Genomic DNA, 72089 nt, shown 5'->3' with positions numbered 1-72089 from the left:
TCCTCTGTTCTAAGGAATAAACCATGTTATCTACAGCACACTTGCACGTTGTGAACAGCACACGCTTACAGCAGAAAGACGACGTACAGAATGGCGCACCCACAGACTGCGTTGTCTTCTATATGTTTCACATCACTTGCAGCGCCATGTGTTGTTGAAAATTGTAACTACTGTAATTTCGAAAGTTTGTCCGCCTGAAAATGTACTGTTGTCCCAAGCATATTGCAACAAACGGTGTATTTCTGTCGCTGCTCGTTTAGTTTTTATTGCCGTTTCAAATATACCGGTCATTTTTGAAACACCCTGTACTTGGAACACATACAACAAACTATAAACATTTGTCACTTTTTTCTTTTTCCTTTTTAGAGTTTTTACTCTTTAAACAGATGTGACTTCTTCCTCTTGAATAAAATTCAACAGATTGAACAGTTGCAATAATGCTGGGCATCGATTTTCCTAGAACACTTTCCATTGCAGAGATCATGGGATTTTTTAAACCCACGATATTCTTTGTGCCCCCTTCCACAGGTGACCTAAGGAGCTGTCGGCCTAATTCTAGCAGATACAGCCTTCTTACATTATGTTTCTTCTTATTCCAGTTTGGGTTGTTTATCATGAAAATTGTTCCATCACTGAGACAGGCAATATCAATCAAGGTGAAAAAGAGAGATAATGGCCACCTTCTCATCCCTCCTTTTACTGAAAGATGTCGCGTCATTTGATCGATGCTGTCTATGCCCCTTTGGTTTCATTGTAGTAGAGATTGATGTTTGTCTTTTTTTTCTCTGTCGACTCATCCACCTTGTTATCACTGTGTTGTGTGGAAAGAAGTAGGAGATTCTTAGTAGGCTTCAGTTTGGAGATGTATGAAACCAAGGTAACTGGTGTGTTACCTGTTTTCGGATAAGAATAAGAGAGCATTGTAGCTCTCGACCCTGCGTCTTCCTTAGCTGTTCTGGTATGTGTCTTCTGTTACTCTTCAATGTTCCCACCAAAGTTAACTTGTCAGCATTGTAAAGCTCCATGAACTTGACTCATTTTCAATTTCTGTGTCACTATCATATGTCACAATTATATCATCATCTTCTGGACCACTTTCATCACCTCCACTTGCTTCATTTATTATAGCTGACACCTCTTCATCTGTGAGAAACCTCTGATACTGACGAGACATTTTATTAGAACTACTAGTAATGTAGAACTGCTCGAACAACAACGGAGATTTATATTAAAACAACAATGGCAACACAATACAGTGGTACCAACAATCAGAAACTGCATTTCTTTCTGCCATATTGAGAAATATTTTAATGAGGAAAGTTGTCTCACCGATGTCTAAGAGAGGGGGGGGGGGGGGGGGGCAAAAACTGCCTGCACTTAAATTAAATAATATAATAGGCAGATTTAAATAATTCACAAAAATTATAAAACCAGGACAGCACATACTCTAAATATTTTTCTACAAGTACCTAAATTCTTACTTCTTCAAATTATTACACAAATAAAACAAATACTACGGGCAATTTTTGCCCCCACTTAGTGGTGCTAGGATTAATTTATCAGCGATATTGACTTTGACGAATAGTTGGCAAGCATCTCTGCCACTGCGGCGCTCTGCGTGAGGATGAACGGGTTATTAATTAGCCGTGAAATGAAATTACGTAATCAAATGATTTGCTCAAAAGGGAAAGGCCATGATGCAGGCTCTATTTAACCAATCACCCTTGACACATACCCACAACTTGTGCAGACATAGATCTTTAAACATGGAAATTGAGGTTCAGGAAAAACGCTAGACACGTACCTAAAACTAATACCATATATTCTTAAAATCAGTCGTAACAATCTCTAACATTTTTAGTCACAGTATCAGTTCAAAACTCGTCACAATCGGACGTAATTCTGTCCATTACAAGTTATCAAGATGCCTGTCAAACTATAATATATTCTGGTAATTGCATTCAGTATTTCCACAAAATCTCAGAGAGTTTTAGTTCCAACTCATTCAAGTTATATCCCTCTTAATATGAAAAAAAAAACAAGGAGTAAGTCTTATCCGATTTCCAGAGAGCGCAACGCTCTGTTACTGTAATGTGTGGAATGTTATCGCGGGTTGCGCGCGCTATCATATTTTCAATTGAATTCATGGTTTCTTTAAACACAGAATAAAACATGAAACTTAATGTATTGGTAAAACGGGTCACAGACAAAGGGATAGCATAGAACTGTATCAAACTGGGGACCTAGAAACGACGGACAGGCTTCGTCCTGCCGTAGCCCTCAGTGGTTCACAACCCCACAACAGGCCACAGCAGTCCACCCACTTCACCGCCGCCCCACACAGAACCCAGGATTACTGCGCGGTTCGGTCCCCATTGGACCCCCCCCCCCCCCCCCAAATCAGAAATGTCTCATATCAGACGAGTGTAACTTCAAACGTTAGCGTGGTAGAGTAATTATGGGGTATGCATACGTGGAGAAAGTGTTTGCGCAGCAATTGCCGTCATAGTGTAACCGAAGCGGTAAGGGCAACCAGCCCGCATTTGCCGAGGCAGATGGAAAACCGCCTTAAAAACCATCCACAAGCTGGCCGGCACACAGGACCTCGACACTAATCCGCCGGGCGGATTCATGCCGGCTACCGGCACGCCTTCCCGCTCGGGAGGGAGCGCGTTACACCGCGCGGCTTTCCGGGCGGGCAAGGGATAGCATACTCACTGAGAGTAGGAAGGAAAAGGCGATGACAAAGAACGCTATCTTCTTTGTGCCCTCTACAGCTGCTCCGAGCTGTGTGCGCAGTAATTAAAAACAATCAACATGTACTGGAGGCATAGGGTTCAAATCTTTGTATGTTCAGTATGATTTAAGTTCAGCGCCGTGTTTTCCCTGTATAACTTCTGGCCAAGTTTATTTTTAATACGTAACTAACGCTTCCTTCTTTTGTCATCTTCCAGTCGACCAACAACTCCTCGAATGACTTCGCTGTTGGTGACGTATTTAACGATTCCTCAGTTTTCATACACTGTCCATTTTTTATGCAGATGTAGCACTAGGCGCGTAAAGCGATGTCCCTACTACAGAGATCGCTTCGGCGCTAACCGCTTTTGCAGAGGCGCGCCGAGGCTGTTCTGGCGAAGCTGGAGTTCTTGAGAGGGAAGTCGTGCCGTTGCCTCGAATTTCCCGCTGTCTTGAAATTCCCACTACCCTGGCAGTGTCCGCTCCACGAACCCCTGGTTAATCTGCAGCGGCCTCATTTCGCTCCTTCCCTCTCCACTAGCCCCGGACGCATGCGCCGACTCCGCCAGAGAGCAAGCAAGCTTTTCGGAAAGATCTCTGCTAAATGATATGTTCGTCTCGCCGCTAATACTTTCTGCCTGAAAATTCGCTGTAATTTCATTCGGACCGTACGTGGAACGGAGTAAAATTTCAAACGAAAGTGACTGCAGAGAATTAATTTTCACATTAGTTTCCAGCTCCTCGTTTGCTCGTTTTGGTCGATATCTCATCAGGATCTCTCTAATTAGATTTTTCGAGCGCAGGAGAGAGGGCTGTATATCCATTTACATTCTTGAAATACAAAAACAAGTAGGAATACACAGTCCTCTGTTCACGGATGTCTTTTCAAATTTATTGTCAGCTTCTCATCTCATATTACGTTTCGACTAGCTTATGAAAAAACAGTTTCTGGATAACTTTCCTATATTTTAATTTAATGTCTGCAATCCCATAATCTGGCTTTTTCCCCCTTATTTATCTTTTTTTGCATTGTGGAATAGTCTACGGCCTTAGTTAAAATTTTTAGATCATCAGCAAAAGCTAAGGAGTTTATAGCCTAGTCTAGCCTATTAATTTGTGTTTTTCAAGCTGTTTCTTTCCATTTCCTGTTTATTCAGTCTAGCACAAGTTAACCAATAAAGACTGTAACTAATCACCTTTGCTAGCTCCAGTTTTTACTACAAAATTTCGTCAGAAATTGGTCTTTGGTGTGCACCATACAGGGACTGTTTCATAAAGGGCAGCATTTTACTGTGCATGCCGTAATCCCCAATTGTTAAAGACTACGTACCAGCCTTTCGATACAGCCTTAACCTTCGTTAACACTCACGAAATCTAAAGACTCATTGTCTTCCTTCTTCTCAACCTAACATTAAGTTCCACAAGCGGTTGTTCAAACTTCTCGAAATTTGCTCATCACACAATCATCGTTATCAAAAGCAACTTTTATATTCTACAGTTTCTCGGTCGAGTCTTTATATAAGGGTCTTGTAAATTACCTGTACGAGAGACTAGTAATAATTCACTTCTTTTTTCACTTTCTTTATTAACTGCATCCCCATCAGTTTTATTTCGTATTCGCATTTTCGTGGTACATGTTCGTCTGCAGATACAGATTCCGTGTATAGTTCGTACATTTTTCTGGGTGATAATATAGAAATATAATTATGAGTGAAAACACACACGACACTGAGTAATTTTCTAAAGTGTATAAAACATTCTACCAAAAGCCGACGGAACAGTGAATCAACGCAATTAAAAGTATGACATAATTTTGTATCATGCACATACATATTCCGTGTATAATTTTTACATATTTGGGAATCATAATTCAAAATTAAAGCCTGAAGCTTCAGGCAGACACTAAATGGGGACAGCGCGTTTCGTAACGGGGGGCTTTAAATCTGTTTTCGAAAGTCTCTTTTAAGGAATATTTATTATCGTCAGCCATTTAATATCCACTGTAGAATAATGGAATCCTATAGACCTCACCGTAGATGCAAGCCTTCAGCTATATATACGCTTGCGTGTCCCTCCGCGTTTCTAACTCCATCTATCCAACTTCCATTACATCGACGTAGATCTTTTCATATTTCTTGGATTACAGCAAAAACTACCATCCGTTCGCCTTGCTACGTGTCGAGTCCACCATTTTATTTATTTTTTATTTCTGACACGATTTCACCTTTCACTCCACTTGTTTGTTCTCCTGTGCCTCCTAATACTTCCGAACGTGCGCGTCCCCATTTCTCGATAAGTAGGCCTCTGGGTGTCTTCATGATCTTTGTATTAAAAGTCCATGTTTCACTGCTCTGTGCCAAAACTGGCAACAAACATGGTAACTGTCCTACTCCGAAAACCTTATTTAGTCAACGAAAAAGCAGATATTGGTAGGAAGCGTGAGGGTTGTAATATTCCCGTTGAGAGCATGGCGCACATGGTGATTATCGCCGAAAAAGGAGCTAGCCGCCATACCCTATTGGGCCACAAGGCGACTATTGCATGACAGAACGTTGTTCTCTTAAAAGCTGCATGGGATGTATACTATAGCAAAGATGTGTTCTCATTAGACATGGTACATTTTGAAGGCCGGTGATTGATTGTAGAGTAACGGGTCACTATTGAATGTTGATAAATAATGTTGTTAATGGTATTTTGGCCCAAAACCACCACAGCTGCGTCTAATACTCGATAAAATTTTACAATGTCAGTTTCTTATATATCGACGATCATTTTCAGAAATCACCAATTTCGACAACATGGTCTAGAGGAGCACCAGCGGTCAAGTGATACGACTGTTGATTTAACCCAATCATAAAATTCAGTTATCGATTTACTCAGTTCCTCAGACAACCACTGATGCTGTTTAAAATGACACAAAATAAAATGATTGAATCATTGGCTTCGACGCTAGCAATTAAATTTGAAATTAAGGTTTATTTTCGACGTATTCGGACTCTGCACGTTTCATCAACGCAGGGATTGTAACTCTTTCGTGTCCTTGAAACAATAAAATACTCTTTTGTACCTTCAGGTTGTTGAAGTACTACAAAATTGAAGATATTTTGACTTTTAGTAAATCTGAAGACTAATTATCTACTTCGTATGTACCGGCATCTAAACATTTAATTAAATTCTGCAACAGACACAAAAGAAATTATCTTCTTCTTTGCTATATAACGCAGTAGACGTTATTGAATGGATATTGTTTTATGTAAAACAGTTTTACATGGTTTATTTCCGCGAATGATATACGAAGATAGTCCACGTGATAAAATATCTATGTCTCCTATAAACGTGAACGTAATCTGAGGGTGGCCAGGAAGCGACTGATTACAACTTTTAAAGACATACATGTCATTGAACACTGTTTCGTGTTTCATTGAAATATCCGGCTCCTCCTATACCCCTGAGAGTAATTTGAGAGTGGCAAGGAGGTGGTTGAATACAACTTTTAAAAACATACTTGGCACTGAATACTGTTCCATTGTTCATAGTAACCGTCAGCGTAATCTGAGACTGGCCAGCCGGCGACTGAGAGCAACGTTCAGGATATGCATACCACTGAGTTCTGTTTCATGGTAAAGGGCATACACGACAACGAGTGGAGGGTCATGGTGGATCATATAAACAATTTTAAGCATGCGCAGCGTACAGGCCATTGTTGACAGCCATCTGAATTAGTCAGTGCTTCGACTGCGATTGAAAATGGAGGAAACGGAGTTCCGTGTTGTTGTTACATATTTTCGTTTTAAGGGTTGGATGGCCGCAAAAATGAAAATAGTATTCGACGAAGTTCACGCAGACTATGCGCCATCATTGAAAACCATTTACTTTTTGGATTAATGAATTTCAACATGAACGGACAAGCACTGAAGACGAAGCGCGCTCCAGCAATCCAGTTGAGGTCACCACAAAAGAAACCATTGGTAAAATCCATGATATGGCATTAAAAAAAGCGTTCAGTGCATAGTGCTGTGGAATGCAGAAAAAACAGCAAATTGGCGCTCATAGGAAGAAGAACAAGACCAAAAATGCAACAGGAGCGTAATATGTAAGAAACTGTCTACGCAACCTGCCACTGATGATGCCTTGCAGAAAATAAAGGCGAAACGCGTATGGCACTAAAATTGTGTTTTATTCAGTTGCTGTCAGACGGTCCATAAGTGAAAATCATCAACATACCGCAGGAAGAAGTTGTGTGGAACTATGAAAAAAATAAGCAAAATACACAAACTGAGTAGTCCATGCACAAGATAGGCAACATAAAGGATAATGTGAGCGCACCAGCGCCGTGGTCACGTGGTTAGCGTGAGCAGCTGCGGAGCGAGAGGTCCTTGGTTCAAGTCTTCCCTCGTTTGAAAAGTTTACATTCTTTATTTTCGCCAAGTTATGATCTGTCCGTTCGTTCATTGACGTCTCTGTTCACTGTAATAAGTTTAGCGTCTGTGTTTTGCGACCACACAGCAAACTTACAGTTCGGAAAATATTCATTGACCTTGATATTGAAGTCGCGAGCCATATTTGCTGGATTCATATGCCCACGGAATACATCTCACGTATTTATGCACTCTCGTCCAAAGTAGCGAACAGTCAACTGCCAGCCACGGAGCCTCGTTAGCAGGAGTACTCTCTCTTCCGTGCGCTGTAGTCGACTGATGTGTGTTTCGATGTTTGTTTAGGTGTGGCGTCATCATACTACGGAGCAGTTACCTCGCATCGGACGGACGGACCGACAGATAATAATTTGGCTGAAATTTAAAAAAATAAAAATTTTCAGTCGATGGTAGATTCGAACCAAGGACCTCTCGTTCAGTAGCTGCTCACGCTAACCACGGGACCACGGCGCTCGTACGTTCGCATTCTCCTTTACGTTGCCTATGTTGCGTATGGACTACTCAGTTTGTATATTTTGCTTATTTTTTCATAGTTCCACACAACTTCTTCCTGTTTTCTTGATTGATCTGTGTTCAGTTTATCAAGGCCTATCCACTGTGCCAACTTATAACTAAATCTGAGGGGGGGTGCGATGGGGAGGTTCCCTTGTGAGTAGTGTTCGCGTAGCTCGAGACCGAGAGTCAATTTTCGGGCAGGCCGCCTGGCCTCATGTATTCACCCCGCAGATGGACAGATGGCTGCACCTTCAGCATGGTCCAAGCAGGCACATAGGTGGAAGGTGTTTTCTTCGTTATTGGGAACTCCAACGTTAGGCTCGTTATGGCGACCCGTAGAGAAATAGCGTTCAAAAAAATGTTCAAATGTGTATGAAATATTATGGGACTTAGCTGCTAAGGTCATCAGTCCCTAAGCTTACACACTACTTAACCTAAATTATCCTAAGGACAAACACAGGCACCCATGCCCGAGGGAGGACTCGAACCTTGTCCGGGATCAGCCGCCCAGTCCATGACTGCAGCGCCCTAGACCGCGCGGCTAATCCCGCGCGGCTAACAGCGTCCAGGCTGGATGTGGAGGCTCTGCCTGCAGCTATGGAGCGTGCAGGTTGTAGTCCTCGTCAAACTGCGGTTCATGTCGGCACCAGTGACGCCTGTCGCTTGCGTTCTGAGGATACCCTAGGTTCCTACGGGTGGCTGGGAGGGGGGGGGGGGGCATGCTGAAGAGTGCTGGCCGTGCCCGCAGGGCGTATGCAGAGCTCACAAATTGCAGTATCATACCCAGAAGTCATTAGAGTTCCCTCGTTTGGAGCCGAGTGGGGGGGGGGGGGGGTCTCAGCCAAAGACTGCATCGATTCTATGACAGTCTTGATACAGATTTCTGGACCTGCGTTATTAGATTGACAGGACTCCCGTTGAGACGTCATTGGAGCATTACACAGAGGAAACAGCTGCTCGGATGGCAGAATGCGTACAGGTTTTTACGCTGGGTGATGATCTGAGGTCCTCTACTAAATGCTCGCCAGAGGGAAATCAGATCGCGTACAAAGTAAAATACTTAGCGAAGCATGTAACATACGTCGAAAAAACAGGATAGATGCCACAGGAGTGTTAGTGTTCACTGCAGATGACAAAAATATTGGGTCTTTGGAAGTCGAACGGAGTCTGACTGCGAAGTCATGTGGACTTGAATAACCGGCCTACTTGAAATAAGGTCAATCACTGGATGATTTTACCGGGCGCCCAGTTCCGCCGTAATGTAGAAGCATTCAAAGAAAGTTTACACTCAGTAGTGCGGAAATATTTCGATCATGCAGTAATACTTGGAGGAGATTTTCACCTACCGAGTACTGAAAGGTATTGATTCATTACAAATGCTACGCATAGTCTTGTAAAGCACTACTGGACACATTTTCCGAAAAGTGTCTTGAATAGCTACTTCGACAATCCACATGCACTGGAAATGTTTTAGATCTTGTATTATTAGAAAGACAGTAATTAGTGATCAAGACATCATAACAGCGATGGTTACCAAAGTTAATAAATCCATCAAGATGGCTAGAAAATTTTTTTATGCAGAAGATGAGAATGAATCGACATCATTTAGTTCCGCTGTGAGGGAGGTAGAGGATTAAGTAAACGGATTGCAAATCGTGTTGGGGATATATGTGGGATAGGTGGATCATGGACAATACACACTGACAGAGTTTGAATAACAATATTCAGAAAATACTGAGGAAGCCTGTTGCATTCTCGGTCCAAAAGAGAACGCTCAAGTGAAGGCAGAAAAAATTAGTAGAGATTCGTGTGCCTATAAAAACATCTAAACGTGAAGCTTACAGCTTCCTCCGTCATGCCTTAGCGAAAGATCTTGCCGAGAACCCAAGAAAATTCTGGTCCTACGTGAAGCAAACCCGTGGGTCGAACGTTTCTATTCAGTCATTTGCTGACCAGTCTCGTGTGGTAGTAGAAGACAGGAAAGGAAAAACTGGTTTCAAATTTCACCTTTAAAAAAATCATTCACGCAGTAGGATCATACACACATTGTTTGACCGTACAAAAAAGAAAGAAAAAACAAATTTGTTACTGGATTCAAGACTTCCTTATAGACAGGTCCCAACAATAAGCTCTTAACGTAGCAGATTGGAGAGATCTAAAGATAATTTCGGGGCTACCCCAAAGAAGTGTGATAGGACCGTTACTCTTTACAGTGTACATAAATGACATAGCAGACAGCGTCGGAAGCTCTAATACTGATCCTGCGGTTACCTATAAAAATCTGCAGGATTGATGAACGGAGCAGGCTCTAGTAGTTGACCATGAACGTAAATAAATATATCGTATTGCACATGCATAGGACAAGAAATCCATCGTTGTACAACCGAGCTACTGATAAGAAACTGCCTGACACAATAGCCACTGTAAAAAATCTAAAAGTATGTATCCGGAGCGACTTTAAGTAGAATGACCATATAAAGAATACACCAGGAAAATCAGATACCTGGCTGACTTTCATAGGAAGAATCTTGAGAAAATGTATCTCATCAACTAAGCAAGTAGCCTATAGTGCGCTTGTTCGATCGGTTTCCGAGTTTTGAATGCTGTTCATCAATCTGGTACCATTAGCGTGTGAAACGATAGAAAAGACAGAAGATCCAACGAACAGCGGCGCTTGCTGTTTATTTTGAAGTTTATTTTGTTTTCCTGTCCTGCCCTGCACATTTTTGTACTTCCTTCTTTCGTCAATCAGTTGAAGAATTAAGAATTTCTTCTGTTACCTATGGTTTCCTCGCAGTTACTTTCCTTGTACCTATGTTTATCTCTCCGACATCTGTGATTGACATTTTTCGCGATATGTTCTCAACATCATCTGAACTGCCTACTCTGCTGTTCCTTTCGTAATATAAACCGTATCAGCAAATTCAAACTCTTCATTCCACTTCAGCATCCTACTTCATTCCACACTTATTGTTTCGGACTAAAAATGGTTCAAATGGCTCTGAGCACTATGAGACTTAACTTCTGAGGTCACCAGTTCCCTAGAACTTAGAACTACTTAAACCTAACTAACCTAAGGACATCACACACATCCATGCCCGAGGCCTGCGATCGTAGCGGTCGCGCGGTTCCAGACCGTAACGCCTAGAACCGCTCGGCCACCCGGCAGGCTTGTTTCGGACTATTCTCTTCAAGTTCAGTCTGCTGTTCATCATTATTAAGTTGTGATCTGAGACTGTACCTGCACCTGGCCACGTCTTACATTCCAGTTTCTGATTCGGAATCTCTATCTGACCATGGTGTAATCCACCTTGGAACCTACCCGTGTCCCACGGTCCTTCCCGAGTATATCTCACCCTATTGCCAGTTTTGCACAGAGTATTCGCTCTTACACTTTAAAATTTATTACAGAACTCGATTAGAATTTCTCGTTTCTCATTCCTACTGCCAAATCCATATTCTCCAGTAACCTTTTCTTCTACTCCTTCTCCCACAACTTGTTCCAATCCTACCATGATTATTCAATTTTCGCCTCCCTTTACATACTGAATTATCTATTCAATATCCTCATATACTCGTCCTATCTCTTCATCTTCTGCTTGCGACGTTGGCACGTATACGTGAACCATCGTTTTCGACAGTTATTTTCTGTCGAAATTGACGAAAACAGCCCTACCACTGAACTATTCATACTACGTCACTCTGTTCCCTATCCTCCTATACATAACGAATCCTACTGCAGTCATACCATTTCCTGCTGCTGTTTATATTACCATATATTTCTTTGACCAAATATCTTGATCTCGTTTCCATTTCAGTTCACTGACATCCCTTACATCTAGAATGAGCCTTAGCATTTATGTTTTCAGATTTTCTAGCTTTCCTACTAGTTCATACTTCCTACATTATATGCCCCGATTCGTAGAATGTTATCCTGTCGTTGAATAGTCCTATTCCACCTTTTCCTCATGGTCATCCCCCCCCCCCCCCCCCTTGGCAGTCGTCATCTCCCCGAGGTCTTTGGCCAATGGGGAGATCATCACTACTTTTTGAATTAAAGCCCACATATCCTGTGGGTACACATCATTTGTCTTTAATGCAATGATTCCATTGCCGTCTGCATCCTTATATCGTTGTGCATTGCTGATTCTTCCCTCTTTTAGAAGCAGTATCTCTCCCCAGGGGCAAGAGAGTGACGTGAACCTCTGTCCGCTCTTCCACACTCTTTGACAATGTTAGTAAAACGAGGGTGACTTCTTATGCTGGAAGTCTTCGACCAACATTAATGATAATTTTTATTCAAAACTTAAGCAGTGGCAGCGTTGAAACCCAGGACTTAGGACGTTTTCATTATTAGTCAAAGACGTTACCGCTAGTCTACGGGCTCCTCCGACAACGAGAAAATTCGAAAAATTACAGCTAATACAGAGGCTTACCAACAATCATTGTTCCCACTCCTCATACATGAATGGAACAGCTAATGGGAAGGGGGATCAGTTAGTGATACCAGAATTATCCTCCGCCACACACCGTCAGGTAGCTTGCAGAATACTGACTTAGACGTAAATGTAGATGCACAAGAGTATTTCGACCCATTCTCGAGTATCTCTCGCACGTTTGGTCGGATTATAAGAAGAAATCGAAGCAGTTCAATGACATCTGCCAGATTTGTCACCGGTAGGTTAGATCAGACAACGAGTTTTCGTGAACACGACCTGGAATCACTTGAGGGAAAACGAAGTTCTTATCGCGAAACACCACTGAGAAAGTTTAGAGAATCGTCCTTCCTCGCTGACTGCACAACGATAGCACTGCCGCCAATGTACGTTTCGCATAAGAGCCGCGAAGACAAGAGAAATTAGGGCGTATTGGGAGTAAGGACAGTCTTCCCTTGCTCCGTTTGCGGGTGAAATGATTAGCAGTTGTGCCAGGTACCCTCCACCATGCACCGACTGGCAGCTTACGGGGTACGTACGAGTACATATACGTAGACGTAGAGGGGTGTGTTCGTTCGCCGTGCCATTTCGTCGACGCAAGCTCGCAAACTGACGCTTTTCCTCCAAGAGCCCGACGCGACCGTTTGCGACGAAAATTGCGATGACAGATGAGACGAGGCGTGTGTAGCAGCGCCCCGATCGTGTCGGCTGTCGTAGGGGCGGGCAGGGCCCGCTCCGTGGCGTGACAGCGGGCCGTTCCTCCGGTCGCCGGCGTGGAAACTGCCTCTCCCTCCGGGGCAGCTTTCTTCATCTTCTTTACGACACGCCATCTCCGGGCACACGCCTTCTCCAGAGCGCGGCCCGGTTCTAAGCTGGGCGCCCTGCTTAGAGTGGACCAGGCAGGCTTCAGTACCAACCCTGGTGATCGTGTCTTCCTCACAACCATTTTAAACCTCACGGCCTTCACACACACACACACACACACACACACACACACAAGGCTACAGGCCTACATTCCTACCGTCATTTTGTTCTAGAATCACTTTCTTAATAGTCTTTTTTGCCATCCAGTTTAACGACTGTGAATTTGCAGCAACATCTGCATCAAATTATAATCCTTTTGTGCAATGTCAGTGCGAGGCTAGGCTGTAGTACAGTTACTGGAGTAACTAGCTAACGAAAAACAAACGAAAAGGTACAAGAAATTCAACACTACTTATTACACAGGGATTGAATTACAATGACAGACGATAAGCGTACTGTAAACGTCCTCTCTCTCCGTTTTTCGCCTGCTACGTGTCGATAATGCAACATCGTATACACTGATAAGCCCGAACACTGTGACCACTGCCCGCCACGACACAATGTCGGCTGTGGTGGTGCAAGTAAGTGACGCGGCAAGGAAAGTACACTGACGTGACAAAAGTTATTGGAATAGCGATGGTGGCAGTATCGAGTACACAAGGTACGACCATATCGGTTGGACCCTAGAATACTGGAAAACCGTGGCCTAGTCAGACGAGTCCCGATTTCAGTTAGCAAAAGCTGTGGTACGGTAGAATATGGCGTAGACCCCAAGAAGCTGTGAACCCAAGTTGTCAACAAGGCAGTGTGCAAGCTGGTGCTCGCTCCACAACAGTATGGGCTGCGTTTACTTGGAATGCGGCTGAACCGATCATTGAGTTGAAGAGTGTTATTTTCAGCTACTTGTAAAACAACTGCAGCCATTCATGGGCTTCATGTTCCCAAAAAAACGTTGGAAATTTTATGGATGACGGTGCCTCATATTTACTAAGATGGTATCTGTTCTTTCGGACATGTCCGAAAGAACAGATACCATCGGTGACCAAGCAGCTCTTTAGAATGAAATTACAATGAAATGAACACCCTAGATTTATCTCTGGGACTCCTCCCGCGAAAGGAGTGCCAGAGATAAATCCCTACAGTCGCGCTATCATCTGTGTCCTCGGTGGCTCAGATGGATAGAGTGTCTGCCATGTAAGCAGGAGATCCCGGGTTCGAGTCCCGCTCGGGGCACACATTTTCATCTGTCTCCGTTGACGTATGTCAACGCCTGTAAGCAGCTAAGGGTGTTCATTTCATTGTAATTTCACGGTGCCTCATGTCAGAACATTCTGGAGAATTCAAGCGAATGATTTGGCCACCCAAATCGCCCGACATGAATCCCATAGGACATTTGCGGGACAAAATCGCGAGGTCACTTCCTGCATCACTTCCTGCACCACTTCCAGGACAAAATCCTGCTCCGGAAACACTTTCGCTGTGTTGGACAACTGTAGAGGCACCGGGAGTCAATATTTCTGTAGGGGACTTGTAACGACTTGTTGAGTCCCTGCCACGTCGAGTTTGCAGCACTACGCTGGGAAAAAGAAGGTACGACACGATACTACGAGGCATCCCATGGCTTTAGTCACCTAGGTGTATATCAGAGGAACAGGGACGAATTGGGAAACTTTATAGTGACGATGGGGCCGCAAATGGGGAAAACATTCATGAAGGGCGGATTGTTACGGCCCGGCGCCTGGAACGAGCATATCGAAGAAAATGATTCGCTGTTCGCGTGTTGCTGCCGTGAGCATCTAGGGCAGGGCTTCACAGCTAGCTGATTTTGAGCTTGAGCACTCGCGCCTGCTCACGCTTTTGCTCGCGAGCACATCATTGGCGGTATTGTGGGGAGTGAGGGAAGTGTGCGCGCTTCATGCGATCGCGAAAACACGGGAGAAGCGCGAATTGTGAAACGGACGAGGACTACTATTGACGTCGGTGACATCCAATAGCTGCAGTGGCGAGCTGGCATTGTGTGACGCCGACATTGTCTTTGCATTTCAATTCGCAGTGCCGGAAATCTTCTCATCTTACACAAAAAGATGGGTTCGAAAAAGTTTAGTGCATCGTAAGATGCTGAACGCTTTCGTGAAGTTCTTTGTAGAAAGGCACTGCATGTCTTACTATGTCAAAGAAGACAGAGACAGACAATGTGAAGGTCCTGAGCGGTTACATGCGATTTTAAAAGTTCGAAGTGTGCCATCTGAAGAAAAAGAGAAAAAGAAGAAGGAAAGTCAAGGAAGTGGGCTGTTCGTATGAGCTACAAAATTCCACTATTTCTAGCCAGTTTAACGGCTGATGATTTAATAAAAGAATGTTTGGTAGCTGCAGCTAACCATTTATACCATTTCATGCAGAACAGTTTCACGTGGTATCGTCATGGTGTATGACAGTCATGTCATCAGAAGAGCTTACGGCAGAGAACCTTCAGAGCTAGCCTGAAAAGAAAGTTTAGAAAATGTTAGATTACCTCGAAATTTATTAGTTTATGTATCTACAGACGGAGCGCTATTCACGGGGAAAATCAGGATTCGTATCACAGCTAAATGGAAAATGAAAAGCTTCTATTATCGATTTCGTGCTAATCTGCAGCTTGATCTATACTGCGATAGGGAGTATAAAGACCGTCTAAATTTCTCCAGGATCGATTTCCTCATTTACACGGCTCCCCACTCTGTTTCCTGTGGCGAGGGAGGGGTACAAAGCTCGCTGCCCGCCGTTTTCCCCTTTGCTGTGAAGCCCTGATCTAAGGGAGATGGCTGAACGACGGCGAAACCACGAACACGCAAAGAACATGAACGTTGGGGGCTTCCTCTCTCTTAAATCAGGACAGGCGACCGTCTGCGGCGGATCTGACGATAAAGCTGGTGCAGGCACAAGTTTCTCGGAGCACTACCCAGAAACTGAGAGATACAGCTACAACAGTGAAACTTCCTGGTAGATTAAAATTGTATACCGGATTGAGACTTGAACTCTGGGCCTTTACCTTTCACAGGAAAGTGCTCTACCGACTGAGCTATCCAAGCGCGATTCACGACCCGTTCTCAGAACTTCGTTTCCGCCAGTACCACATCTCCTACCTTTCAAACAGCATCGGTAGCTCAGTCGCTAGAGCACTTGTCCACGAAAGGCAAAGGATCCGAGTTTGAGGCGCTCCAGCATACAGTTTCAACAGAAAGTGTCGCCTCTTCTTTCGCAAAGCCGATCGCAAGTGATACTCCAGAGCCCCAGTATAGTGAAAGTTATGGTGATTCTCGTGTGCGACTGTGATGGTGTTATCCTAATGCATTACGTTCCTCCACGGCAGACCGTCAGTGCACAGTATTTCTGTTCGTTTTTCGAGCATCACCTGCGACCAGCTTTGCGAAGAAGCGGCGACACTTCTTGCGCAACCCACACATCATTTTGCACGACAATACGCGGGCGCATACAGCGCAAACTGTGGCTGTCCTGTTCGGATGGGGAGTACTGTACCATCCACCATACTCCCCGGACTTTAGTCTTCTGGGTTTGATTTGATTCCGAAGATGAAGGAACTACTTCGTGGCATTCGCTTGAGAACTGCTCCACAGATTCGACAGGCAGTAGATAGCTCTATTCACACCACCAACAGAACAGGCTCCGCTAACGGTATACTACGCCTTCCACATCGCTGGCAACGGGTTCTGCACAGCGCTGGTGACTCCTTTGAAGGACAGTCACAGGTGCAAACATGTAACTCTTTTGTATCGGTTGTGAATAAATAGTTGCCATCATTTAAGTTCCAACCTTCGTATCTAATTTCTTCAGTACTCGGTAGTATTTATTGTTTGACAACTTAGCTTTGCTGGGTAGCATTTTGATGTTACTAACCCAAGAACAAAAACTTGTTTTTACAGCCAAACATTCGTCCTTGTGTAATTTCATTAGCAAACAGGTTGTTTCTCTTTTACTGAGTAACACACTGCAGTTAGTGGATAACAATTGCTGTGTTGCAGAATATTGCATTTAAAAACCACTTTATGATCGTCCATAGCGTGTTATTAAATTCTCACATGATTGTATCTGGTCAAAGGTATTGTATTATTACCGGTCTGTGGTCTTCTCCGCACTTCGAGACCACTTTCGACCAACTTCCAGCTGTTTATGTTTTCAGCAGATGTTAGTCGAAAGCGCGGAGAAGGTGACAAAGCTTGACAACATAGTTCTGCAGAGGCGGTCTTTGGAGTCACACTGAAACATACGAGCTTTCTTGTCGAAACAAATGCACTGTGTTTCACGCGCTGGTGACCATCTGGCATGTGGATTATGGTTCTAGACGGGAGCGGCCTTGGAAGGAAGACCAAGGAAATTTTTTTTCAAACCCGTGTGTCAGTAGCGTCTGCTCAGATTGAAACTTACAAGTAACGGTAGCCCGTCGACGTATGAATTCAGATAACGCTGCACGACGTCTGTTCTGCAGCTCGCTGTTGCACTCTGCCTGATGCGAAGGTTGATTCTGAATGCTGTTCCTATCTGATGGAGCATGGCTACATTTACAGTGGTACATAATCTCGAAGATTTGAAGATCAAATAACTGTCAGGGGCACCAAGAGCAGCGACCGTGACGTGTGACAAGAGCAACACGAGTCACTGGACCGAGCTTTTTGTACAAAACCGTAACTGCTAATAACGAAGGGTGTTTGACGCAGGGCAGAGCATGAGTGCGCGCCTCTCAGGACTCTGTGGCAGTTTTAAAAGTTGGACTGTTGTGCGAGCAATAATCTGAGGTTATAGGTGAGTCATCGACATACACCTGTATTCGTAAGAAAACCCTGCATCTGTGCATCGCTCCCCATAGAATCATGTGAATTTAATTACAGGTGTTTCATAACAGACAACTTAATGAAATTAATATCTTAAACTGGGATGCCCTAGCATACGTGGAATATTGGTGCTGTAACTCAACAAAATGATAAAATATGGAGTTTATCAATGATATAATGGTCGCCGTAAAACCCTATACATTACCATTTGCTGTGAATTTCAAGCTACCCAAAAGTGCACAAGGACATGATATTGATAAGTTCATTTAATTTTAGTACACGGTACAATGGGATTCAAATATCAACACCTTGGCAAAAGTCAGGTAATGTCAACACAACATTTCGGGGGATCACTAAGACCGCGAATGTCACACAGTGATTGCCGAGTATTAATCGGAGACGAAAGGAAGAACTAGAGAAAGAATCGTGCATGCAACCACTATCATGATTCAGTACCTGTTGAGTTCAAGATTGCAAATAAACGTACTTAAGTTAGAAACTTAAAAACCCTAGTGTCAATTTGAAAACTCTACGTGCATCCTGTCATTTAGTTTGCAAACACTGCAAGAGCTCACCCTGCTTAGTATTACCGATGCATGTGAGTGGCGGCTGTGGAGGTTGAAAATTTTTAAGTCATTTCGTCTGCACTGATGGCTGCTCTCTCTCTAAGCCAGGCATCTTACTCCCTCTCTAGGCTGAGGCGTTCCCTGGCGAGTCTCGGATAGAAGTTCCACAAAGCGGTCCCAGCAAGAAGCAAAATTTTTAATCTGTGTCTTTGCACGTAAGGCTTTTGCATAATTTCAACACCAACGCCAGCCAGTCTTCCAAGTGCCGACCAGTCCGTTCTAATAAGGCAACCATCACAATTTTCACGCAGCTATAACATAGTTAACCTACCGTGTGGGTATTTACTGCTGGACTTCAAAACACAGGTAGCATCTGACTCCACCATCCGTCCTATTCCGCATTTTAGCCAACCGGACCTTTTCAATGTTCAGACAATGATTTCAGTTCTCCCAGTCTATAATTTATTTATGTTGCCTAATGGTAGCTGCTTTTACTGTTTCTTAGCAGAGCCAACAATAAGGCAGTTAGCTTGGCTGGTACCAGCCTGATGGCTGCTGTGCCGCTTTCTTAAGCACAGAAGAGCCAGAAAGCCTCTTCAAGCTTTTTTTTGTTTTTTTTGTTTTTTGTTTTTTTTTCGCTGCCCCAGGCGTACCGTACCCCAGAATGGTTCCTGCAGGGTGCAAGGCACTGCGATACTGCACTCCCTGTCATATACTCACGGCATGTCTGCTTGGCCCCCACCTTAAGAACATTATACAATAGCTTTCCGCCATTAAGGACACAAAACAGACAGCGTCTCTTAGGTGGAGCTTAGCTGCACGCAGTTCACTGCCGCCACTTTCTACCTGCCTTCCTCCTTCCGCTGGTGGTAGTTGTACTTGGAAAAGACCTGCAGCCCCCTCTAATGACCGGACGCTGACTCTTCCCTGATCAGTTGGCAACGGCCCAGTTTGTGCTCAATAAGATTCTCAACTACATTTGAACAAATCTTCAGAAGAAGAATGTAATATGGAAAAATAGCAGTTAAATATGGCAATCTTCTTATAGTCTCATTTCTAGCTTTGGGTTAATTTAGATTGCCTGTATTTATTAATTTATTGGAGTCTGTTCGTGTTACTTGGCCATTTTGACAAAAACAGTCACCGAGCGAGGTGGCGCAGTGGTTAGTACACTGGACTCGTATTCGGAAGGACGCCGGTTCAAGCCCGCGTCCGGCCATCCTAATTTAAGTTTCCTGTGATTTCCCTAAATCACTTCAGGCAAATGCTCGGATCGTTCCTTTGAAAGGGCACGGCCGTTTTCCTTGCCATTCCTTCCCTAATCAGAGCTTGTGCTCCGTCTCTAATGACATCATTGCCGACGGGACGTTAAACACTAATCCCTCCTCTAAAAACAGTGGCGCAACAGTTAGAAGAACTGGCTACGATATTCTCAGGCTTTCAGCCATGTCAAGTGGTTAAAATGCTGCAAACTTTCGACCAAGTACTCCTTGGCCATCGTGAAGTGGAAAGACTGCTAATGGGTTGCTCGAACGCTCTTACATATCCAGCTACCAGCTGTGACCTCACTGTTGCCCAAGTATCGCCATAGACATTACCTGATCAAAAGTTTCTGGACACCTTTATGTAATGCAAAATTGACCACCACATGTCATGAGAGGCGGACATTACCTAATCAAAAGTTTCTGGACACCTTTATGTAATGCGAAATTGACCACCACATGTCATGAGAGGCGGACCCACCACTATAAAAGTTGGTGTCACGTCTCCGAATGAAGGAAATGTATAACGATTGAATCCACGAAATCCAGTGACTTATGGCGCTATACAACAAGTTCGTTTATTTGGATAGAAGCGTATCGGGCCTGAAGATGGCATCATAAAACGCCGAAACTGCTAGCCGTGAGAATAAAATAAAATAATATCCTAAATTACACGGCTGTTGGTGAATTTTATTGACACTTATAGTTACTATTATAGGAGACTGACTGTAATGTTTTCAGTAGAGAAGCAGTAATACCAGAATCAGAAGGCCTAAGTGAGTTCCAATGTGGATTAGTCATTGACTGTCACTGAGCACTATATACATCAGCAACATTACAACCCTTCTAAGGCTGCACAAGTCGCCTAGTGGTAGCGTGATTGTGAAGAGGAACAACAACAGCTAAAAAAAAGACATCAGACATCATCAATGGCAGATGGGGATCGTCTGGAGTGGAGGGCTGTGGAAAAAAATTTCGTGGATTCAGTGTAATGTATCACTAGACATTTCCAGAGTGCTACTAGCTGTCCACCTAACACAATTAGTGTGAATAGACAGTTAAAAAGGACGGGATACAGTGGTTGATAAGATCCTCGTAACAAATCTTTCTGTAGTATCTGTTGTGAATACGTTATAAAGAGCGTCATTACTGGACAGTGAATGATTGGAAGCGACTTATTTGGAATGATTAATCACGGTATATCCTGTGCCAATCGAATGGAATGGTTTTGGGTTTGGCTAATGCTTGGAGAATGTTATCTATCATGTGTAGTGGCAGCAGTGAAGCACGAAGGAAGTCGTGTTCTGTCAGTAGTGTGTTCTTTGCGGTTAGGGTGTCGTCTCCTTGTTACGCTGAACAAAATGCTGCCTGAGGAAGGATACGAACACATTTTACAGCATTGTCTACTGCGTACAGTAGAGGCACATTTCGAATACATGACTGTATCAGCATGACAACGCGAACTGTGATAAAGCAGTGTCTGTGAGGCAGTGGTTTGTGGGCAATATCCTTGAAATGGACTGGCCTCGAGTTGCGACCTGACCCGGTGAAAGACCTCCTGGGTGAGTTTGAACATTGTATTCGCTGCAGACTCCAGCTTCCAACATCACTACCATCTCCAGTTTCGGATAGTGAGAAAAAGTGGGCCGCTCTCTCCATAGATATTCGGGCCGCTCTCTCCATAGATATTAGGAAACCTATTTGAATGTGTGAATAAAATTCTTCTGGGCTGTTGACCATATCGTCAATATATAAAATTGTCCTTGGGCTACCATTGCAGATGGCTTTCCTCGCCGGCCGGAGTGGCCGAGCGGTTCTGGGCGCTACAGTCTGGAACCGCGCGACCGCTACGGTCGCAGGTTCGAATCCTGCCTCGGGCATGGATGTGTGTGATGTCTTTAGGTTAGTTAGGTTTAAGTAGTTCTAAGTTCTAGGGGACTTATGACCACAGCAGTTGAGTCCCATAGTGCTCAGAGCCATTTGAACCATTTTGGCTTTCCTCAGGGCTGAGCTGACTGACAGTCAGCTCAGCTCCGAGGAAGGCCATTTGCAACAGTGGCCAAAATGTCGGACAATTTTAATTTTTTTTGACGTTTGGGCTACTGTTGAAAGTGGCTTTTGTGCTGGAGTAAGCTGTTGCCAGCGCACCAGCCGGGAAAGAGGTTGCGAGAAGATTGATGGCAGGCGCAAGCAACACACCAATCAGGAGAGAGGCCAAAAACAGACTCGCAAGCAACTGGCCAACAACGCCCTCTCGACCGCCAGTATTCAGATCGCCGCGGCGGAGCAGAGGGACCGGTCAGGGGCCCAGTCAGTGATCCTGTAAATCACCGTGTCGAGTCTTCAGTTGCAGCCCATTCACTTCCCGTCTCAATCAGAACCTCAGGCGGCATATAGCAACCAGAGTAGTGTGCATAGTGGAATGTGTGCTTCACCAGCAGTGAGGCAATGTGGGGAAGGAAAAGCCTGTACCACAACACATGGGCTATCCTGAGATAAGTACCTTTCTGTTCTGTTTAATAAAGGACCCCGTTAATAGATGCGTGTAGTTTGTGTTATAGAAGGATGTTACCGGGCACCAAACAACATCTTCTACATCTAGGTCTACATCTACATCTACGTGATTAGTCTGCTATTTACAATAAAGTGCCTCGAACACGGTTCAGTGAACCACCTTGAAGCTGTCTCTCTACCTTTCCACTCTGGAACGGCACGCGGGAAAAAACGAGCACTTAATTTTTTCTGTGTGATCCCTGATTTCTCTTATTTTGTAGTGATGATAATTTCTCCCTATGTAGGTGGGTGCCAACAGAATGTTTTCGCAATCGGAGGAGAAAACCGGTGATTAAAATTTCATGAGAATATCCCGTCGCAACGAAAAACGCCTTTGTTTTAATGATTGACACTCCAATTCATGTATCATGTCTGTGACACTATCTCCCCTATAGCCGCGCGGGATTAGCCGAGCGGTCTAGGGCGCTGCAGTCATGGCCTGTGCGGCTGGTCCCACCGAAGGTTCGAGTCCTCCCTCTGGCATGGGTGTGTGTGTTGGTACTTACGATAACTTAGGTTAAGAAGTGTGTAAGCTTAGGGACTGATGACATTAGCAGTTAAGTCCCAAAAGATTTCACATACATTTGAACATATCTCCCCTATTTCGCGATAATAAAAAACGTGCTGCCCTTCTTTGTACTTTTTCGATGTCATCCGTCAGTCCCACCTGATGCGGATCCCACACCGCACAGCAGTACTCCAGAATAGGGCGGACAAGCGTAGTGTAAGCAGACAGGAAATCTTCCCCTTGATTACCATGGTACAAGTCTACAGTCACAACGAGACGACAGGAAAGCTTTTCTCAGCGCTGAGCTGAGTGTCAGTCATATATGATACACAAAAGTTTAAATCTTCTAAAGCCATTATAACACTAATTTATAATTAGCTATCAAGTGAGAAATGTTTGTACGGTTTTAATAAATTATTAAAACACTTGTAACTAAAAAAATATATGCATTTGTCTTTGTTTTGCCAAAACATACTGTGCACCTGCAGGATCCAAAAGTTACAGTCAATGCTGTCGCGTCGTGGCGCTCGGCAGAAGGACGATAAGCGAGTTGTGGCAAGCACGATGTGTATCGTACACGTGATCTCGCCATATATGGACGGATACTGCCTACGTATCCCATGCGCCCGCTTCAATCTCACGGTCTCTGGGTCCCGCGCTGAGCCACGCTGTAGGCCAACGACTCTATTAAGGATGTTGTCTGTGGTTTTATTTCAACTGGACTGTTCCAAAAGCCAGTACGACCCGCGGCAGCGTCCATAGTTGATCTGGTGATAGTTTTCACTATTAGAGACGGCTGCCTACAGCTTTGCGCTGCATGGGATCCAGTGATGGCGGTGTTGAATAACAGAAAAGAGGGGGCGCATCGAACACGAGGCAGTAGTTGACACTGTCAGGGGTCGCGTCCATCTTTCGACTTGAAGTCTACTGGGGCTACGTTCAGTTAGTATGTGTAGGCTTTAGCGGCCGTTGTCACTGTCAATAAAATTCTTCTGGGCAGCTGACCGCATTGTCAATATATAAAATTGTCAGACGTTTCGGCCTCCGTTTCTATGTTTCTGCCAATGGAAGTGGAGCTATTTTTTTCGTTTTGTTTCCACGCTTGATTTACACGTTCAAAATAAGTGGTCAAAACGCAGGGCAGAAGGCGGCAGAGGCCTTACCTTTGTACAGTGTGATCGTGCAAAATATTGTTTTGTTTCACTTTTGACTGAAACTGCCTCAGCGCATCCCACAAAAAATAAAATTAAATTGGTGCAAGTAATGTTAATTCTGATCCGCGTCATAGCACGAAGGAAAGCAAACGTACATTGAAAAAAAATAGCGTTGGTAACTTTGTTTCAATATTTTGAATTGTTTACTTACAACTGTTGAACTTTTTGATACCAAGTGTGGGCCTATCTGCAGCAAATACGAGGAATATGTGTAAGGTGTAATTTTTTTTCATGTGTACTTCTAATTTGTGCCCGGGACTTAAGAGAATATAAGGACGCACCGCATGCTATCAGCAATCTTTTCTCTTGAGAAATGCCGCGGAGTACTTCAAAGTTAGTGGTATACTCTAAGAGGTGTTTTTCATGATATTCATGTATTTGTGTCCAGCTTCGTAGAGATTCTTGTCATGATTTGTCATGAACTTGTGGTAGTTTTTTCGGCTCTGAAGTTTACGGATGACTTTACTTTGAGGGCTTTTTGTTGTTGTTGTTGTTGTTGTTGTTGTTGTTGTTGTGGCTTTCAGTTTAAAATCTGGTTTGATGCCACTCTACACGAAAATCTACCCAATGCAACGCTCTTCGCCTCTGAATAACTCTGCAGCCTACTCACATTTAAACGTGTTTACGGTACTAATTTCTTCGTCTCCTCTGTCACTTTTATCCCATCGAACTCCCTCCACTACCAAACTGGCGATTTTTAACGCCTCCGGACGTGTTCTATCAACCGATCGCTTTATTAATCAAGTTGTCCCAATTCGGTTCAGTGCCTCCGCATTATGTTTTCTAACTACCTATACAATCTTTCGTTTGCTTCTGTTGCAACACGTTTGAAAAGTTTCTATTCTCTTCTTGTTTGTACTATTTAACGTCCGCATTTCACTTCCATTCAAGGGTATTCTCCAGACAAATTAGATTTCATAATACTTGAATTTATATTGCATGTTGGCAAATTCCTCTTTTGTAGAAATTCTCTTCGAGCTATACAGGGTGTTCCATTGATAGTGACCGGGCCAAATATCTCACGAAATAAGCATCAAACGAAAAAACTACAAACAACGAAACTTGTCTTCTTTAAGGGGGAAACCAGATAGCGCTATGGTTGGCTCGCTAGATGGCGCTGCCGTAGGTAGAACGGATATCACCTGCGTTTTTTAAAATAGGAACCCCCATTTTTTATTACATATTCGTGTAGTACGTAAAGGAATATGTTTTCCTTGGACCACTTTTCTCGCTTTGTGATAGATGGCACTGTAATAGCCACAAACGTATAAGTACGTGGTATCACGTAACATTCCGCCAGTGCGGACGATATTTGTTTCGTGATACATTACCCGTGTTACCAATTGCGGAAAAGGTCGATATCGTGTTGATGTATGGCTATTGCGATCAAAACGTCCAACGGGCGTGTGTTATGTATGCTGCTCGGTATTCTGGACGACATCATCCAAGTGTCCGGACCGTTCGCCTGATAGTTACCTTATTTAAGAAAACAGGAAGTGTTCAGCCACATGTGAAACGTCAACCACGACCTGCAACAAGTGATGATGCCCAAGTAGGTGTTTTAGCTGCTGTCGCGGCTAATCCGCACATCAGTAGCAGACAAATTGCGCGAGAATCGGGAATCTCAAAAACGTCGGTGTTGAGAAAGCTACATCAACATCGATTGCACGCGTAACATATTTCTATACACGAGGAATGGCATGGCGACGACTTTGAACGTCGTGTACATTTCTGACACTGGGCACAAGAGAAATTACGGGACGATGACAGATTTTTTGCACGCGTTCTATTTAGCGACGAAGCGTCATTCACCAACAGCGGTAACGTATACCGGCATATTATACACTATTGGGCAACGGAAAATCCACGATGACTGAGACAAGTGGAACATCAGCGACCTTAGTGGGTTAATATATGGTGCGGCATTATGGGAGGAAGGATAATTGACCCCCATTTTGTCGCTGGCAATCTAAATGGTGCAATGTATGCTTATTTCCTACGTAATGTTCTACCGATGTTACTTCAAGATGTTTCACGGCATGACAGAATGGCGATGTACTTCCAACATGATGGATGTTCGGCACATAGCTCGCGAGCAGATGAAGCAGCATTAAATAGCATATTTCATGACAGGTGGATTGGTCGTCGAAGCACGATACCATGGCCCGCACGTTCACCGGATTTGACGTCCCCGGATTTCTTTCTGTGTGGAAAGTTGAAGGACCGACAACGCCTGACAACATGCGTCAGCGCATTTTCAATGCATGTGCGGACATTACGGAATGCGAACTACTAGCTGTTGAGAGGAATGTCGTTACACGTATTGCCAAATGCATTGAGGTTGACGGACATCATTGTGAGCATTTATTGCATTAATGTGGTATTTACAGGTAATCACGATGTAATAGCATGCGTTCTCAGAAATGATAAGTTCACAAAGGTACTTGTATCACATTGGAACAACCGAAATAAAATGTTCAAACATACCTACGTTCTGTATTTTAATTTAAAAAACCTACCTGTTACCTACCGTTCGTCTAAAATTGTGAGCCATATGTTTGTGACTATTACACCGACATCTATCACAAAGCGAAAAAAGTGGTCCAATTAAAATATTCATATTTCTTTACGTACTACACGAATGTGTAATAAAAAATGGGGATTCCTATTTCAAAAAACGGAATTGATATCCGTTTGACCTATGGCAGCGCCATCTAGCGGGCCAACCATAGCGCCATATGGTTTCCCCCCTCAAGCTAGACGAATTTCGTTCTTTATAGTTTTTTCGTTTGACGCTTATTTCGTGGGATATTTGGCCCTGGCACGATCGACGGACCACCCTGTATAGCCCGTATGAATAGTATATCCTGTCAACTTCGGACGTCGTCAGTTATTTTGCTGCGCAAATATGAAACTACTCTACCAGCTTTGGTTTCTCAGTTCTTAATCTGCTTCCCTCAGCATTGCCCGATTTAAATCGACTACGTTCCACTACCCACGTTTTCTTTTTGTCAGTAGTTAAATAAAATTTCTTTCGGCTTCCAGCATATGAGAGCTCGGTTTCATTGGAGCTCAAGAACGCATTGCGGTCCACACGAATCGCGAATCGATTGGGAGAAGTTGGAGTAGAGCTAAGTGACAGCTGGAGCAGTCGTTTGAGAGCGTCCGGACAGCGCAGAGTTGTTAGGAGGAGGGGGAAGAGGTAGAGGACAGTGCTGAGTTTGACGGGGAAGTTGCGGGGCCGCTTAGCGCCCGCCCGCCAGATGCGAGCCGCGTCCGCTGCAGGTTGCCTGTCTCACGGCGCAGCTGGTGCAGCGGCAGAGGCGCGGCCAAGAACCACCTCCCTGCTTCCTGCAACAGTTCACTGGCCTCTCACACCACATAGCCACCAGTGGCAGCTCCGCCGAATATGTAAACACACACACCACACAAACAGTCGCACTTAATTTTGGCCGCGCGGGATTATCCGAGCGGTCTTAGGCGCTGCAGTTATGGATTGTGCGGCTGGTCCCGGCGGAGGTTCGAGTCCTCCCTCGGGCATGGGTGTGTGTGTTTCCCATTAGAATAATTTAGGTTAAGTAGTGGGTAAGCTTAGGGACTGATGACCTTAGCAGTTAAGTCCCATAAGATTTCACACACATGTGAACATTTTTTGAACTTAATTTTGGCTACCTCCAACTGGTAACGCCGCTGTTTGTTTCTAATACCATTATTAAAAATTATTGAGCTGTTCTCGTAGGTAGGTGCTGTTACCTGTTGATTGGCTAAAATATCTGCTTTTCTTAAAGCTACAGTTGTTGTTGGAATTGCCAAATATTTTTAGGTTTATTACACTCGTTAGTGATACATCTTGAATATGGAAGTGATACTTCAGTTTAGCAGCAATTATCTCAGAAAGATCTGAAAAGGATATATGTAACCAAACACGAAATCTTTCTGCTTGTATTTCTTGTACAGCCAATTTACACACAGAACATAAAATCAAAGAAAAATTTTGTATTCACAGTGAAGTACAATATGATGCACATTGAAACAAGGAGGCAGGCGAACATTACATTCACTGGAGTCCTACGCTCACATTCATTTCCTGGTGTATCTGAAATAGAATCCTTCATAGCAACACAATCTGTGAAACTAATACGATAAACGTATGTTGCAACTCGTCTCCGAAAAAAATACTGAATTACTACAGTTTGCAACGCCCGGGTTCCCGGGTTCGATTCCCGGCGGGGTCAGGGATTTTCTCTGCCTCGTGATGACTGGATGACTGGGTGTTGTGTGATGTCCTCAGGTTAGTTAGGTTTAAGTAGTTCTAAGTTCTAGGGGACTGATGACCATAGATGTTAAGTCCCGTAGTGCTCAGACCATTTGAACCATTTTTTTTTTTTTTTTTTTTTCAGATAACTTGTAGTTTGAATCGTCATCAAGTACTTCGTCTTCATTGTCTACAGATTCGTCAAGGGCTTTGTAAACGATTTTCACCAAAAGTTTCTCCTCTTCACTGCACATTATTTTGAACACAACATCAACAGAAAATCACACAAGACGCACGAAAAGGAGAGACGTCGAACATCAACCACTGCCTACGAAGGAAAACGCAATATCAAAATTTTCATAACGATGAATTCCTCGTTACCACTACTGTCATTTACAGAGTCTACAAATCTCTCAGACGATTCTGGGAGCCGTAAAAATACGTTCGAAAGAGCGGATAACCATAGTAAGTGGCGGGACGTAATGTGCGTGTGCGCCGCACATTCTTATTTGTGGCAAGCACCTAAGTATTCAAATTAGCTTCTTAAAATGTTGGTTAACGTAGTATCTCAAAAATAGGAAACAGAGAAGTTATGCAACATAAGGGTAAGAAAGCTTGCTCTAGTTGGAGCCGCGCGGGATTAGCCGAGCGGTCTAGGGCGCTGAAGTCATCGACTCTGAGGCTGGTCCCGGCGTAAGTTCGAGTCCTCCCTCGGACATGGGTGTGTGTGTTTGTCCTTAGGATAATTTAGGTTAAGTAGTGTGTAAGCTTAGGGACTGATGACCTTATCACTTAAGTCCCATAAGATTTCACTCTAGTTGGAAGGAAATACAAGCAGGTGTATCCCAGAGGTCCATACTAGGCCCATTACTATTTCTATATTATATAGATGACATTCCAGGTAAAGTAACTGCAGATACGATTCTATATGCAGATGACTCAAGAGCAGTAGTCTGCTGTAAAATCACTGAAGTACTAGCACAGAAAACGAAACAGGCTCTTCAAGAACTAGAAAATTTGATAAATAATAATGCTGTGAAACTAAACCTAACAAAAACACAAATTGTACACTTCGGGACCAAACAAGCTGTTGAATATATAACACAGTTAACCAATCTGCGACATTGTCGCATGGTGCAGGGAATGGCAATTGAATCTCAATGTAGATAAGTGTAATGTGCTGCGAATACATAGAAAGAAAGATCCTTCATCATTTAGCTACAATATAGCAGGTCAGCAACTGGAAGACGTTAATTCCATAAATTATCTGGGAGTAGGCATTAGGAGTGATTTAAAATGGAATGACCATATAAAATTAATCGTCGGTAAAGCAGATGCCAGACTGAGATTCATTGGAAGAATCCTAAGGAAATGCAATCCGAAAACAAAGGAAGTAGGTTACAGTACACTTGTTCGCCCACTGCTTGAACACTGCTCGCCGGTGTCGGATCCGTACCAGATAGGGTTGATAGAAGAGATAGAGAAGATCCAACGGAGAGCAGCGCGCTTCGTTACAGGATCATTTAGTAATCGCGAAAGCATTACGGAGATGGTAGATAAACTCCAGTGGAAGACTCTGCAAGAGAGACGCTCAGTAGCTGGGCACGGGCTTCTGTTGAAGTTTCGAGAACATACCTTCACCGAGGAGTCAAGCACTATATTGCTCCCTCCTACGTATATCTCGCGACGACGCCATGAGGATAAAATCAGAGAGATTAGAGTCCACACAGAGGCATTCCGACAATCTTTCTTTCCACGAACAATACGAGACTGGAATAGAAAGGAGGACTGATAGAGGTACTCAAAGCACCCTCCGCCACACATCAAAAAAATGATGCAAATGGCTCTGAACACTATGGGACTTAACATCTGAGGTCATAAGTCCCCTACAACTTAGAACTACTTAAACCTAACTAACCTAAGGACATCACACACGTCCATGCCCGAGGCAGGATTCTAACCTGCGACCGTAGCGGTGCCGTGGTTCCAGACTGAAGCGCCTAGAACCGCTCGGCCACTCCGGCCGGCCGCCACACATCGTCAGGTGGCTTGCGGAGTATGGATATAGATGAAGATGTAGATAAACAACTGCTCAACCACCTTAATCGAGGGTGTCAACCGTTCCACCCAACGCTTAGAAGCAACTCCTTCTCAGCACTGAGAATTATCACTCTATGCCTTTCAGATAATGCCAAAACATAGGCGACTCATTAACAGTTATACAGCCGTCGCTGTCTAAAGAGTGTCAACTATACCATGTGACAGCCCAGAAGTAACTAACTTCCCTCTTCACACACAGCCGTCCGCTCCAGTGACATAACCCACTCCACGTCTCTGCTTCAGCGGTGCTATTGAACGATGGTGCCAACCTTCGACACACTACTCATAAGCGACTTTACTGTGTTAGCAACAATCTTGTGTAAATTTCTGGTTCCCAGAAATACCGCAGTTAGTCTTCTGTTTGTGATTTACGTAAAATGCCGCATCTCTGGCAGCAGATTCCGTGTATGCGATTTTATTCTCTCTCTTCTCTTACTCGTCTTACAAGTGGCCAAGTAGATGACATGGTACAACTCAGCCGAAAGTAGGCAAATGGAATCTTATGTCCTGAAGCAGTATTACTGAACTGACTTCCATCAGCAAAGGGATTTTATCATGCTCCATCGCTTATATAGTCATACGTCACTTCCCTTAAATGTTCCTGTATTGCAAGAACAACACATGAATCCCAGAACACTAATACCGTAAAGTCGTTTAACGACAAAAATATATGTATATTTAACATTTTCTATGGACGATTACTGGGAAATAAAAAATAAGCAATGAAGACGTTTACTTTTATAAAGAACTAACCACTCACTTGATAGTAAATGACCAATTACGAAAGTACGGATGAAACATCCCCCCATTTTCTAATCTGATAGTTACACCTAGTTGCGTTGGTAGGTAAATATTATGTGTGCAGATGCTTGGACACGAATCTGATTGTTTTACTCCAGTTTATAACTATTCAGTAATGAGTCGAAGACCACTGCCAAACTTGTGTCAGTAAAACAAATTTAGGAAAGTGCTCATGAATACAGCATTTATGTAGAATTTACACAACAATGGATCTGGTGAAGCAGAATCAGCTTTAATACGCTGTTTTTTTCTGGATAACCCATGCTGTAAAGGAAAGTTTATCGGTCTTTCTGTGTGTTCCACCCCTGTGGCGGAGAATATGGAAAAGACAAGAACCTTTGCCTCGGAAATCTGATTTTACTTTCAAATTAAGCTCGTGCTCTGCGCGGATAACCGATTTAGTATTTCCTACCGTGGCATCTATAAATATTACATAGCAACAGGGCGTTGAAATGTCTTTAAGAGTAACTGCTTCTATCTTGACGCTTTTTATTTACACTAATTTGAATTGAGCAGTATATTTCCTAATGACTTCGTGAGTGTTCGCAAGAACCTCTCAGTACAATATTTTCAAAAGTGTGTGAAATACTCGCAGCAGAATCCGCGTAACATATAGCTCGTTTCACAAACTTCTGGAACTATGCCCCGTATCGAATATATATTTTTATACTTTTCTAACAAATCGATCAAAACGCAGGCTATCAGAAGAAAATACGGGACTGAGAGAGATAGAATACCATGACTCGTTAACGAACACTCTGGCACAAAACTCTAACCAACCTAGATGTTAGTCTGGTACCCAAGTCAGCGTGGATGTTAGTCTGGTACACTACCCAGCATAATCGTACAACTTTGTCTCGTACAGTACTCAGGGCGGATGCTCATTATACTCTTATACCAAAGAATGATCAGCTACTAACAACGAACTGCACTTTCAACGCGAAAACGGCATCACCTCTTTGAAGTCAAGCTGCTTTAGTTATTTTCACCGAGTGTATTATATAGAATGGTTAAATGTTTTAAAATTTTACCAACAACTTTTATTACAAAATTCGTTCCACAACAGATCAAGGAAATGAAACTCCCATCACGCTACAAACTCAACTCACACCGTGCCATTGAGACTCCTACCTTTTAAGTTGAAATGCATAGCATTTTGATTAAACTTCAAGTGATTAACGGAAGTCCCACGAGTTTGCAGCCAAATGACGTCGGCCATAGTTTTTTTCGACCGTTGTCATGCGGCAACTGACTGCTGTATGACTGATGATCTCGCCCTTAAATAGCCGTGGTACTGGCTGAGATGCCAGACTTAAAGCTTCTACACCATGTGTTATTTACAAGCTCCTGGGATTTACTTAATCATACAGGATGGAACCAATCTTGAGCCGTCGACAGCTCAAGGAATATCGTACCTGACCGGAGGGAAAAGTTTGTTCTTTCAGATGTTTTAGATTCTGTCATATGATTTTTGCACTTTAGAAGAATGATTTACTACCTACAAGCGGCAGCTTACAAAATGGTGTTGAAGTCCATTAACTGTACTTTTGAATTTCCACGTTTTCCTCTTACGTTATTACCTCACGAGATTTAATATGTAAATGGCTGTAATTTGCTATGTTTCATTTTCATATGTGACCTTTTCGGCGGATCAGTGACCTACTTGGCGGATCAAGAATAACTAAATGGTTCAAATGACTCTGAGCACTATGAGACTTAACTTCTGTGGTCATCAGTCCGCTAGAACTTAGAGCTGCCTAAACCTAACTAACCTACGGACATCACACACATCCATGCCCGAGGCAGGATTCGAACCTGCGACCGTAGAGGTCGCGCGGTTCCAGACTGTAGCGCCTAGAACCGCTCGGCCACTCCGGCCGGCAATAACTAAATAGCTTTGGCATTGTGCAAGGACTGTCTCGGCATTATTAAGAAAACTGGTGTTCAGAACTGACCGAGGGAATCTTATAAGCGAAAGTAGAGAGTATCACTTAAGGAGGAGACAGTAAACTGACACTCGTTCGGCAATTCGAACGACAGCAGTAAGTAATGCCGCACCAATGTGAACCAAAACGCATCGTGTGTGGGTCCCATTGATCCTATTATTAGTTATATAAATATTGTTAACTCTCGACTACGTGTGTGTTGTCCCGCGTCGGGACAGTTTACGGGATCCGTGAACGCGCTAGAAGTTGATGCTTTCGTGTGTAGTATTATACATGAGAAAGTGTATGTTAGATGAATATGTTTCACGAGTGGCGGAGCATGGCCTAATTGTCGTCTTGTGGAGATTAGGTTCATCGTCATTTAGACAGTTACGCGGGTTCTGCTAAACGGGAAATGTGTGTGACATAAGCGTTTTCAACTGTGGATAGCAGTACAACGAATCCTTATTTATTGCAAAACTCTGTCCACTCGCATCAATAACTCCAATACGACTAGCTATAGGCTGTGAATAGTGAAGCCCATATTTAGGTACACGTTTTTCTAGCTTAAGAAGGCGAACGGTTTTACCAGACTCTCGCGTAATTGATTTCACGGTGTGTTGTTTTCCAAGCCCTGTAGTCAAATATTAACTATAACACCGCATACTATGGCAGCACGTGCTGAGAGTGTCGTTGCAGATTAGGTAAATGGACATTACAAGCGCCAGTCAGTAGCAGTCTTCTTCAGACTGCGTGAGCGCGTAACCACCATTTCTGCTGGTGTGCTTGCAAACGACGTTAGTTTCAAATCTCAGAATATGTCAGCACTCAACATCAAATATTCGGTGATGAGCACGAAGACGTGGAGAACAAGTGGGAAAATCCAAAGACATCGTTCAATATGCCCTAGACAAATATGTTTCGAGTAAGGTTTTAAGGGATGCAAAAGATCCACCATAGTTTAATAGCTGTGTTAGAAAAGCGCTAAGTAAACAAACAGCACTTCATCTCAGATTCAAGAGAATTAAAAACCTAGCTGGCAAGAAAAAGCTGAACGAAGCCGAAATGAGCGTAAGGAAAGCAATGAGAGAAACGTTCAATAATTTTGAAAGTAAGACGTTGTCGACGTTGAATAAAAACCCTAAGAGATTTTGGTCGTATGTAAAATCAGTAAGTAGGTGAAAATCATCTGTTCATTGTCTCAGCGATCACACCGGCACCGAAACGGAAGATAACGTAGAAAATGCCGAAATACTGAATTCGGTCTTATGACGCTGTTTCACCGCGTAAGATCGTAACACTGTCCCTCCTTTCAATCGTCGTGCGAACGTCGAAATGGCAAATATTGAGATAACCGATAGAGGAATTAAAAAGCAGCTACAATCGCTTAGTAGCGGAAAGGCTTCAGGACCAGATGAAGTACTTATAAGGTTCTATAATGATTATGCGAAAGAACGTTCTCCCCTTCTAGCAGCAATTTATCGCAGATCGCTTGAGCAACGAAAGGTATCTAACGACTAGAAAAAAAGCGAAGGGCATTCCCGTTATTACGGAAGGCCGTAAGACAAATCCACACAATTATAGACCTATATCGTTGACGTCAATCTGTTGTAGAATTATGGAACATGTTTTATGCTCAAGAATTATGACGTTCTTGGAAAATGAACATTTCCTCTATAAAAATCATCATGGATTCCGCAAACAGAGATCCTGCGAAACTCAGCTCGCTCTGTTCCTCCATGAGATCCACAGCGCAATGGAAAACGGCGCCCAGGTTGATGCCATGATCCTCGATGTCAGTAAGGCATTCGTCCCGCATTGCCGTTTAATGAAAAAAAATACGAGCTTAGGGAGTATCGGAGCAGACTTGCGACTGGATTCAAGACTTTCTTGAAGATAGAACTCAACACGTCGCTCTTAATGGAACTAAATCGACAGATGTAAAGGTAATATATGGAGCACCGCATGGAAGTGTGATAGGACCGTTGCTGTTTACATTATATATAAATGATCTACTAGAAAGATTCGGATGCTCTTTAGGGCTATTCGCAGATGATGCAGTTGTTTGTACCAAAGTAGCAACGCCAGAAGAAAGTAAGAATTTGCAGAACGACCTGCAGATAATTAGCGAACGGTGCAGACTCTGGCAGTTGACCCTGAACGTAAATAAATGTAATATATTTCTCATACATAGGAAAAGAAATCCACTACTGTACAGCTACACTACTGATGACAAACAGCTGGGGATACCGTCTGCCGTAAAATATCTCGGCGCAACTGTCCAGAGTGACCTCAAGTGGAATGACGGTATAATTCAGATAGTGGGAAAAGCAGACACCAGACTCAGATTCATTGGAAGAATCTTAAGGAAATATAACTCATCTACGAAAGAAGTGGCTTATAAGGCGCTTGTTCGCCCGGTTCTTGAGTATTGTTCATCTATCTTGGATCTCTATCAGGTGGGACTGATAGAGTAGATAGAGAAGATCCAACGAAGAACGGCGTGTTTCGTCATGGTATCATTTAGCTGGCTAGAGACTTACGGAGACGCTTAACAAACTCCACTGGCAGACGTTACAAGAGATGCGTTATGCATCACGGAGAGATTTACGATTGAAATTTCGGGACAGCACTTTTCAGAAGGAGTCAGACAACATATTACTTCCCCCCACATACATCTCGCGTATTGACCACGAGGAGAAAATTCGAGAAATTAGAGCCACACGCCATTAGGTGGCTTGTGGAGTACAATGTAGATGTAGATGTAGATGAGTGATGCGTCGAGAGAACACTTGTAGCACGAAAAGCATAAAAAAGGCATTCCAGTGTTGTGTCTCCAGCCCGTACTTCGACACCTGAACCACAGTTAACTGGGTTGGCGAATTCATTTCTTGATTTGTGAAAGTATAGAAGATGGAGTGTACTAGGGAATCGTTCGTGAACCTCTTAATTCAGATTATACCAGGTGGATACTCAGACGAGAAGTCGTGAAGTATAGCATAGAGATCCTCATCTGTTGTTTCATGTTCTGCGTCTGTGGCGTTATAGACACAGAATGACGTGAAGTTGATTTGTAAAGAACTGCCTCAAGAATTCATTGTAGAACGGCCAATTTAATTTTGGAGAAATCAGATTATTATTTTCAGACTTCCTGCTAGTTTATTATGTTTCCTGTAAACATTCCAATTTGTTGAAAGTCCCTGGAAGATTAAAACTGTGTGCCGGACCGAGACTCGAACTCGGGACCTTTGCCTTTCGCGGGCAAGTGCTCTACCATCTGAGCTACCCAAGCACGACTCACGCCCCGTCCTCACAGCTTTACTTCTGCCAGTACCTCGTCTACAACTTTCCAACTTTAAAGATGCTCTCCTGCGAACCATGCAAAACTAGCACTCCTGAAAGAAAGGATATTGCGGAGAGATGGCTTAGCCACAGCCTGGGGATGTTTAAAGAATGAGATTTTCACTCTGCAGCGTGGTGTGCGCTGATATGAAACTTCCTGGCATGCAGGGGGCTTCTGTAAAGTTTGGAAGGTAGGAGACGAGGTACTGGCGGAAGTAAAGCTGTGAGGACGCGGCGTGAGTCGTGCTTGGGTAGCTCAGTTGGTAGAGCACTTGCCCGCGAAAGGCAAAGGTGCTGAGTTCGAGTTTTCGGTCCGGCACACAGTTTTAATCTGCCAGGAAGTTTCATATCAGCGTACACTCCGCTGCAGAGTGAAAATCTCATTCTGATTCCAATTTGTTAACCAGTATCGCTCTTCGACGGAAAACAAAAACGCATCTGCAGTTCAGACATGTCCTACAAGAATTATCAGCGTATCTACAGTGTAACTTAAACAACTCCATTGACAAAATGAATCAGTATTGTTCTCTGCAAGCATCTGACGCATTTTAACCTCATAAGGAAATCGTCGTAGAAGTAAACGAATAAAGTGGAGAATGATAATGTAGATTGCCAGAAGGCAATGAAAAATCAAATACAACGTTGTCAGGTACGGGGAAATACATCATCCCGATAAGGCTGGAGCAAAAATTGAATGGATTTGTTTAATTAAACCAGCTAAAATGCGAATACCCGTGACTGGAAATGAGATGGCTACTACTGAACTCCCAGGGGAAAGTATACTTTAGCACATTCTTCGTTGTATTTCTTTCTTTTATTTTTGAAATCGTCTCTCTATTGCTTGGATTCCGAATTCCACTATCTTGATCCACTTATTATTAATATTTCCAGCTTTACGTGCTTACAACACTCAACGTACTCTCTAAACTGCTTCCTTACAATGTTTCTCACCCAGTGCCCCTGCCAGTACTAAATCAGCTACCTCTCCATATTTCAGTACATTCCCACAAAACTGCCATTTTTCTTGATCTCAGGTTTTTGCATAAATGTATTTCACAGCTTTTCTTTCCTACATAACGCACATTACCAGTCTACTTATCTTGTTCTGAGCATTCGTTGTCAATCATTTAATAAGCAAACATTTTAATAACGAAGGCTGAGGGACCCTTTCAACAGTTCCACCCCAATTTTCATTATTGTGTGAATGGAAACGTCTGGACGCACGTCAGCTGTATTTCTAATTCACCACCGAAAAAGTTTTAATTGGTCTGAGCAATTTTATAAATTGCGCTGAGAGAAACTTGGGAGCTGTTCAAAGTGGCACCGATCTGACATCGTGGCCTATTGTTCGCTCGCATTGTTGTTGGCGAACAATGAGCGGCAATATTGTGACGCGACGTGGCGTAATTAATCTGTTGACCGTTAATAGGCACCTGCATCTGAGCCGAGTGTACAGAGATTTAATTAAAACTTCACTGTCCAGGCACTTTGTTAAGCGCGGCAACTCATTATCTGCGGTCCTAGCTGGGTTCTTTCGCCAAACAAATGTCGACAATCGAACAAGAAAGAAACTCTAAATTAATTACCTATCGTTAATTCTGACAGCAGGTCTATCAGAAATATTGCATTCACAAATGGCGAATATGAATCAATTGAAATAAAAAATAAAAACACGGTACTGGCTAATTAACGAGCGCCAACAGGACAGAATGCTCTGGGATAAGGGTCTATTGCTTCAACAGTTTCACTAATTAAAACGTCCGTAGTTGTTCCAGCGTTCTATTTTTACCTCTGTAACTTTTTTTTTTCCAATCTGAGCAGTACTATCCAAACGAGCTTTCGGTAATCGCTGCACAAATATCTGCAATGTTTTAGCACAAAAAAATCTGTTACTGCCGATTTCGAGTAGTTTATAGCTTCAGACGGAATCAAAGAAGAAAATGATACGCTTGTCAAGTCTTTGAACTTAATTTGCTTGCTTTCAGTAATCAGATTTGCTGCAGAATGTAAATCGTACATCGTACTGATACGTTAAAAAGTGAAATACAAATGTCTTCCGTGAGAAAACTCGCATAACACGTTTAGTGCACATCTTTGCTAGAGTAATTTTGACATTATTAATAACAGAAGACCTGTAGTGTTATTTGAGAGACAACCTCTTAAGTTATCGATGACACTAAAGAAGGCAAGTGAATTTTGAATTTTTGCTCGTACTTTCGTTCTCAGTCAACACCAAAAGGAAAGATTTTCTGCAAGAGGCTAATTATAACCAGCCAAGAGTTTTCCACGAATACACACACAGAGACATGCGTGAGCGTATATACACACACGCACACAGAATGACCTAAGAGTGACTTCACTGCCACACTACCTCTCCTCTTTCCTACAACTCCAGTTCGCAGCAACCCTTAGTTACATTGGAATCGGGGTCAACAACGATGACAGAAGGGTATTTAAATGCTGTTCAGTGGAAACTTTAACACAAGGAAGTTTGAACCCAGAAGTGGCAACCCAAGGGTTGGGCAGATAAAAGTAAATGCTCTCTCCACCTAATAATGTAAATAATTAGTTAATGTAAAAGATTTGCTAAAAAATTCTGCATACTTAAAACTAAGTAACTTAAAAAAATACATTTAGGCAAATAGTTATTAAATTAATCATTTATTTGTGCATCACTGAGTTTTCATGTAACAACTAGGTGAAATAGATTTGGTTCCAGAAACAAAATAAAATGTTGTTGCCAAATACGAGTAATACTGATGCTTATCTATTAGATAAGCTCTAATTATTGTAGTACTTAATGATTTGCTGGTTACTCGTATATGACACGCAATAACTTTCCTATGTTCCAGTCCTAACAACTTTTATAATCTTCTTGTAGATACAGCAAACAGTCAGTAGAAAATTGGAAGGTTTATTAAAACCCCTTTACCAACGTTTCAACGCTTATAAATGAAAACGTCTTCTTCGCAAGAAAAATATATTGGCTACTTAAGCAAGTTAAAATGAAGGAAATTATATGTATTAAAACATGCACAAAATGTTTGTTCCCGTATAGTACGTCTTTACCAATGTGAAGCTAGTGCACAAGCGCCACGTACACAACGCCTGCGCCAAGGAAACCTTCTGACAAGACAGGGCACTAGCAGTGTGCACAAGAAGGGTGCGCGATGGTGGAAACCTTCATCATGCTAAACTTGGTTCAAAGATTAAAATTAAAAATACCGCATTAAAAAGTGAGATTATATTTAGCTGTGTACGTATTTAAAGTTAACAGTGAGGAAACAAATAGCAAAATACCATCTAAAGAAAGTAATTGTGGTAAAAACAAATTACGTGGACAGTCATGGACTGTGCGGCTGCTCCCGGCGGAGGTTCGAGTCCTCCCTCGGGCATGGGTGTGTGTATTTGTCGTTAGGATAATTTAGGTTAAGTAGTGTGTGAGCTTAGGGACTGATGACCTTAGCAGTTTACCATAAGATTTCACACACACACACACACACAGATTACGTGAAACTCAATAGTGTAAACATAAACAATAGCAAAACGAAACATGGCGAGGAAGGAGAGATGAATGGGGGTAGAGAGAGAGGGAAGGAAAGGGGGGATGGAGAGAAATGGTTGTGGGGGAGGGTAGAAGAGGATAGAAAGTGTATAGCTCTAAAAAAGAACATATCTGAAAAAGTGTCAACATCAAACCTCTAGAAAGAAATATGTCTCACGTCAAAGAAAAGAAACACATTTACCACTAGCATTTTAATTTGAACCTATGAAGCAAATTTAGCATGAAAAGGTTTTCCACTATCGCACACGCTCCTTGTGTGTACTACTGGTTTCCTCTCTTGCTAACCATTTTCCTTAGCGCAAGCGTTGTGTATTTGACGCTAGTGCATTAGCTGTACATTGGTAAGGAAATACCGTATGACAACAACCATGCTGTGGATGTTTTAATTTCATATGGAGGTGAAATTTTAAATTTGACGACGCCTTTCGACTATGTTTTAACGTATCTTGGTGAAGGGGTATTAATAAACCTTTCAATTTGCAACTGATTGGCCGTTTACTATTTCTACAAGATGATTTTATCCTACGATTGCTGCACCATCCACGTACAAATTTTAAAACTTTTCTAATAGTTCGTCATTTCCACCGAACATCTACGAAGCACTGTCCATTATGTCGCAGATAGACACCACTGTCAAACACGTAAGCTTTCAGCCAAAAGACTTTCTTCCGAGTTAGACAACATAAACACACAAACTCACGTCAAACGCAACTCATACGAAACACACACACACACACACACACACACACACACACACACACACACGCACGCACATGGCCACCGTCTCTGGCTGCCAAGGCCAGAGCCAGGCCAGACCTCCTGAGGCCATGTGTTTATGTTGTCAAACTCGGAAGAAGGTCTTTTGGCTGAAAGCTTACGTGTTTGACAGTCTTTTTGTTGCGTCTATTTGCGAATGAACAACCCGGCTGTGCAGCGTGTAGCACTCTACCCTTTTCATAATATTTTCATTATTCCATCCTAGATTTTCCATTGTGTTGATTAAGCACTGGCTATTAGGTATTTATGCTAACGTTACACATAAAATTTTCTAGTCGCCTGGTAAAACTCAGTTAACATTTTTATCTTCAGGCAGAAGGAGATCCGAATTTTTGTCGGAGATACAGCTTCACACGCCGACTAGTTGCAGAAGCTATATGGTAGAGAACAGGGCGCAGGTACTACTGAATTTCGGGCAGTTAATTATATCACAACGGAAAATTCTTTGCTTGTGAACAATGGCTGTGAAGTCTATAACCATTTCTGATTTAACACCACATTAAGAATGTCTGTCTGCAAAACTCCTTCTGAAGAATGATACTTGTAGACGTCATTCAGACGGGTTAATTTCATCCCCACACGCTACTGGATAAAAGCCAGCGCAATTTTGCAAGCAGTTTGAGTCAGATCGATATAATTTTTAGTGTTTTCAACTCCTTTCATTTAATCCTTACTTTTATCGGTATTGTCAGTCCCAAGAATACTTAAAACTTCTTCCTCTGTCTGAGACGCTATCTGTCCTTCTTTTCATCCACTTCATTGTATTGTTTACACAACCATTAAAAATATTTAAAATTTATGGCCCTTTTGTAAAGCAATAGCCGAGCGGTCTAAGGCGCTGCAGTCATGGACTGTGCGGCTGGTCCCGGCGAAGGTTCGAGTCCTCCCTCGGACATGGATGTGTGTGTTTGTCCTTAGGATAATTTAGGTTAAGTAGTGTGTAAGCTTAGGGACTGATGACCTTGGCCGTTAATTCCCATATTATTTCACACACATTTGAACATTTTTTTGTGAAGCAATAAAAATAATATAAAAATTGACATGTTGCTATACAAATCTCACAACCATTGGCCAAAACTGACATGTACGTATCGAACAGTAAATTCCGGTATATGACAGACTGATTATAAAAAGCGAACAGTGAGTTGAAATTTGTTGGTCCTTGGTCGCAGGAGACATTCCTCAAAAGTAACTTCGTAAGACTGTAGCTTTGCGATTATAGTATTTTGGGCCATTTGATTGCTTGCTTTAACGGTATTAGAGTGAACAGTTATTTTGATGATCGTTAAGCTGTAACAGTCTCTTTTAGAGAATTCCATATATTTCATGTTCTGTCTTTCGAGCTGCCTCAAGATGCGTTTGTTGAAGTTACTTAGGACCCCCGGCAGCCTAGAAAAAAGTATTTCACCTGCTCTTTCGTTTCCTCTACACCACGTACACTAATTTGTGAAATGAAGATGTCACCTTTTCGACTGTAGACCTTCAGTAACTGTCCTTCCTATCAGCGTATCTGTGTTCGTCTTTCTGCTCTTATGCTGTACTTCACTGTGGGGCGGTGCGGTTCTAAGCTAATAATTTTTCTTAAGTTACCTGAATGTTAATATTCCGTTAACACCCACTTTTGGACTGTATGTGTCGTTACATTTGGTTTCAGATGCAGCTCTCTCCATAAGGCTACACTTTTGTCGTCAGATCCCCTATACGAGACTTCCTGCAGCTTTTTGAACGGTATTTCAGTTTTAGCCCTCGAATAATGAACTTCAAAACGGTTCTCACACTGACACAGCGGTAATCGAACAAAGTAATAGAATTGTTTAATGTGAAAATTATTTTTGAAATTAAACCAATTCTTCTAATTCATTTATTGAATATGGCTTTCATTGACATAGTTGCATACAGGTTCATCTTTAATTAAATGTGACACGATAGACAGAATTTATTTGGTAGCTAGTATGATTCTCCACTGTGTGAAGCTTCAGATGTCCTAAAAATGGACGGTTTTTTAAAAGTATACACCATTAACGTTCGTTTCCCAGAGTGACCCTGCATGAGTATTCAAGAGGTTTACTGGATCTGTCCCTCTCCCCCCCCCCCCCCCCCGTAATAAATAATTATGATGTGCCTCTTAGAACTTTATTATCTACAGCAATCGTTCCTGATCAGACTGTGTGCTTAAGTATTATTAATAAATGTAAGAGTTTACATTCTTCTCACACTGTGCTACTCAGCTATTCTGTACAGAAGCCAGAAACAGCTGGAATTACGCACGGATTAGAGTGACTTAGTGCCACCGCTGATAACTGACCTTCAGAACAAGTGTGGAAATGCCACTAAACGTCATTGGAAACTGTAATGTCCATGTATAGTTTGGATGGATTTACATTTTAGACTTGTTGAACTCATTTCTGTGCCAACAAACTTCAGAGTCTTCCATTTGTGTAACTCTGAATAGAACAAAAACAAAACAAAAAAACAAAAAACAAAAAAAAAACAGAAAAGAAAGAGATCACCTTCGTGTGGTACACACATCAGGGAGACCAACTATGAGACGAATTAAATCACTGAAATGCTGCCCAAGAAGTGAGCATAGACGGTGCACATCATAGAGACACATGTCTCTGAGAATTTCTAGTATCCGTAGGCGGCGAAGATTTAAGGGTAACTTGGAATAATACAATTAGTCTACCGGCTTATATTAACACGTATGACAACAGATACAAGCACCGAGCCACCATTCGTGGCTTCACTGAGGATGGAAATCTTGTAATTATGGAAGCAACACGAGTGGGGTGTTATGGGAGACACTGTCTTGTGTCCTTTGGCTAACTGTAAGTCGTGTCTGCACTGCAGCTCTCTTGCTGAGTTGTGGCCTGCAAGTTCACGATGCGCCTTGCTAATTAACGCCTCATAATAATTTCATCATCTGCCTCTGCTGCCAGGCCGTAAACAGCATAACTAGCAGCAGCTTGTAACTGCTGCAAGGTGAGCGCTAACAGTCCCGTGGTTCTCTCTCCTCCGTGAACTTCTTGTGGTTCGTAACTTGACACTATTCTCCTTACGGCTTGGTAACATGTGTCCCCGAATATCAAATGACTTCAATTAAAGTCAGTTTATGAGGCAGTTCTCACACAAACAAAATTTCCACTACACAGACGGGACCCTTAAATTTTACACGCTTGTTGTCAAATTTCTCGCAATAATTACTTTTTAGAAAGTGATAAACAAACCAGTAGAGTTGCTAGTTTCCCGTATTTTCCTCTCGTCCCTTTCCGGTTTGCATCTTTTGGGTTCTTTCATCAAGAATCGTATAAGTTTTCATCTACTTCTTTCATTCAGTTTGATTTTGGGCAGTGATTTCCATCCTCTCTACTGTTTTGATTACGTATTTCTTCTTTATTTTTTCCGTATTCTTCTTCTGATTCTTCTTCTTCTACTGCTACTACTACTACTACAACACGATGTTGTCCAGAATTAAAGCTACAAACCGTTATTCCTCGTCTTGTGTCTAACTCATGATACAATCATACAAACTGTCAACCAGATGTCCGTACCATCATGTTCTGCACGGAAGATGGCCTTCTAGTAAACGGACAACCATGACAACAATGTCAGGGCACCGACGGAACGAGGTAATGTTTGCCGGGTAGTCCCACATCCACGATCGCTGTGTACACAGTCACGGACGGAGCAGTATGGCAAAGAGAATATGCCTACCAGACTCTCTGCGTTGGAGCGCTGTAGAAAGAACGGAAACAAGGCAGTCGCAAACTGATGTGACCCAGTGCCTTATTGTGAATCATTCTGTTGTTGCTCGGATGGGGCGACAGTTAATAAAGACCGAAACCGTGTCCCGAAGACCAGGGCAGGGCTTCGGAAGAGAGGACCCTTATTTGGCTCTAAGGGCACGACAGTACACCCTTAGTACTGCACGGCACTGACATGTGAGCTCTAACCATTCTCTGGACGTGATGTGTCGAGACAAGCGATGAGCAGAAAACTTCGGTAGAGCGGCCTTTATTGTCGGAGACCTCTGACGCGTCTTCCCAGTAAGGAAAGTCTAGAGTGGAGTCATCAACATGCCACCTCGGCAGTCGAACAGTGGGCCAATGTTTCATTCATAGATGAATCCCGATTTAGCCTGGAGAGTGTTTCTCGATGGATTCGCATCTGGAGGGAACGTGGAACACGATTTCGGGAACCAAACATTCTGGAGAGAGGCCGATACCGAGGAGGCTCCCTAATGGTGTGGGCAGGGATTATGTTGATCACTTGAACACTTCTCCATGAAACTGTACGGGTGGATCAGCAAAATTTAACTTCTGGCAGGTATCGTCAGGAGATCTTGGGACCTCATGTACGGTTGTTTCGAGGTGCTGTGCTCCCAGACATCGTACTGACGGACGATAATACTCGACGTTTTGGACCACGGGTGGTTGATGTTTTCTGGGAAACGGAAGATACTGCATACATGGCGTGGTCTGCTCTGGGATGTACTAGAGAGATGGCTTGCATCATGTCAGCTGCCACCAACCACTCTACAAGACAGCGAGCAGCTCTGCGGGAATAATGGGCGTTATTGCCTTGACATGAGGTTGATGATATCATTCACAGTGTGCTATCGTTGACAGGCCTGTACCGTTATGCATGTTGCAGTTGTTTACGTTCTGAATTCTTTGCATTGTTTCTACTTCACTATCAACTGTTTATACTGTTTTCGGCAAAATAAAAACACTCTTCCAAAATTTCCGTTTATTACATTAATTTTGGACACCAGTGTGCTATCCCTGCACCCTTTGACTGGAGATGTCGAAAAAAATATCTAGGAGGTGAAGACAGCTACTGTCGCAGGTTCAAATCCTGCCTCTGACATGGATGTGTGTAATGTCCTTAGGTTAGTTAGGTTTAAGTAGTTCTAAGATATAGGGCACTGATGACCTCAGATCTTAAGTCCAATAGTGCTCAGAGCCATTTGAACCATTTGAGGAGGTGAAGGCAATGGGCATTTATTCAGAAGGCACAGCACAGCACTGCGCACATGAATTTATACCGTCACATAATTGTTGTTCGTTCCATTCCTTATGTGCTCGCTATCCGGCAGACAACTTTCAGTTTATCTGTTATGAAATCACGGTGTATCTGTCTCGGGGATCAGTTGCGAGAATGTTACGCACCAGTTGTCGAATGTGTTACATATTTACCATAACATGTTTCGGGACCACTTTCCCCATTACAAGTGCTATAAAACAAGGAAACTGAAACGAAAAAGTCACGCTACTGCACCCACTGCCAACCATGTAAATATCTGTATTGTCATGTAGTACAACATATCTAAAGTTACTATGCCATTAAGCACCGTCGAAAGTAAAAAGCAGCAACCAACATGCACTGCCAAAAGTAAAACGTTTCCCTGAGCATCTCATGTCAGAGCACGCTCAGCAATTGACGTTCTATCTTCTCCGTTCACCACCACCGCCTGCCATCATGCTTTAATAAGATATTAAGATAGTCACATTCCGAACGGAACCACTTTTCAATGCCAAGAGATGTTTTATTGCGGCCAAGAATGTTTTTAATTCAGTTTTGAAACTTAAGTGAGATGCTTCGTAGGTGGAATTATCATAACGAAAACTTTTTAGTTAGGGATAGTAGGAAGGTGGCACAATTAATACAAACTGCAAATTAAATGAGAGTAAAATATTGTCTTCATTATATGTAACTGCTTTGTATAAATCTGTGACATTTAAAGGAACGACAGACCTTGTAGAGAACAACATACGTGAGCATGCCAAATTATACTACGATGAAACAGACGAATTTATACACTCATCATAAAAAGTTTTTCATCACCCCGGTTCCCAGAACTCCTGGAGACAGACGTTGACAGTGGATATTCTATCACAGACACAGTCCCTTTGACTGTTCAGCGATGTCACTAAATCCTCCCAAACATGTAAACAACCATGCATGAGCAGCGCCTATTAGACGGAGGGGCTGCTACAACCGATCAGTTCCAGTCATTCCACCAGGAAGGAGGTACACGGCTCGTGTTGGTCTGTAGTTAAACCTTGCCTAGACGGTCAATACCGCGGTTCGATCGCGCCCGCATTGTTACTTTGTACGAGAAAGGCCTCTCAACAAGGGAAGTGTCCAGGAGTATCAGAGTGAACCAAAGCGATGTTTTTCGGATATGGAGGAGATACAGAGAGACAGGAATTGTCGATGACATGCCTCGCTCAGCCCCCCCCCCCCCCCAGGGGCTACTACTGCAGTGGATGACCGCTACCTACGGATTATGGCTTAGAGAAACCCTGGCAGCAACCCCACCGTGTTGAATAATGCTTTTCGTGCAGCCACAGGACGTCGTGTTTCGACTCAAACTGTACGCAATAGGCTGCATGATGCGCAACTTCACACACGACATCTATGGCGAGGTTCATCTTTGCAACCACGACATCATGCAACGCGGTACAGGTGGGCCCAAGAAGATGTTGAAAGGACCACTCAAGATTGGCATCACGTTCTCTTTACCGATGAGTGTTGCATATGCCTTCAACCAGACAATCGTCGGAGACGTGTTTGGAGGCAAGCCGGTCAGGATGAACGCCTTAGAACGAGAAGGTTCCCTGCTGTTTTGGGGTGACATTACGTGGGGCCGACGTACGCCGCTGGTAGTCATGGAAGGCGCCGTCACGGCTGTACGATAAGTGAATGCCAGCCTCCGACCGATAGTGCAACCATATCGGCAGCATACTGGCGAGGCATTCTTCTTCATGGACGACAATTCGCTCCCTCATCGTGCACATCTTGTGAATGACTTCCTTCAGGATAACGACATCGCTCGACTAGAGTGGCCAGCATGTTCTCCACACACGAACCATGTCGATCATGCCTGGGAAAGACTGAAAAGGGCTGTTTATGGACATCGTGACACACCAACCTATCTGAGGGGTCCACACCGAATCTCCGTTGAGAAGTGGGACAATCTGGACCAACAGTGCCATGATGAACTTGTGGATAGTATGCCACGACGAATACAGGCATGCATCAATGCGAGAGGACGTGCTACTCGATATTAGAGGTAATGGTGTTTACAGCAATCTCGACCACCACCTCTGAAGGTCTAGCTGTATTGTGGTACAACATACAATGTGTGGTTTTCGTGGGCAATAAAAAGAGAGGAAACGATGTTTATGTTGATCTCTATTCCAATTTTCTGTACAGGTTCCGGAACTCTCGGAACTGAGGTCATGCAAAACTTTTTTTGATGTGTGTAGAATTGTTGAAGTTGATCCAGTCGTTCAACAGCTTTTAAGTTTAATAGTAAGTTTTATGTATTAGAGAATTGTTTATCAGTGTGTTGTACGTTAGCAGAGAAGATAGACATCTTCTTGAACGCATATGAAAACTTTTTTTACGGAAAATGTTAAATACTGTGATAAACTACATATGTATGGAAGATCTGTCGACGACATAGTTTATCAAGGACCCGACGCAGAAATAAATTTAATGGCGAGTGACTAACAAAATGCATAAAAATATAGTATAGAGCGTAAGCAACAAGGTTTTTAAAATTATCTTGATTTGAGAATCGAGAATAAGGATAACATGATTCACATATTTAGAAAACTCACATTCACAGTTGTAGTAACCAATAAGACTCATGCCGGCCGGAGTGGCCGAGCGGTTCTAGGTGCTACAGTTTGGAGCCGTGCGACCGCTACCGTCGCAGGTTCGAATCCTGCCTCGGGCATGGATGTGTGTGATGTCCTTAGATTAGTTAGGTTTAAGTAGTTCTAAGTTCTAGGGGACTGCTGACCTCAGCAGTTAAGTCCCATAGTGGTCACAGCCATTTGAACCATTTTTGATAAGACTCATGCCACCCCATAAACATAAAATAGCATTCTTCAAAAATGCAGTGCATAAGACTAATTCCACCCCCCTAAGCCCAAAGAATAAGGACGAGGAAGTGAAAACATTTACTCAAATAGAGACAGAAAATGGTTATTACTGGCTTTAGTAGATAGGACAGATACATAGCCAGGGAACATGAAAAAATAAAACACTGAGTCGTGCCATATTGGGGAATTTTATCTCATATAGTGGCGACGCTACTCAGCAACAAAGGGGTGAAAAATGCATTCAGGATGAATTGGATGAAGAAAGCAAATGTTTAAGAAACAAACTGAAAAAGTAAGAAACTTTACAATCAGATTTAGAGAGCATAACAATAAACAGAATAGCCCATCGGCGGTGGACAAGCTCCTCAAGGACCGGGAGCATACGTTGCGTAGCTTCACAGAAGTATGAAAGTATGGCACTTTGAAGAAAAAGTGTGGATGCTGTCAAAATTAGAGGAAACAATTTTTTGCCCTGTAAAAAGGAATATATCAACATGTTAAATGAGAAAACAGATTGCGCTTTAAGAAATAAATACATCTACATGTTAAACTAGAAGGCAGATTCGTATAATGGGCATTCCCGGACCCTCTTTAGCGACGTCCTCTTCGAAAAGCAACCACCAAGTATTCTCCTAGCGGCGTGAAGTTTTAATCATTGGTCATTTTATATGGCTACACACATTGCAACATACATCCACAACTGGTTTTTTACATTTGCTAGGATTTGACACATGATGGTCAAAGATTTTACTTAGACGCTAGCATTGTTGGGCGGTGTTATGTATTGTTGACTGGATTGTACTTTCTTTGGTAGGCGAAGGGAACAGTTTACTACTGAGCTTTGTGAGAGTATAATGAGCCGATATCAGATATTCAGGGAAGAGTTTTATGTTTCACAATACATGTTGACTGCTGGCATTTTGCTTTTGGTGGTACCTAATGGCATAATAATTTTAGGTATGTTGAAGGACAAAATACATATTAACATGGTTGTCAGAGTGTGTAGTAGTGCTTTTCACTTATTCTATTTCCTTTTTATACCACTTGATAAAGGGACAACGTGGTCGTAAAACGTGTTGTGGAAAATAATATCACACATCTGACAACTGGTGCTTGACATTCCCGGTTCTGAGGCATCTCTCAGTTGAAGACAGCAGTGTTTAATCTACGAGTGGTTTTATTTTTGTGCAGTCAGTTGTTTTCCTCGTCCAACAGCTGAAAACACGAACTAAAATATGTAATGATTATTCTCCTAATCTGTCGACCAAGGTGCTCCTCCTTTTCATTGTAAAATTGTTCTGACTGTTATTTGAAAGCACTTAGACAAAAAAGGAAATGTAACATGTACAGGAACACAAAGTGTGGCAGGCATTACATTTTTAGAAGAAAGTTCTTCTCAGTTCCGATACAAATGGAAGTAAACTTCACTATATGTTCAGAAGTATCTGGATAACATTATGCAATGTGGAATTGATTGCTAGATGTCACGAGAGATGAATCTCCAAGTATAAAAAGAGGCGGGGGAGTGTTGTCAACACGGAAGCAGCAACAGCGGAATGGGTCAACCACGTGAGCTCGGTGGCTTCAAACGTGGACGTCATCTGAGTAACGAATCTATCACGGGTATTTCAACCTTTCTATATCAGTGCGAGTCGACTGTTGTGATGTGATTGTGAAGTGAAAACGTGAACGAATAACCGTAGCTAAGACCAGGCAGAGGCTAAGGCCAGGCAGACTTGACGTGCGGTCGAATGAGGACCGTCTATCATTGTGGACGTCGGTACAAGAAATGAAATCAGAGGAAGGATTTACCTCTGACTTCAAAAATGCTGCGATAGCCTTACTAACACAATGACTGCGTAGGGAGTTAGAAGGAATGGGGTTCAAGCAACTGCTCCTAAGCCGTACATTTCTGTTGTCATTGATAAGCCACGCACTGGACAGTGGATGGCTGCAAACAAGTGATTTGGAGTGATGTATCACGCTATACCCTTTACTAATCCGATGGAAATGTTTGGATTTGGCGAATGTCTGTAGAATATCGCCTGTCATTACGTGTAGTGATAATAGTGGAGTACAGAGAAGGTGGTGTTACGGTTACGTGGTGTTTTTCGTGGTTAGGGGGTGGCTCTCTTATTACACTTAGGAAAATGCTAAATCCGGAAATACATGAACATATTTTACGGCGTATTTTACTACTTACATCACAGCAAAAATTAGAAGACGATTATTATACCAACGTAACGCTGAGGTAAAGCAGTATCCGGGAGGCAATTGTTAATGGACAATCACATTTCTGAAACGGACTGACCTGCCCAGAGCCCCAATTTAATCACAATGGAACACCTTTGGGATGAGTTAGAACGTCAGCTTTGCTCCAGGCCCCTGCATTCAACATCAATAACTTCTCTGGTTTCGGCTTTTGCGGAAGAATGGGCTACCATTCCTCCACAGACATTCAGACAGTTTAAGGAAAGTGGCTCCAACACAATTGAAGCCGTCCTAGAGACGAAGGGTCGACGCACCCCACATTAATGTTCACTAACTGTTGCCTGGATGCTTTTGATGAGACAGCGAAATTGTGGCTACCCGCCGGCATCCAGTCGTACGTTGGTGAACGTCTTGTCCTCGAGCAGATACAGGGCGGTAGACGTGGGTTTTTCATGCAGCCTTAGCTGCCAGTCGCTCCCGCACGTAACTCCGCCAACAGCTGCAGAAAAGGCGTTCTGCGAAACACACGCACAGTCGCCACGCGCTTGTCTCCCGCGGCGTATTCCGAGAACATACGTGCCGCCTCTTAAAGCGGCTGTCACACACACACACACACACACACACACACACACTGAGAACTTTCCGCGCAGCGAAGAACTGCGTCGACACGTTTCTTTCACCACAATTCCCTGCTGCGTCGGGCTGGAGGACGATGACTCATTCTCTCCTGCTCCAAAAGAACGTCTTCCTCTTGTTTATTAACATACATCTACTGATTTGACCATAACCGTATTGGCCGTGACCATTGATTGAAACTAACAGAGTGTCACAAGTAGAAAACACAAAGCAAATATGCTTTTTTTTTCAGTTTTTAATCTCATCGAATTGCTTCACAGGGCCCGTCTTTTTTTTTTTTTTTTTTTTTTTGGGAAGTGGCGCGCTTCAATTCTCGTTATCACAATTTATATATTTTTCTGTTGAACTGAATCCCTCGAGATGTTCCCACGTGTGTGTGGTTAGAGTCGTGCTAACATGAAGTTGCAACGCCTACCTCGGCACACAGTGCCGATGAAAATTTCTTCCACCCCCAGTATTCGTACCAGTTATCCCTGCCCGAGCGTATATTAACGGCCTCGGTTGAGAGGTGAATCTGTTGGTAAGAGTTGAGCAGATGAACTGAAAAACTTTCGTCTGGACCGACTAACCAGATATCAAGGGCGAGTGATTTTCCTCTGACGGCCGATGTTATCCAGTGTTTGATGGAAAACTTTTGAAAACCTTGAAAATTAGTAAGAGTTCCCATACGAGCGCAGGAAATGGCCAAAGAAAATGCTTACGTTCTGCTGCGAATTCTGACTTGCTGAAATGCACAACAGTTTTTTGCAGGGTTTTGAAGCTCGCCAAATCGAGCAGTCGGCCGATGATCGTCACTGTGTGATGAGAAGTCTTGTTCCCTCTGGGGCATAGCTGGTGCTACTTTCTGACGGCGAGAGTTCGTGATCATTCAAGAAACTCACTTTTTAAAAATGGAAAGACTACAAGGATCGAAGTGTGTTGCCGTGTGTGGGCACGAAATTTTGTCTAGTCCTCTTCAGGTTGCGTATTACTAGCGGCCTCATAGCAAGTTGCGAATCCAGTAGCTATCAGAGATGGTGACCAATCAACGAAGAGGACTTGGCGAGACTTAACTGAAGACAAAAAATTCCATTCGTTTCCGTGGAAATTCTGTGTAACTTTTTCCCTATAGGCTTTAAACTGGACTCCTGTTTTGTTCTTGTGCATATTATTGGTAGAAGGTGCCACGAGCCAGCTTGAGGAGGTGTAAACTGTTAACGGTGAGGGCTTATCAGTCCATTGGTTTTTGCAAGTAGTTATATAGGACTTTTATTGACTCTGGACTAGTTAGAAACTTAATTCTGTATCACTTGTCATAGCAAGGCTGACAACGCGTATCTGCACTGATTATACAGAGTAGCAGAGCAGAGGATTACGCCAGGTCCTCCGCCAAGATTTCCGAGGAAGTCTACGCAGCAGTGCTGAAATGGTAGGCAGCATTGAGTGATAAGGTGCTGAGCCAAAAATAAACATTTATTTGCAGAATGAATTTTTCACTCTGCAGCGGAGTGTGCGCTGATACGAAACTTCTTGGCAGAATAAAACTGTGTCCTAGATGGGAAATTTGGAAGGTAGGTGATGAGATACTTGTGAAAGTAAAGCTATGAGGACGGGCGGTGAGTCATTCTCTGGTGGCTCAGTCGATAGAGCACTTGCCCGTGAAAGGAAAAGACCTCGGCTTGGATTCCAGGTCCGGCACATGGTTTTAATGTACAAGGAAGTTTTAACATTTATTTCCCTCATCAGCATTTCAACATTGACAAATGAATCGTAAAAACCACCATAAAGTATTTAAAAGTTCGTAACGTCTTTAAATTTTTTTAAAGTTTGTCACAAGTAAAAGCAGGCAATACGAAAATCACTTTTCTTTTTTCTTCTGCTGAGTGATTTGACGCGGCCCGCCACGAATTCCTCTCCTGTGCCAATCTCTTCATCTCAAAGTATTACTTGCAACCTACTTCCTCAACTACAGGCTGGATGTATTCCAATCTCTGTCTTCCTCTACAGTTTTTGCTCTCTGCAGCTCCCTCTAGTACAATCGAAGTCGTTCTGTGATGTCATAACAGATCTCCTACCACAATGTCCCTTCTTCTTGTCAGTGTTTTCCACATATTCCTTTCCTCTCCTAATTTTCAACTTTCTTCTGTATCACCACATCTCAAATGCTTCGATTCTCTTCTGTTCCGATTTTCCCACAGTCCATGCATCACTGCCATACAGTGCTATGCTCCAAACGCACATTCTCAGGAATTTTTTCCTCTAATAAGGGTTATGTTTGATTCTAGTAGACCTCGTCCAGGAATGCGCTTTTTGGCATTGCTAGTCTGCTTTTGATGTCCTCCTTGCTCCACCTGTCATTAGTCATGGCTAGGTAACAGAAGACCTTAACTTCATCTACTTAGTGACCATCAATCCTGATGTTCAATTTCTCTCTGTTTCATTTCTGCTGCATCTCATTACTTTCTTTTTTCTTCGATTTACTTTCAGTCAATATTCCGTATTTATTAGAGTGTTTTTATTCCATTCAGCAGATCAAGTAATTCTTCTTCACTTTCACTCAGGACAGCAAAATAACTTAACAAAATTTAAACAGCAATAAACTGAAAATATTGATTACACTCCAACACAAATACGTTTGGTTACTATTGAGGTGTTGAGATTATGTGACCAGCTTGACATTGGCCCAGATATCACTTGGTCCCTTCTTTCAGCTCATTAGGAAAGAAACACAGACAGGGTGAAATTTGAGCACACATCTTAACTGTGACCCAATATTGTTTAAAAGTGCTGGAAACTTAAAACATAAATATTTAAAGGAGAATAAACACCTTACAGGATTAACCTCTCATAATAAAACACATGGCGTTAAAAAGAATCACACTTTTTGTAAGATGTATTTTTCTTCAGCAAAGATACACAAGAACCAGATTTGCATTAAAATAATTAGCAATAAAGTAGAAATACTTTTTGCCTGTTTCAGGAAAGCTTAAAATAACAATGGCATGTACTGGTAACTCGGAAATCCGGTGCACATTGTTGACTAAAACCAGAATAAATCGTTACTCAAAGCTAGACAGTGTTACATATGAAAATCTAAATTCAATCTCTACAGTAAAGACTCACTCAAAAAACAAGAGTTACAACTGGCCTTTTAATCATACAAAACAAAGGGCACTAATCTATTTTTTTTTCCTTTCAAGTTCTTGGCTGTACAGTAAATACCGGCAGCTCAGCATCCACGAACCAAGGCACTAAAAAAAAATAGAAACGTACTGACTCTGAAGATGCAACCCGTGACCACAATGGCAGAGGAAAATAGCATTTGTTCAAACATGGCACACACGCTTTCCACAGCCATCCTCAGTGCTCAGTCCTTAGTGAGCATCGCAACACCGCACACAAACACTGAACCCAGGTGGGAGCAGGCATGCAATTACATAAAAGCTCAGCGTGTAGCCTTTCGCAGTGCACTCGAGTACCGGTCGCAAGGATACAAAGCGCAAAGAGGTTTAATGAGCGGCAGATATCGATTCTGACGCACTCAAGTCCAATTTGTCTAGTGCACAGCACCTCACTAAGAGAACGTGCACTCTGACCACGACCGCCATTGACACGCACTTCACAAGACTCCAGAAGCTCCGAGTACGGATGAAATGGGAGTTTAAATCTATGTTTCGGGTACTGAAATAGAAGACGCTTATGTACACAGGGTGTTGCAAAAAGATACGGCCAAACTTCCAGGAAACGTTCCTCACACACAAAGAAAGAAAATATGTTATGTGGACATGTGCCTGGAAACGCTTACTTTCCATGTTAGAGCTCATTTTATTACTTCTCTTCAAATCACATTAATCGTGGAATGGAAACACACAGCAACAGAACGTACCAGCATGACTTCAAACATTTTGTTACAAGAAATGTTCAAAATGTCCTCCGTTAGCGAGGATACATGCATCCACCCTCCGTCGCATGGGATCCCTGATGCGCTGATGCAGCCCTGGAGAATGGCGTATTGTATCACAGCCGTCCACAATACGGGCACGAAGAGTCTCTACATTTGATACCGGGGTTGCGTAGACAAGAGATTTCAAATGCCCCCATAAATGAAAGTCAAGAGGGTTGAGGTCAGGAGAGCGTGGAGGCCATGGAATTGGTCCGCCTGTACCAATCCATCGGTCACCGAATCTGTTGTTGAGAAGGGTACGAACACTTCGACTGAAATGTGCAGGAGCTCCGTCGTGCATGAACCACATGTTGTGTCGTACTTGTAAAGGCACATCTTCTAGCAGCACAGGTAGAGTATCCCGTATGAAATCAAGATAACGTGCTCCATTGAGCGTAGGTGGAAGAACAAACTAAAATGAGCTCTAACATGGAAATTAAGGGTTTCCGGACACATGTCCACATAACACCTTTTCTTTATTTGTGTGTGAGGAATGTTTCCTGAAAGTTTGGTCGTACCTTTTTGTAACACCCTGAATAGGAGATTACGGTGGAATGACAGAGAATGCAGGCAGGACGAGAGAAGAGGACAGAGAAGTGTAGGGGAGCTCTAAGGTAGACTGGCTGCCACTTGCAGCGTACCGGCGCCGCGAATTTCACGTTTGTGCTTCGCCTTAATTGGTGAGGCGACGGCGCGCCCGGGAGGCCAGGCGGACGCGAGCCCTGCAGGCAGGTGCGGCCTGCCAATTACATTAGGGGCTAATTAGAGCGGTTGCGCCCGCGACAGGCGATTAGGGCGCGTTTAGGTGTCGGCCGCCGCGGGAGCGCGTTATTCCACTTTGCGCTTAATCACTTGTCGACGCCCTGACAGGCCGGCGCGCGTGCTTCTGGGCCACTGACGGCCGGCGCTTCTCCGGCGGGATTTCAGCTACGAGCTGTGTTGTACGTACGTGTGTGTGTGTGTGTGTGTGTGTGTGTGTGTGTGTCACGCTAATCCGCGGAAATCGCCGGGCAGGACACTGTGCGGTATGCACAGTACTGCAAATCACCGCGGCTCAACATTGGACCTTACAAAAAAACCATAATTTTATGAGCTTTTGGTAGGTTTTCTGTAGACAGTCTGTACCGTAGAAGTTTTCAATCTCCACATGTCCTGTCCTAATTTGTGAGAGTCAAGTATTGCAAAAAATGGAGCAGGTTTTTTTTAGTTTTCCTTTATAATATTTTTTCCTTACATCCAATGAAAAAGTACTTGGCTCTTCCTTCCAGAGTCTTACATTTCCCTCACTTTTCATTGTTTAAACGCGTGTTTGCACCACATACTTACAGAGATCGAAAGGAATGGCAAAAGTCTCAAATTAAGAAACTGTGAAGAGGGTAAGTTTTAGCATTACGGTTTTGACTGTACAACTGTTTAAAAGGATGATATTACCTGCATCTAATGGTCAACGATTAACAGCAGCAACAAAGACAACAATAACAACTCCCCGTTCACCCCATCCTCATCCGGATGCTCATTTCTGCTACAGCCTCGTAAAAATGACAAATAACATATACTGAAGAGCCAAAGGAACTGGTACACCAGCCTAATATCGTGTAGGGCCCCCGCAAGCACGCAGAAGCGCCGCAACCCGACGTGGCATGGACTCGAGTAATGTCTGAAGTAGTGCTGGAGGGAATTGACACAATGAATCCTGCAGAGCTGCCCGTAAATCCGTAAGAGTACGAGAAGGTGGAGATCTCTTCTGAACAGCTCATCACAAAGCATCCCAGATATGCTCAAGATGTTGATGTCTGGGAAGTGTTTAAACTCAGAAGAGTGTTCCTGGAGCCACCCTGTAGCAATTCTGGACGTGTGAGTGTCGCATTGTCATGCTGGAATTTCTCGAGTCCGTCGGAATGCACAATGGACATGAATGGATGCAGTTGATCGGACAGGATGCTTACATACGTGCCACCAGTCAAAGCCGTATCTAAACGTTTCAGGGGTCCCATATCACTCAAATTGTAATCAGAGCCTCTACCAGCTTGAACAGTCTCCAGCTGTCATGCAGCGTCCATGGATTCATGAGGTTGTCTCCATACCCGTACATGTCCCTCCACTCTATGCAATCTGAAACGAGACACGTTCGACAAGGACACATGTTTCCACTCATCAACAGCCCAATGTCAGTGTTGACGGGCGCAGGCGAGGGGTAAAGCTTTGTGCCGTGCAGTCATCGAGGGTACACGAGTGTGCCGTCGGCTCCGAAAGCCCATACTGATGATGTTTCGTTGAATCATTCGCACGCTGACACTTGCTGATGGCCAAGTATTAAAATCTGCAGCAATTTTTGGGTTGCACTTCTGTCACGTTGAACGATTCTCTTCAGTCACCGTTGGTCCCGTTCGTGCAGGACCTTTTTCCGGTCGCAGCGATATCGGAGATTTGATGCTTTACCGGATTCCTGATATTCACAGGACACTCTTGAAATGGTCGTTTGGGAGAATCCCCACTTCCTCGCTACTTCGGAGATGCTTCGTCTCATCGTTCGTGCACCGACTGTAACGCCACGGTGAAACTCACTTACATCTTGATAACTTGCCACGGCAGCACTAAAATGAAAATTACTATTTCCAGAATGTGTTTGTGGAAACAGTCCCTTACTCTGAGGCTAAGCCATGCCTCCACAAAATTCTTTCTTCTAATAGTACTACTCCCGCAAGGTATGTAGGGAAATCCATGCAAAGTTTGGAGGGCAGGAGATGAGCTACTGGCGGAGCTAAAGCTGCAACGGCGGGTCGTGAGTCGTTGGTGGATATCTTAGTATACAGAGCACTTTCCCACTAAAGGCAAACGTCTCAAGTTTGGAATGTGGTCCAGAAAACAGTGAAGAATTTTTGAGATTTTTGGCACCTACGTTAAACAACGAGTTGTCTGTATATAGTACAAACAGTATATACTTTAATCCATGGGCAGGATATTCGCATTTACGGCCAGGCCTCGAACCCTGAAAATTCTTTTTCTGAAGTAACGATGGTAATCCTACACGACCGAAACGTCTTTGACCCGCTCAAGTTCCTTTAATAGCTTCGACACTTATGTCACTAACAGTGCCTTTGACTAGAGAGAGGTCGTCTTTAAAAGTGAAATTTGCTGTTAATGAAAGGCCTTCTAATGTTCCCGTTTAATTTGTTTTACACCGTCAAGTTTTGAGTTGTCCCTCAATCTGTAGAGAACTTTAAGTCACAAATTTTTGTCCCCCTTGCATGCTGTTGATAATTAAAGTGCACGCGTCCGGAAATACGAAACAACTAGGCCAAGCTGGAGAGAACCAAAAGTTATTGCGAGGAGGAGGCTGAGCTAAAGTGAAAAATCCCTGCGCCTGCCGACTGAGCAAATTAAAACGGATTGCGGTGTGAAACTCTTAGAAATGAGTACAAAATTCGGGACGAGGAGCTGCTACGGTGGATACATTAATTAATCTTGCAGTCTGTATATTACAAAGTTCATCTCTGAAGCAGAGAAATAAATAACACTTGAAAGCAGCAAGTTATTACTGGAAGGGCTAAATTAATGTACTGTCAATAATAGTAATAAAAAAAGTAAGTCCAAAGGATCAAGCAAAGTTGACCGGCCGCCGTGTCATCCGCTCCCTCAAAAAGAGATTTGGATGTGGCAGGAAGGGGTTCGACGACAGCACAACTCTCTCCCAGCAGTTTTCGGTTGTCCAGAGCTTTGATCCGCTGCTTCTCATTCACGTGGCTAATCCCAAGAAGGAAACATACGTCGCACTGCCGCCAGGTAGACACGGTGAGAGCTCAGACGTGTGAAGAGTACTATAGTGGGACTCTCAGACGATGGCGGTCCAGTTTAGGTTCGTTCTGCGCGCCTATCGCTGTAACTAATAAATATTGGACTGTTATATTATTGTTATTATTTTCGAAAATTTCCATTTTGAGAGAGCCTCTGAACTAGAACGGGCATTATTCTTTCGTGATCCTCTGTTCTTTCCAAATTCCTTTCATATACCCACTGTGTTACCTCTTGTCTTCTTCTCGCCATATATAAAGGGTGTAACGGCTGTAAGTGAAGATAATTTTATATGTGGTACCTTAATATGTTGGCACATCAGTATGCTCCTTGGTTATTCTCCGCATCGCACAATCTTCCCACAAATACATCACGTAACTTACTAACAGATATTTTTTGCATAAACGTAACTGCACCGCTAAGTGGACTACACCTGCCAGTAAAGGCTCACCATTTAGCGTCCACACGCCCACACTTCAACACTAACATGCCGCCTTCTGATTAGTCCGATGCGGCCCGCCACGCAATCTTCTGTGCCAACGTTTTGATCTCAGAGTAGCACTTCCAACCCACCTCCTCAATTATTTGCTACATGTATTCCAATCTCGTATTTCTCAGTTTTTACCCTCTACATTTCACTCCAGTACCTTAACTGATGTCCTAATATACTGTCCCTTCTTCTTGTCAGTATTTTCCATATATTTCTCTCCTCGCTGATTCTCCGGAGAACCTCCTCATTCCTTACCTTATCAGTTCACCTAATTTTAAACATTCTTCTGTAGTACCTCATCACAAATGCATCGATTTTCTTTCCCACAGTCCATGTTTCACTACCATACAATGCTTTGTTCCAAACGTAAATTCTCAGAAATTTCGTCCTCATGTTAAGGCCTGTGTTTGATGGCAATAGACCTCTCTTTGCCAGGAATGACCTTTTTGCCAGTATTCGTCTGCTTTTTATATACTCCTTGCCCCGTTCGTCATGGGTTATTTTGCTACCTAGGAAATAGAATTCCTTAAGTTCATCTAATTCGTGATCACCAATCCCGATATTAAGTTTCTCGTTGTTCTCGTTCCTACTACTTCTCATTACTTCCATCTTTCTTCGGTTTACTCTCGATCCGTATTCTGTACTCATTAGACTGTTCATTCCTTTCAGCAGATCCTGTAATTCTTCTTCACTTTCACTCAGGATAGCAAAGTCATCAATGAATCTTATCATTGATACCTTTTCACCTTGAATTTTTATTTCACTCTCTGTTTATTTCCGTCATTGCTTCTTCGACGTATAGATTGAACAGTAGGGAGGAAAAACTGAATCACTGACTCTTTTTTTCAATTCGAGAAAGTCATTCTTGCTCTTCCATTCTTATTGTTCCCTCTTTCTTCTTGTACATATTGTATATTACCCGTCTCTCCATATAGCTTACCCCTATTTTTCTCAGAATTGCGAACGTCTTGCACCAATTGATACTGTCGAACGCTTTTCCTGGTCAACAACTCTATAAAAGTGTCTTGATTTTTCGTTGTTCTTGTTTCATTATCAACCACAAGGCCAGAACTGTCTCTCTGGTGCCTTTACTTTTCCTAAAGCCAAAATGATAGTCGTCTGACACACCCTCAATTTTCTTCTACATTCTTCTGTATATTATTCTTATCACCAATTGCATGCAAGGGCTGTTAATCTGATTGTGCGGTAATTTTCGCACTTTTCGGCTCATGCAATATTCGGGATTGCGTGGATGATGTTTTTCCTAAGTCAGGTGGTATATCGCCAGACTAATATATTCAACAAGCCAAAGTGAATAGTCATTTGTTGCCACTTCCCCAATGATTTTAGAAATACTGATGAAATGTTTTCTATCCCTTTTCCCTTATACGATCTTAAGTCTTCCAAAACTCTTTTAAATTCTGATTTTAATACTGGCTCCCCTATCTCTTCTATATCGACTCCTGTTTCTTCTTCTGTCATGTCGCGGAGGCATTCAGCGCAATCTTTCCACCTATCCGCTCTCGCCCCTGCATTTTACACTGAAATTCCCATTGTACTCTTAATGTTGCCACCATTGCTTTTTCACCGAAGGTTGTTTTGACTTTTCTCTATGCTCAGTTCGGCTTCATAGAATCATCTCCATTATATTTTAACAAGCCATCTTTCGTATTTTCTGAGGCGGCGATTGGGAACCGGCCCAACATTTCCCTAAACGAACGTGAGAAACCGGCTAAAACCACACTCAGGCTAACCAAAGATCCATAACAACAGTCGTTAAGCCAGTGCGGTAAATCGAACCGGGTCTCTCTCACACACCGTCTCGCTAGGCGTTAACCTGTATTATCAAATCAGTAAATGCTGATTTTCACTATTTCCACAGATATGACGTTTGTTAAGTAGGATACGCAAATATATTTGCCTGATAGTTAGGCATCCCACACAACTGCGGTGTATGTCATGTCAGGTGACGTCCTGTCAATTCACCGCACTGGAGTTGTAACCAACAACTTGATTCACATTTCGATCCAAATACAAATAAATAATTTCTCATAAAGTGATGAGGCAGGAAAGAACTGACAAAGGACTCGATCTTGTTTTTCCAACGCCCAGTCTGTTGAAGGGCCGTAACATTTCGACAGACTACGGACAGACAGATCGAGATCGAAAGTAAATCTTACACTGAGGTGACGAAAGTCGTGGGACAGCGATATCCTCGCGTACAGAGACGGTAGTATTGCGTACGCAAGGTATAAAAGTACAGCGCATTGGTGGATCTGTCATTTGTACTCAGTTGGTTCCTGTGGAAAGTTTTCCAACGGGATTACGGTCGCGTGATGGGAATTAACAGATTTTGAATGAGGAACGGTAGTTGGAGCTAGACGCATGCGACATATGATTTCGGAAATCGTTATTGAATTCAATATTTCTAGATTCACACTGTCAAGAGGGTGGCGAAAACTCCAGATTTCAGGCGTGGCCTCTCACTACGGAAAACGCAGTGGCCAATGGCCTTCACTTAATGACAGGCAGCTGCGCCGTTTACGTAGAGTTGTCAGTGCTAACAGACAAGCAATACTGGTGAAATAACCACAAAAATAAATGTTGGACGTACTACGAATGTATCCGCTAGGACAGTGCACTGTAATTTGGCAGCAGACAACCGACGCGAGAGCCTTTGCTAACAGCATGACGTCATCTGCAACGCCTCTCCTCAGCTGGTGACCGTATCGGTTGGACCATAGGCGACTGGAAAACAGTAGACTGATCCCATAAGTCCAGATGTCAGTTGGTTAGAGATAATGGAAGGGTTCAAGTGTGGCGCCGACCCCACCAAGCAATGAACCCAAGTTGTCAACAAGGCACTGTGCAAGCTGGTGGCGGCTCCATAATGGTGTGGACTGTTCACATGGAATAGACTCGGTCTTCTGGTCCAAGTGAATCGATCATTGACTGTAATCGGTTATGTTTGACTATTTGGATACCATCTGCAGACATTCGTGTTCACGTTCGCAAACAACGATGGAATCTTTTGGATGACAATGCACTAGGCCACCGTGTCACAATGGTTCGCGATTGTTTTGAAGAACACTGTGGGCAATTCCAACGAATGATTTGGCCACTTAGATCACTCCATATCAATCTCAACAATGGTCTGGCTTCCCAGATCACTCGACATGAATCCTATCGATCATTCATAGAACACAATAGAGAGGTCACTTTGTACTCAAAATCCTGCACCAGCAACACTTTCGTAATTGAGGACGGATATCGAGGCAGCGTGACTCAGTATTTCTGCAGGCTACTTCCAACGACTTGTTAAGTACGTGCCACGTCCATTTTCTGCAGTTCGTCGGGCAAAAAGAGATCCGTCACGATATTTCGAGGTATCCCATGACTTTTTCCACCTTATTGTATATGACGGGAATACTCACTAAAGTCTGACCTATCCAGCTTACAGCAAGATGCGTCCTCTAGCACCTCGTGTTGGACTGTCCTGATGCAATTTACATGACTCGATTCTGTTCTAAGGTTTCACAATTAATTTATTCTGTTTTGTAATAATAAATTTGTGTTTGATGTGCCATAAGCGTAGAACAGTTCTCTCAGGGTAATTTGTATGTTTTCTATTTGTAATTTATGATCTGATGCTTCTGACACGAATAAAAATGCTAGTGTGCTATTTTTTTCCACAGTGATACTGCTACATTACGACGGCATATTTTCGAAATGCTACCCAACCAACTCGGTATGAATCCGATCGCAATACGACCGCAATATACACTGTACAACACAGAGAACAGGTCGAACACTACGGCAAACATCCCCGATATATTGCCAGAAATTGCTGTATTTGTCTTGTTGACTTTTTTTGAACGTAACTTTTTATAATGGTAAGCCCAAATACGAAAGTTAATTGCATTTAAGACTGGTTGTATGGATTCCAAACCTACTGGTACACTTTGGCCAATCAATCACTCTGTATACTCTGTGCCCATCACTGCAGTGCTTATGGACGGACAACCTCGCTGCCATACGGTACAACCGAGAACAAATAAAATGGAGCACTTGCTTATGGTAGCTCCTCATCCTTTAAAGTCTGCTATCATGTGACTGTGAGCAGACGGCAAACTGTAAAAAGCAGACGCAGCTATGAGTGCGCGTCTTGTGACAGAGGAACAGGCGCGACTGTGCTAGCGCGCGTATCTTTGACAGCTACGAAGGTGGGTTGGCTCTGAGCACTATGGGACTTTACATCTATGGTCATCAGTCCCCTAGAACTTAGAACTACTTAAACCTAACTAACCTAAGGACATCACACACATCCATGCCCGAGGCAGGATTCGAACCTGCGACCGTAGCGGTCACGCGGTTCCAGACTGAAGCGCCTAGAACCGCTCGGCCACACCGGCCGGCCTACGAAGGTGGGCCCTGCTTGTTGGGCTGTGCTTGAAGGGCAGCGAGAGTGTTGCGGCATCGTCAGTACAACGCAGCCCCTTCGAGTCTCAGTAACGGGTAAGGTGCGTGTGAGAAATGCAAAGCGCACACAACAGTGAGCAGGTAAACGCATGCTCGGACACATGATGTGGAACACCCATTGACTCTAGCCACTGACATGAGACGTGGAGAGGTTCAAACCCGTGGATGTACTTAGTGCCCAGGGTAGATAGTTAGTTACGTACCTGTTCCATTGATCATGTAATCGATTTTATCGAAATTATGTCGAACGAGTCAGTTCATGAGATACGTATACAAGATTAGTCTTAAATTTAATCAACACGTTATTTTCTACAGTCCTAGTAACGCAACTGTACTTGTTTTTTATTTTTATTTATTTATTTGTTAATTTATTTACTTATTTCAGTGGCTACTAGTTTTAAGTAGACATTCGGAAATGAAATGGAAGGAATTGTCGAGAACAAATGATTTTAAATTAGATTTAAAACGTACATCGCTACCTGTTAGACAATTTTATGATACTGGGCAAATGTCCAAAACTTTTTGTTGGTGTATGTTGACTCCCCTATCTGAGCCACTGACAGCTCTCTAGTATTGTAGATATGGACGTCACTGTTCTTCTCAAATTGTGATCAATTATTTACGACGAATTTCGTTACCGAATATATGTATTGTGAAGACGTATTTAAAATGCCTATCTCCTCAAGAAAGTATCTACACGACGTCTGTGGGTCTACACCACATATTATTTTTAGTGCTTTCCTTTGTGCACTCGATACTTTCTTTCGAAGTGACGAATTACTCAAGAAAATTATTCCATAAGACAATATTGACTGGAAACATGCAGCATATGTCAGGAAGTTTTATGTGTGTTTCCAACATTAGCAATTATACGAATAACTTAATTATTTGAGAAGCTCAGTAACATTCTTCTTCCAGTTCAAGTTTCCATGAATATGCACACGCAAATATTTGGAGCATTCTACCTTTCCACTGACTCCTATTCATGTGCTACATCAACTGTTGGTATCGCTCTGTTCTTTCTACACAAATGAATTTAGTGTGTTTTTTCAAAGTGTAGGGAAAGTCCAGTTTCAGAGAACCACTTCACAATTCTTTGGAAACTGTCGTTTACAAGTCCTTCTGTTGCTTTCTGTCTGATGAGATTTATTGTAACACTACTATCGTCTGCAAAAAGTATCAATTTTGTTTGTTGAATGTTAAGTGGAAGGTCATTCACACAAACAAGGAATAAGAATGGACCCAAAATTGAACCCTGTGAGGCTCCCTTTGTGTTTTTTCCTCAGTCATTTAAGTTTCCTGCTTTCCTGACAGTGTCTGAATTATTCAGCACAACCTTTTGGATTGTGTTTGTTAAGTATGATCCAAATTAGCTGTGCATAAAGCAATCAATAACCCGACCTACATATTAAATGAAAAAGAGTTCGATGAAAACTGACCAGGACTAGTTAGAGAAAAGCCAGTAACCTACCTGTAAACAGGCAAATAAGGCGAGTGCGTCGATGAAAATGTGTCCTCTATTGGAAAAGTAATTGATAACTTATTTAGTGTTACAGATTTTCTAACAGTGCGATTTTCACAAACTAAGTATCTATGGATACGGTTCATTCAGTGATATCAGAATAAAATACAAGATTTTTAACATTTCATATTTTTAATTGCAGGCCATAATATGCATTCTGTGTACAAGCAAGTGAATGTTCACCAACAAAAATTAATGAAACACTACAAGTAATGGCTGCATAATGAAGTAAACTTATATTTTGCTGTATAAATTTATTGTTTTATTTGATCACTTTTGTTAGCAACAAAAAGGTGTAAAATGGCTTTTATACTAGCAACATATCTAGTTTTCTGCATTGTATTCAACATGGAAAAACTAAGAACAGCTATGAAGCTATGCTTTATGAGCCATGCCAGCTCGCATCAGTCAATCGATCGCTAGAGAGCGGTAGCGGAGCATGATCTCTGCACAAGGAGCTTTGACCGGCACGAAGGAGGACAGATTTTTCAGGCCGAATTGGAAGGAGCGCTTGGGGACGCGAGGCCGGTTTACCTCTGCTATCTGGCGCCGACAGTAAACGAACGGTTTGTGGAAGTGTGCTGGGCCCATAACCCAAAGATCCTTTTATTTGCCCTAAAGCAGCGTAATACGCTGCTGAACGGTTGGGCTGGGCCAGAAGGCAGGAAAGCAGCGTCCACATTTGAAAACAAGCATAATATTTTATTTAAATGAAACAACAACCTTGTGACATCAGTAAAATAGTTTTTAAAAACAAGTAAAATATTAAACAATTTGACGAATATTAACTTATGAAACTAAGCAAATTTGTGAAACATTTACAAGTATCTTAACAGCCAAGTTGGATATTAATAACCAAACTCGCCACCCACGTTCGTGTTGGTGGATGAGGCAGGCCCTGTACAACGTGAACTACAAAGGACTAAAAAGTAATCTCAGAAAACTAGTAACAGTGCACTTCGTTACATAGGGCGCCACGTATTTCGTTAGCCGCGCGAGGTATCCGCGCCTTGCCACGGTTCGCGCGGCTCCCCCCGTCGGAGGTTCGAGTCCTCCCTCGGGCATGGGTGGATGTGTGTTGTCCTTAGCGTAAGTTAGTTTACGTTAGATTAATTAGTGTATAAGCCTAGGGACTGATGACCTCAGCAGTTTGGTCCCTTAGGAACTTACCACCAAGTATTTCGTTATATTACCATTTAACAGCCAAACATAAATAAAAAACAAGCATCTGTCCAATCATATAATATGGTAATAAGCAACAAAGTACTTAACAAATGGGTAGCACTCTTATTAAAGGAATGAAAAAACCAATAAAGCTTACGTGCCCCCAAAATTAATTGGCAAACAGTTACTTGTACTAATTATGCAGCAGGAACAGTCGTTTAACTCTATTTTGAAACGGAAGAAAATTCAGACTCGCTGACTTGTAACATGTTTTTCAGTAAGACACTATCCGTAAATAACGACTCAGGCAGCTCTTACTAACATAAACTCCACTATTTCAAATACCTAAGCAACCGAGTCTTAGATGTCAAACTTATTTTTCCAGGATGCCTGTAACAACTAGAGTAGGAAAGTACATTCTTATTTTAGCAGAATATACGATATAAAATCTCATGGAGGGTCAACTAGCAACCCCAATAGAATATTTTACAAATACTAAAATGATTACACTAAAAATCAGGTCTTATTAAGTTATACTTCACCGTATTTAAAAGGAAGAACAACATACAGTTCAGTCCTCTACATGATCCACGGCAGTTTTCATTACCGTAACTCTGCTAGCTCTGTATCACAGGCCACGCAACTTCTATAAATTTCACAAACAGTGCGACTAACGTCTGTAATTAAACGGAGTTGTTTCTATTGAGGTAAACATCAGTTCTTTTGGAGCGAACCTCCACATGCAGCAAACACAGCAGACCGTCCACGAGGGAGAAAGTAATCAGCACCACGACTTTAACAAAAGAAAGCGCAAGAAGCCAGAGAAAGAGTCTCACCAAAAATGATGAATCGGTAGCGAATCTCCACACGCTCGGTACAGGTAAATTTCCAGAACTGCATCGCCAGCACAGACAACCCAAAACACCGTCTTCCGAGATTATTATCCCATCTAGGAAATCTCAAAAGGCAACCAAGCATTCAGAAACCCTGAGAACAGTGTTTTTCGGACTAATTTAAATTTATAAAGCCGTGCAGGCTCAAGAGCTAAACAGAACAATGTTATCTTGTAACAACATTCGAAATTTGTGTTAAGTTCCTATGGGACCAAACAGCTGAGGTCATCGGTCCCTATGCTTACACAATACTTAATCTAACTCAAACTTAATTACGCTAAGGACAACACACACACACCCACGCCCGAGGGAGGACTCGAACCTCCGACGGGGCTGCCGCGTGGACTGTGGCAAGGCGCCTTAGACAGCACGGATACCCCGCGCAACCTATCTTGTAATAACAGTTTATTTTACAAACAACAACAACAACAACAGCATCGCCTGATTATCACACTATCCCGCTACCGTTCGCAACTGACGACAGTAGTGTGGGCTGCCTGATCTTTACGCAATCGCTTATTCGCTTTCGCGTGAACATTATGATTTATTTCTGCTTGAACGCAGTGAAGATTAGCACTTAGTACAAAGGCGATGGTTTTAGAGGGTGTTTGTATACTGCATCCTAAAATATCGTGTAAACTTGCCAGTCAAAGGTTAGAAAGCCCGAAGCACATTCAAGGTGTGAAGAATTGTTTAATGCGTGAAGAGATATAGCCTCGAGATCGTCATGTCATATGGAAATGTGTCATGTGTGTGTTTCTTGTGTGTCTGCATTTGTTGCTTTTTGCAGTTTATGAATGAGTAACACATTCCGTCACCTTTCAAGGCGCCTGCCTTCCTTGAAACAACTTTGACACAACCTTTTCTCAACTCATATGTCCCGCGGGAAGCCACTCGTGAAGCGCTATTACACTTTCAGAGACTGTGGACAGTCCCTCTCATCCGTACAATCTGTCACAAATAATCGAAGTCAGTTGCATCTGAAATAAGATATATTCGAGCTGTTAACAGGATGAGTCACTTAAGATGCTAATTTAAAAAATATCTGGAACTGTTTGAGACCGTAATTATGTTTTCACACAGACAAATTGCAAGAAACGCCTCACTAAACTAATTATTTATTTAGCAATTAGCAATTACGTATCGAATTTCTGAGAGTGAAATCCCTGGATTCGCGCTCTTCATGTCTATGACAGTGATATTAGAAGAAACTGAATTTTTAGTAGAAGAAAAGTAAAGAGATTGAAACTGATACTGCTGCAGTTAAATGGTTCAAATGGCTCTGAGCACTATGGGACTCAACTTCTGAGGTCATTAGTCGCCTAGAACTTAGAACTAGTTAAACCTAACTAACCTAAGGAAATCACACACAACCGTGCCCGAGACAGCTAGCAACTGTTGCAAGATGTGATTAATGTGTGAGGTGACACTACTGCATATCATCACTTTAATTCGGAAAAAGATAATCTGGAATCTCAACCCTCAAGTCGGCGTCCGGGTGTTCACATGCAGATGTTTAGTGCGAATCTGTTTCAATAGCGAACCTCCTCAGTGATGAGCAAAGGGTGCTGGAGCATATCGTCATGCGCGTAACTTTCAAAAGTATGGTTTTTGGTGTGTGGCTATTTCTGTACATTGAGGGAGCAAATATATTAGCCGTCTAGATATTTTCCTTTTTTTAAACTTTTGCTGTCCTAACTCCAAGCTTCGTACTTCAGCCACAATCTTTTATATGTTTGCTACTCTGGAAACTGTTGTATTTTGGAACTGTTCCTGCCTCCGACTCTCTCCTTCAGCAGACGAGAGGAATGTTATGCTGTTCATAATCTTAGCCGAATTCCCTTGCTTTTACCCACAATGAACACGCTATTATGCGATGACCGTTACCAGACATGCACTAACCCGCAAATCAGTGGTAAATGCTGAACACACAGCCACGGGTACACACTATTGACAGAAACGAGGGAATATGTTACTGTTCGACGTGTCACGTGCTACACTTCCGCTTTCTCCTGTGCATCTCTTCCCCATCCACCATCGTACACGCACATTAATCTGTAAAGAGCGAGGTGACGCAATGGTTCGACTCTGAACTCACATCTAGGAAAAATGGAATTCAAATCTCTATGTGGCCAACCGGATTTGGGTTTCCCGTGATTTCCTTAATTCACCTAAGGCGAATGCTGGGCTAAATGCTTTGCAAGGGGTGCGCTAGAATTCCTTCCTCAACAAATTCCAATACGAGCATCTTTTCCATCTAAAAGATTATCCTGCTCTTTCGTCCTTCTATGACAATGTGTGAAAGATTATATTTTGTTTTACGCTACTCTCCTGTCATTATTCAAAAGCGACATTAATTAGCTTGCGTTGGGGAATCTGTGCTGTGTTAGGGCCTACGCCTACTCTGCTAGCAACCTGCATTACAGCAAAGTTACGCAGGCAGCTGACTTCCTAACAGATGACACTCGAAGGCTGCCTCGGTACACTCAGCCACCGGGGCACCAGAAGAGGTCGTTGATCCCAGGGAGCTCCTTCATACACCGCCCACGAAAACTTAGCAAGACCGACTGCATCCCGGCGCCGAGGGCTGTACTTGTAACGGCACACGGGCCCTGAGACGTGAGTTCACCTCGTATGCTTATGCATTTCTTCAGTCAGGAACTTCTTTGAAGCCGCCGCAACGACAATGCAAATCATCACATTAGGTTCCTGTTAATGGACTTGTAAGAGTTCTGAACTTTCACTTCATATACGATGCTCCGGACTTAACTATATTTTCGTCATACTTAAATTATAGTTAAACTTGGGGCTGTCCTGGCGGTACTTGAACTTTTTTAGCGCAGTGCTCCGTGTAATTACTAATTAGTAACGTTTTCCAATAGTGTAAGCTTTTATTCTCTACGCCTTCTGCATTCAGATTGTATTTATGTTAATTCTTTTTTGTCACCGGCTGTCCCCATCTTATAAAATTTGTAGTCTCGTAATACTTCAGTGTTCAATTTAAATTCGGCTTTCCCGTAATTAGAAATTATTCTCATTGTGATCTTCGACTCAAACTGGTCCCTTCTGGACTCTAATTCTGCACTAACAATTTCAATTCAGAACTCTTTTGTTTTCTCCATTCCTACCTCTTCAACCAGATGTATTGTTCTGTGTTGAAACAGGCAGACTTTATTTTGTTCATGACTGTCTCAACACTAGCTTGTATGAAGGAAATTTGTGTTCTGTTCATTTACTTTTTTGACTGTCGGCGGCGGAAACTTTACTATGGATTAAGCCGTTACATGGATATTAGCGGCGCCGTGCCTATCCAAGCATTCCTTCATTAGATGTAACTAGTATTTCTTCGTTGGAGCAATTACACGGAAACATCACTAGATACTTCCATTCTTATTTTTGGTGTAGTCAGCTGCATTCACTCATTCGAGTGGATCTTGCAGTTAACATACATCGATGAACTATCAAATTTCCCTTTGATTTCTTATAAATTCTTGCAGAGTTTAGACAACGCTTCGGTCTTGTTTCATTCTTCTAGGAAAGTGAAAACTCTTTTCGTAGAATAAGTTCTTGCAATTTATGGTCATATGCACCGTAAAATATTTCGCTTTGTGTCACTTCGATTAATGCCTTCATTTCCCCCGGTTTTCCCTTCGAGTAGTGTAAAAATTTCGGTTTGAAAATTGAAGTCGTGAAGTTTCTGCTTCTAGCGATATAAATTCCATTACACGTGTCCTCTTATAATAGGAATTTGAAATTTATCGTTTATGAATAATATCAGCTTCCATAGCACATTTTATAATAAATGGTAAGGCTCTTTTAACAAGGATCTTGTAATTTCGTAAACACTTTACAAATTACTGAAGTACAACAAATACGCCTTCATGAGAGATAAAAGATCAGTAAGACTGACTCACGCATTAGATCAGAATGCGTAGAGCCGCGATTACGAAAAAGCCACACTGCTTCTCATTCACCCACAGAAGCAATTCAAAAACAGATAATGTCAGCAAATGTGAAATCCGTTCTGTAATATGGTTTTCAGTGGTACAAAATGTCAAAGATGTAGATATTCAAGGGCCGTTGGGTGCCAGTTATGTCGTTTCTTTAATAATATAATGATGAATGTTGATGATGATTGCTGAAGCAGCCGCACTCATCAACGAACTGATACAGCTAGTCAGCGTAACAATTTGCAAAACGTAGTTTCATTATATCTCAAATGATAGTTTTCTGCAGATTTCAGGGAGTGTTCTGCATGAGATCGTAACGATTAGGGTGTCAAAAGTTCCATGTCCGTTGGGATTCAAAACTTCTTTCTGAGAACCTGTCGACACGATCAACAAGAAGCAGGCCTAAATAGATTCGTTAACGGTGACGAGACATAGATTTCCTACGTTATTGTGGAAAAATTGTTTCAGGTTGTACCGCGTCGTCCAACAACCCAAACAAAAGAGGGCTAAACTCTGTCAGCCAGAGAGGTT

Source organism: Schistocerca serialis, chromosome 1, assembly GCF_023864345.2.
Source record: "Schistocerca serialis cubense isolate TAMUIC-IGC-003099 chromosome 1, iqSchSeri2.2, whole genome shotgun sequence".
Lineage (NCBI taxonomy): Eukaryota > Metazoa > Arthropoda > Insecta > Orthoptera > Acrididae > Schistocerca > Schistocerca serialis.
Note: the sequence above shows the minus strand (reverse complement) of the source record.